The 51,822-nt window shown below is 47.3% G+C and overlaps 17 protein-coding genes across 17 annotated transcripts; 9 read left to right on the forward strand and 8 right to left on the reverse strand.

Moving 5' to 3' along the window:
- Nucleotides 1-4,305: 4,305 nt before the first annotated feature.
- On the reverse strand, nucleotides 4,306-5,724 carry EYB26_000625 (uncharacterized protein; the record flags this gene model as incomplete). Its single annotated transcript, XM_054259941.1, has 4 exons — nucleotides 4,306-4,321; nucleotides 4,375-5,305; nucleotides 5,365-5,515; nucleotides 5,569-5,724. 4 exons carry the CDS (start codon nucleotides 5,722-5,724, stop codon nucleotides 4,306-4,308), a joined length of 1,254 nt encoding a protein of 417 aa, XP_054115916.1.
- Nucleotides 5,725-5,955: 231 nt separating this feature from the next.
- On the forward strand, nucleotides 5,956-6,772 carry EYB26_000626 (uncharacterized protein; the record flags this gene model as incomplete). The annotated part of the gene is made up of 2 exons (XM_054259942.1): nucleotides 5,956-6,083; nucleotides 6,145-6,772. The coding sequence occupies 2 exons, from the start codon at nucleotides 5,956-5,958 to the stop codon at nucleotides 6,770-6,772; spliced, it is 756 nt and encodes a 251-aa protein (XP_054115917.1).
- A 179-nt stretch (nucleotides 6,773-6,951) lies between these two features.
- EYB26_000627 (uncharacterized protein) lies at nucleotides 6,952-8,666 on the reverse strand (the record flags this gene model as incomplete). Its single annotated transcript, XM_054259943.1, has 3 exons — nucleotides 6,952-8,218; nucleotides 8,278-8,418; nucleotides 8,473-8,666. The coding sequence occupies 3 exons, from the start codon at nucleotides 8,664-8,666 to the stop codon at nucleotides 6,952-6,954; spliced, it is 1,602 nt and encodes a 533-aa protein (XP_054115918.1).
- Nucleotides 8,667-10,423: 1,757 nt separating this feature from the next.
- EYB26_000628 (uncharacterized protein) lies at nucleotides 10,424-14,900 on the forward strand (the record flags this gene model as incomplete). Its single annotated transcript, XM_054259944.1, has 4 exons — nucleotides 10,424-10,517; nucleotides 10,569-10,746; nucleotides 10,803-13,767; nucleotides 13,827-14,900. 4 exons carry the CDS (start codon nucleotides 10,424-10,426, stop codon nucleotides 14,898-14,900), a joined length of 4,311 nt encoding a protein of 1,436 aa, XP_054115919.1.
- An 805-nt stretch (nucleotides 14,901-15,705) lies between these two features.
- Nucleotides 15,706-17,128, reverse strand: EYB26_000629 (uncharacterized protein; the record flags this gene model as incomplete). The annotated part of the gene is made up of 4 exons (XM_054259945.1): nucleotides 15,706-16,239; nucleotides 16,290-16,331; nucleotides 16,384-16,925; nucleotides 17,038-17,128. 4 exons carry the CDS (start codon nucleotides 17,126-17,128, stop codon nucleotides 15,706-15,708), a joined length of 1,209 nt encoding a protein of 402 aa, XP_054115920.1.
- A 1,053-nt stretch (nucleotides 17,129-18,181) lies between these two features.
- EYB26_000630 (uncharacterized protein) lies at nucleotides 18,182-18,884 on the forward strand (the record flags this gene model as incomplete). Its single annotated transcript, XM_054259946.1, has 2 exons — nucleotides 18,182-18,527; nucleotides 18,580-18,884. 2 exons carry the CDS (start codon nucleotides 18,182-18,184, stop codon nucleotides 18,882-18,884), a joined length of 651 nt encoding a protein of 216 aa, XP_054115921.1.
- A 319-nt stretch (nucleotides 18,885-19,203) lies between these two features.
- EYB26_000631 (uncharacterized protein) lies at nucleotides 19,204-21,241 on the reverse strand (the record flags this gene model as incomplete). Its single annotated transcript, XM_054259947.1, has 3 exons — nucleotides 19,204-20,424; nucleotides 20,474-21,118; nucleotides 21,185-21,241. 3 exons carry the CDS (start codon nucleotides 21,239-21,241, stop codon nucleotides 19,204-19,206), a joined length of 1,923 nt encoding a protein of 640 aa, XP_054115922.1.
- Nucleotides 21,242-21,645: 404 nt separating this feature from the next.
- Nucleotides 21,646-22,765, reverse strand: EYB26_000632 (uncharacterized protein; the record flags this gene model as incomplete). Its single annotated transcript, XM_054259948.1, has 7 exons — nucleotides 21,646-21,681; nucleotides 21,734-21,880; nucleotides 21,931-22,094; nucleotides 22,164-22,276; nucleotides 22,353-22,407; nucleotides 22,478-22,604; nucleotides 22,733-22,765. 7 exons carry the CDS (start codon nucleotides 22,763-22,765, stop codon nucleotides 21,646-21,648), a joined length of 675 nt encoding a protein of 224 aa, XP_054115923.1.
- A 1,012-nt stretch (nucleotides 22,766-23,777) lies between these two features.
- Nucleotides 23,778-26,019, forward strand: EYB26_000633 (uncharacterized protein; the record flags this gene model as incomplete). Its single annotated transcript, XM_054259949.1, has 3 exons — nucleotides 23,778-23,986; nucleotides 24,038-25,467; nucleotides 25,529-26,019. The coding sequence occupies 3 exons, from the start codon at nucleotides 23,778-23,780 to the stop codon at nucleotides 26,017-26,019; spliced, it is 2,130 nt and encodes a 709-aa protein (XP_054115924.1).
- An 830-nt stretch (nucleotides 26,020-26,849) lies between these two features.
- EYB26_000634 (uncharacterized protein) lies at nucleotides 26,850-29,924 on the forward strand (the record flags this gene model as incomplete). The annotated part of the gene is made up of 1 exon (XM_054259950.1): nucleotides 26,850-29,924. One exon carries the CDS (start codon nucleotides 26,850-26,852, stop codon nucleotides 29,922-29,924), a length of 3,075 nt encoding a protein of 1,024 aa, XP_054115925.1.
- A 391-nt stretch (nucleotides 29,925-30,315) lies between these two features.
- EYB26_000635 (uncharacterized protein) lies at nucleotides 30,316-32,545 on the reverse strand (the record flags this gene model as incomplete). The annotated part of the gene is made up of 6 exons (XM_054259951.1): nucleotides 30,316-31,100; nucleotides 31,153-31,314; nucleotides 31,368-31,791; nucleotides 31,848-32,033; nucleotides 32,096-32,157; nucleotides 32,227-32,545. The coding sequence occupies 6 exons, from the start codon at nucleotides 32,543-32,545 to the stop codon at nucleotides 30,316-30,318; spliced, it is 1,938 nt and encodes a 645-aa protein (XP_054115926.1).
- Nucleotides 32,546-34,327: 1,782 nt separating this feature from the next.
- EYB26_000636 (uncharacterized protein) lies at nucleotides 34,328-35,243 on the forward strand (the record flags this gene model as incomplete). The annotated part of the gene is made up of 2 exons (XM_054259952.1): nucleotides 34,328-34,400; nucleotides 34,465-35,243. The coding sequence occupies 2 exons, from the start codon at nucleotides 34,328-34,330 to the stop codon at nucleotides 35,241-35,243; spliced, it is 852 nt and encodes a 283-aa protein (XP_054115927.1).
- A 274-nt stretch (nucleotides 35,244-35,517) lies between these two features.
- EYB26_000637 (uncharacterized protein) lies at nucleotides 35,518-36,421 on the reverse strand (the record flags this gene model as incomplete). Its single annotated transcript, XM_054259953.1, has 4 exons — nucleotides 35,518-35,738; nucleotides 35,795-35,888; nucleotides 35,947-36,194; nucleotides 36,253-36,421. The coding sequence occupies 4 exons, from the start codon at nucleotides 36,419-36,421 to the stop codon at nucleotides 35,518-35,520; spliced, it is 732 nt and encodes a 243-aa protein (XP_054115928.1).
- Nucleotides 36,422-37,303: 882 nt separating this feature from the next.
- On the forward strand, nucleotides 37,304-38,120 carry EYB26_000638 (uncharacterized protein; the record flags this gene model as incomplete). Its single annotated transcript, XM_054259954.1, has 2 exons — nucleotides 37,304-37,648; nucleotides 37,716-38,120. 2 exons carry the CDS (start codon nucleotides 37,304-37,306, stop codon nucleotides 38,118-38,120), a joined length of 750 nt encoding a protein of 249 aa, XP_054115929.1.
- Nucleotides 38,121-39,492: 1,372 nt separating this feature from the next.
- On the forward strand, nucleotides 39,493-41,608 carry EYB26_000639 (uncharacterized protein; the record flags this gene model as incomplete). The annotated part of the gene is made up of 2 exons (XM_054259955.1): nucleotides 39,493-41,035; nucleotides 41,088-41,608. The coding sequence occupies 2 exons, from the start codon at nucleotides 39,493-39,495 to the stop codon at nucleotides 41,606-41,608; spliced, it is 2,064 nt and encodes a 687-aa protein (XP_054115930.1).
- Nucleotides 41,609-42,956: 1,348 nt separating this feature from the next.
- Nucleotides 42,957-45,607, forward strand: EYB26_000640 (uncharacterized protein; the record flags this gene model as incomplete). The annotated part of the gene is made up of 6 exons (XM_054259956.1): nucleotides 42,957-42,959; nucleotides 43,104-43,208; nucleotides 43,274-43,278; nucleotides 43,343-43,730; nucleotides 43,787-43,893; nucleotides 44,518-45,607. The coding sequence occupies 6 exons, from the start codon at nucleotides 42,957-42,959 to the stop codon at nucleotides 45,605-45,607; spliced, it is 1,698 nt and encodes a 565-aa protein (XP_054115931.1).
- A 1,495-nt stretch (nucleotides 45,608-47,102) lies between these two features.
- EYB26_000641 (uncharacterized protein) lies at nucleotides 47,103-48,824 on the reverse strand (the record flags this gene model as incomplete). Its single annotated transcript, XM_054259957.1, has 2 exons — nucleotides 47,103-48,462; nucleotides 48,523-48,824. 2 exons carry the CDS (start codon nucleotides 48,822-48,824, stop codon nucleotides 47,103-47,105), a joined length of 1,662 nt encoding a protein of 553 aa, XP_054115932.1.
- Between the last annotated feature and the right edge of the window lie 2,998 nt (nucleotides 48,825-51,822).

Here is a 51,822-nt window from a genome sequence, read left to right on the forward strand (position 1 = left end):
TATCTACTAGTAGTGTGTGTACGTACGGTAGTACGTTTTCTCTCCCCAGGTGGTGTGGCACCCGACTTGGAAATCAGAACGCCCAGCCTACTGCGGAGGCTTAGCAGTCAAATAAGATTTCGTTTTGTGCCTTGTGTGTGATTTTCTTGATTTTCCACTTGTTGCCTGTTTGGGAGGTGTGCAGCAAATGGTTGTTTTTGTAGGTTGTATGTGTTTTGGGAGTTGCTATTGGTTTGATCAATTGTCTCAGAGGTGGCTGGTGTGATGTGATGATTCTGGTTGATGTCGTACCGCCCAACCTTGAAGATATAATCAACCATGGATGGTACGAACCAAAAATAAGTCAACGAAATTTCCAGGGCATATCAGCTCTTAATATAGCTGACTGTTTTGCTTGTGTGTGTCGAAGATGTGGCTTGGTTGCATATAATCACAGTCATAGCTTCGTACTCCCCCAGTTTCAACTGGAGTCAATACAGTATGACAGTTAACTGCATAGATTTTACCGAACAACCCGAACGAGGCTTCTTGTTTAGAACTCGAACCAGCAAGGCTGAGATGCGTAAACTAGTGGAGTCAAACTGGCTTCATTCCTTTCTAGCCGAGCTCTTTTCTTTTTCTGACAAGTCCACATGTTATTTGAAACATTTCGGAAATAGGCCAATATGTACATAAGCAATGTATCATGACAAATCCATTTTCTGAAGAGAGGAAAAGAATGGGGCTGATGAAGCTGATACATTTCTATCCTTGCGTGTAATGGATGAAAGCACACGCATCGCTTAGGCAAGAAATTAACCTTTCTTCAGGGTTTGGAAAGATGTAGAAGAAGTGGATGATACAGAGTGGTATGTTGTAAGATATGTTACGATTACTCTGTATATAACTACTGCACAATTACATGGTGTCCGTCGTATTGTACTCTGTACAGTGGGGAGTGGGCCGGCCGGCATGGCGCAGACGGGCCGGGCCAGTCCCAACTGTCCAACCTTAGAGTAACTTACTTTGTTCTCTTGTACGTATTGACTCATACGGTATCTCCCTTGCATGATACGTCCCTGCAGGCTGTCAGGCACATCCATACGTAGTTACTTACGTACTACAGAATGGCATGCATGATCAATCTCGAGTTTTTATTCTCGTGGTTCGCATCACTTCGCGTCATGTGGAGTATCCTCTTTTCTTTTTGCTCGCTCAAGTTGCATCGCAACCCTCACATTCCAAGTTTTTCTTGCATCTCTTGTCTGTGGCTAACTGTCCATCAAAGTTTTGTCTCGTACCCATTTCTATGCTTTGCTTCCGAGAGGATCTGAGCTCTCGATCGCTCTTGTCACCCACTATCACCCTATCACTGTCTCATTCATGGACGTGTTAAATTCACCCTTTCACCCTATCACCCGTAAATAGCCATTGGGGTTTGGTACTGTATTAGACACATCTGTGGACGCACGGCTATCGACGGGATTGGAGTAGGTAGATCATTGGTCATTTCTCTTGTGACTCAAGCCATTTCCGTTTTTGGTGATACTCCATGAGTGCATAGTACCTTGTGACGATTCCAATAGTTTGATATAGAGCATTGTAAGGTTAATATCACTTTTATACAGTACATATCTAGGGAAATAACTAATCATGGTCACTTAGTTAACTAAGGCCTTACTAAAGCTTGAGTAATCACAAAGTTGTTTAGTAACGGCGTACGGAGTAGTTCTCAGATAGGCACTACTAGCACGAACCGACCCTACACTACTACACCGAACTAAACCTGTACCAGTAGAGTCGGTAATCGGATCAGGCGACGAGGCCGGGTCCACTTTCCTTGACTTTCCATCATCGAGTCGTGGCCCTTCCACTCCGTACCATCAATTAGTTAGTCTATCTATCATCTACGCTTGATGAATTTTAAATTTCCTCTCGCTTGATGTTATTCATTTCCAATAAATCTCGCGTGAAGCAGCCCCTTTTTATGACGACCCTGTGCTACTAATACTCCACTGATCGAACATGGACTATCTTACCTTTGTTGCACCGAAAAAGCAAAATCAAAACTCTGCTTCTTTTCTCCCGCCACTAACAGCTCAACCTTCCGGAGCTGAAAGTTCGCCAGTAAATTAATTTCAGAGTACGTATCAAAAAGCTTACCAAGATTCTACAACATCTGCATGTAACTAGTTGATAGAAGTGCCTATCAAATCTCAGGATCTTGCCCAAACCGCCGGGAATACCTGATGCTAGCTTTTACGTTGTACTAGACGAGTCAGTTCGTGTCATGCTTGTCCGAGCGTTCGTACATTCGGTCGACCAACCCTGATTCTAATTGGATTTGATGTGGCGGTGGGAGAAGGGTTCAGATGCTGGTTGACGTTTTCTTAAGTTATCTTCCGTTTGTATCCGTTCAGCTGGGTTCGGAGTACTGCTCCAGGTTTACATGCATGTATTGACTCGGTGCTAACGGAAATATAGTTCTTTATGATGCTTATGCAGCTCGTATGATGCCATATTCGGACTCGCTTCTTCCAGTTTGGTTTTTTTTTTCCAGACGGTAATGCCGTCAGCCCAGCCACGTTCCATGCCTGGTCCAGCCGGCAACATGAAACAGAATCATCTGATGGAATGTAAGGTAAGTTATTCTCTGTATCCATAATAACATAGATACATACCCAGTATACACATATGCGAACTACCGAGCAATACTGCCATGACCTACCTTCGATGGACGCCTTCTAGGAAGCAAGGGGCTGATGTTTGATCCCTTTCCCTCGTAACTGACACAACAAGCATGAAACACCCTGAGCTTGACAGGACCAGCAAAGCATATGATTGGCGTATACGGGACGACATGATAATGACTTGCATAATCTTGCTCCGTCCATGGGAGATCTAACCTCGCTTAAACATGAGGACTAGACGAAATACGAGGTTTTTGTGCTACCCTAACTTGCATATGTCACTGGTAAGATAAGCAATCGACCTTTGATCCTTTGATTACATGCATAGACTGGGACATTCTGCATGTTACACACGCATCCGTCCAATGATGCAAGTATTTGTAAGTGGAAGCATTCCTGGAAATATGTACTTCTGTAAGTTATCGATGATATGGAACAAAGCAAGAAGAAGGCGTACATAGAAAAAAGAAATTGTAAATCAAAGAAATGATCAGATCTCCAATTAACAGCCTCAATGCACGGTACATAGCTACCGAGTGATCATCAGAGAGATTTGGAATAGAACCAGGCGAGTTTAAAATCTCGATAGGACCTAATTCAGGTAGTATTCATATCTGTCTATCCAAAATACTGATGATAAATAAGCTTGGGATTTAACTATGAGTATGCGATGTGATTACAGGGTTCTTCCATCTAGTACTTGGCCTCCAAGCCCTAATCCAAGATCTCAGATCGCCGGCCCGAGATCAATATCCAAGATCAGAGCCCGAGTTTGTACAACCACACATCAACCCTAAAATACTCCTTGGGAGAACGCCTGTTCACGCCTGATGAAACCAAATCATGTACTGCAGCATAAAAAGCAAGATCAGCCCAGTTTACACGTCAGCCACGTGCCAGTCAACCATGTGTATGAGTTGACTAGCAGCTAGTTATGTTTCAACTCGTAAATGTCCATACCACGAACACTTTCGCGGAATGCAGTACTACGCACTATTGAAATTTGACACAAGACTTGGAAATAGCGCAACCGTACATCGAGCAAGGTATCGATCCGAACCTCGCCTACGTTCAGACAGTTGTTGTTGTTGTTGTTGTTGTTGCTGTAGACAGAAGCAAGGATCGCACGCGTTGTTTCACTTTGCTTTCACCCTTAGTCGCATACCATGCATACCATACAAAGGACTGATAGCGTTGACAACCCCCCCTTGCATGTTGCATACACGTAAATGCTTCGGTTACGACGGTTAGGGAAATATTCCGTTTCAAAATACATAGTTACGGAAGGAAAGTACATGGGAATGTGTCAATACGAGACGAGCATCTAGACTCGAGGTAGACGTAGGCATTGATTTGATTGAGCGTAGGCAACACTAAGAACCATTGACATTGAAATCACGATGTGAGGATTTTTTTTTTCTGGTGGAAATCGAGGACTTGAGTGAGATGGAGATGATTTCCTTCGGACATACACCTACGGAATGATAGACGAATCATGAGCTCGGCGCAAGACACAATGCATGTAAATATTAACTGTATGGTTGGACGTCTAATGCTGGTTAGTAATACATGTTTAGAATTTCAGTTAGTTAATATCACACGTCTACATGGCTGGCGCTCCCCTCTTGCATATCAATCAAGACCACGAGATCCTAGCATCAAAAGTATTAGCGGTGTACCAATCCAACTTGGAAAGACAACATACCAAAGCATAATTCCGGCACCAGCCGCGATTGCCGCAAACTGTGCAATTGTTTTTCTGATCTCTACCCCTTTATTTTTGCCCGTCTCGAGCAATTCCGGAATCACAGCCACAGTTCCGACGTAGAGGAACGTCCCCGCAGTAAATGGGAGCAACATGTCTCCCCAGCTCAGGCCAGTCCCCCACAGTCCTCTCGATGCCTCGGATGAAGTGCTCGATGACAAGGTATTGTCGCCAAATTCCTGGACAGCAATACCAATAAAGGTTCCCAAAAACGCACCGATGGCAGTCACAAACTGTGCGCCCATGGCCTTCTTCTTGGAAAAGCCGGATTGAATCAACAGGGCAAAATCACCTACTTCATGAGGGATCTCATGGAAGAAGACTGCCACCGTAGTGGTGGCTCCGATGGTCGGTGAAGCATAAAATGACGAAGATAGAGCCAATCCATCGGTGATGTTGTGGGTGAAATCGGCAATGAGGTTGAGATATCCTCCCAATTTAGCACTTGGGTTGATTTCTTCCTTCTTCTCTTCTACTTCAACCTTGCTCTTGGCTGATGTACCCTTTCGCTTCTTCACTTCGCCGCTGTTATTATTGCCCTTTGCCGGACTGGAGCCGGTGGTAATGGCAGAATCATGGTTATCGTGCGAATGGCCGTGATCATGTCCACCTTCTCCTCCAGTCGCAATACGCAGCGTTTTGTCCATGGCTACAAACGTGAGAAAGCCTACCATGATTCCAAGGCCAAGTAAAAGGTTCTTGTTATTTTCCACAAGTACAAATCGAGCATGTTCAGGTGAGTCCTCACCCAGAAAAATTTCTGGTAGGAGGTGGAATAGTGTGTCACCTAACAATCCTCCCACGGCGAAGGCTACCATAATCGAAAGTGAGGAGGGGTCGATGTTTGGTGGGCACAGCGCGAGGAGGAAATCTATTGTAATTGAGTCAGTTAAAATAATCCCTCAAAGTTCATAACTTTGTATAACTCACTAGGTGGTCCAGAAATGTATAATGTCGCCAACAACGCGTTGACCGCAGGGCTCCCTGGAAAGAGCACAGCAAAGATTTGCGACGTCCAGCTCGCAGTTTCTGGACGGGATGCTAATTTATGCTCGTTCAACGCTTGAACTAGGGGGCATTGCTAATAATATTTTGTCAAATCTAGTAAGAGTCAGATACAAGGGTCTGTCATACCTGCAACTCTTCTTCAATTTGAGCCGCATCATAGCTTGCAATTGCACCTTTGTCCGGGACTTGTAATTTGGCGGATGCAAAGGAAGATAACGCAAAAACAACAATCATGGAGATGGCACATGCCCTCCATGAAAATCGCATCGATTGCCGAGTCATTGTATCTACTCGCTCTGAGATTGCCAGGATATCTGTAGGAAGCTGAAGCTATTCTCGGCATGTCAACACGTACGATCCCAGTGGAATGCAAACATGCCAAGCCCAACGTACAACAAATGCAAACAACCCGCAAATCCTCCCGATAAGATAAAGCAGATTTTATTTTGAACGTCCTAAAAAAATTCAGTCCAACCGCAACACAATATAAAATCAACACATCAACTTTTCAGGATGGGTCGCGAATTACAGAAAAGAAAGAACCGCGCAAAGGTGCCGAAGCTCAAGAAGAAGCGCAAGTTGTTGCGCAATGGCGATAAGAAAATCAATGTCCTTGGAAATCAATTGATTGCAGACAACTGGTAAGCCACAATGGCATTCAAACCGAACAAATATCCTCACATACTAATTCATTCCCTATAGGAACAAAAATGAGACTTTAATCCAAAACTACTGCCGCCTAGGGCTGACCACCCGCTTAAACGCCCCGACCGGAGGTGTCGAAAGACCTCACGGCGTCGACGCCCTCACAGCAGATCAACTCACATCTGACTCTCTACACATCACCGGAACCGCCGCTATCCCCAATGCCAACACACTATTCGATCCGGAGGAAGTCCAGGTTGAACGAGACCCCAAAACAGGCAAGATTCTGCGCGTCATCTCAGGCCATAACGAAGAAGATGACGAAGAAATCGAAGTCGCTGGACGAAAAGTCAAACGGTCGAACCCTCTATCCGACCCTATCAATGATATTGAGAATGGTGTTACATCTTTACACAAGAAGGCTGGGTTAGGCACATCATCAACCTCAGCCTCGGAGTTTGTGCGCCAATTGGAAATGCGTGCGTTACAGGAAGAAGAGGCCGTTAAGAAACGCCGGCCACGACAACAGAGTAAAAGAGAGGAAGAATGGGTTGAGAAGCTGGTTGCACGTCATGGAGATAACATTTTGGCGATGGCGAGGGATAAGAAACTTAATCCTATGCAGCAAAGTGAGGGTGATATAAGGAGACGAGTTCGCATATGGAAAGAAAGACGGTCTGATTAGGTTATTTATTGTGGTTATTATAGTGGCGTTTATACAAGGAGAATTGGCGTTGGTCTATCCCTATAAATGTTCATGGTCATCTAAAATATGGAAAGAAAATCAACGGTCAGGTACATAATTAGTTCGTGTAATCATAGCTTGCGTAATAATAGCTCTATCATTATAAGTGGTACAAGTTATTACTCTTTGTCTGATCCCGGCACACCAACACGGTGTACGACGCGGACCCATCGCCGCCGTCGCCATGCGCCAGCTCTCTGAGCCTGCATGGTCTCGTCCCAGTCACGGCCTTGACTTCCCTTCACCTTGACTTTGCTAGAAGCCGAGGATGCCTTGGCTGGCGCTGCATCTGTTAGATCCCCGTATGCCATCATGCTGACTTCGTCGTCGTTCACAGAGCCTTCGCTCTCTACTTGGGGTAAATCCCATACCCAGCCTCCTATTTGCTCATCGACGCTACTCCCTGAGGTGCCATTACCTGGAACTTCGAATCCGACCCCGGTGATCATACGCTCTACAACCCATTCGCGACATTCGAGATCTAGCTCCCATTTCTTTCCTTTCCATGTCCACCCTGACGGTGCTTGCACGTCTTCGAAGAAGCGACAACCACGCGGCCGGTCTCCAGCAATGCGGGATGGCGATAATGGATCGTACGGAACAGGCGAGAATAAAAGCGTCTCCCATTCAGAAGATGCCGCAAATGGCGAGATAGAGCGGTGCTGTAGTTCGAAAATTTCTACTTCACGTTCCTCCGGAGCGGAATCTAGTGAAATATTTGCCAGAGGGCCGAGGAGCTGAGTGACTGGGGAAGCTTGCTCCGGCGTTCTTTCTCCTTTTGCTGATTTCTGGTTCTTTTGCTCTGGGACTTCCTCATCCTTATGCCCCTGAACCTGGTTTAAAAAGTCATGAACACTCGGATGGGAGGATATAATAGCTGCATTGCCACCAAGAAAGAAGATTAGACGCCATGGAAGAAGATGGGCGATTAGGAATAGAGATGCGGTAACGATAGTCAGAAGTAAAAACACGGCTGTTGATAAAGTCTCATCAGAAAAGTTCGTAAGGGGCGCTATTGTTGCGACAAGAGCATCATGCATATTTGAAAAATCGGCCATTGAGTTTTGCAAGTCACCCATATTGCGGAAAAAATCTTTTGATGTCTCGCTCGCTGGCTTGATGGTCCTGGCTGGTGCTAACGCTGGTCCGCCATAAGAGTAGTACGGGGTCGTCCCTAGAGTAGAATTCGAAGGAGGAGGTGGATGGCGTACAAGGAAGGCTGGCACCATAATATATAGCAGTACACTGGCCGGTAGAAATACAATAAGAAGATATGGATTGAGGCAGATGAACGAATAAACGGCAAGAAACGACCAAGTCTGTGTCGGATATCTCCAGCCAAATAGATGTATCATGCGAGCCTGGAACACAAATGCGATGCCGATCCTATATGTAATGAGCAACGGGAAAAGCAGAGGATAAATATGCATATCGCGGGGACGCACCTGGCATTGAACCGTCGAAAATTGTTTGTCATAAGAGGAAGGCTGAAAGGCGGTCGCGAGATGCCCTTTGATGGGCGCTTGTCGGTGTTGTCTGTATCTTCGCTGTCTCGTTCTTCAGAAGGAATGACCTGTTGGAGAAGCCTTCCGAAGTCAATATCTCCACAAAAAACGACATGGTTTCGCAGACTAACTTACTTCGAAAAGAGTCTGTCTTGTATGGACCACCCTGATTGCCCGTCGCTTTCTGATGACTGGCCTGCATGTCGGAGTCCTGGGATGTGGGATTTCGCTTTATCCGTTTTGGATTGCGATGAGTTATCTATATCGAATGAAACTACTGGGATAGCTTCATCGCGGTTGACGACGGCGTCCGGAGTGTAATCATTCATTTTGAGGCCGACTCACATCGGAATGACACGGTAGCCTATCGAGAATATATGGTAGAGCGGTCGCATATTACAGCGGCCAACAGTTGACAGCTGTTCATCGGATCTCGCTCATGAAGCCAACGATGACGGATGGATTGCTGGAGAAACGGCAGTCCAAGGCGTCACATGTGGGAAGGCGCCGAGGTGGATTCCAAAAGAGGATTAGTGCGGAACATATAGGCATTTATTTATTCTGGATTTCTTCTAACTACAACCCCGACGATACATATGTATCTTTCTTCTTGACAGCTTCCATTGTATGACTGGTTACATTCTTTATGTAGCTACTTAGGGTTGAACGGCTTTATCTACTCCAACTATCAAGTGATGACGCGTCTGAGGCATATTGCTCGCGAGGGCATATTCCGACAGACAGCCGTAGCTATTTACGTTTACGCAACTATCAGTTGTCCCGATATGATCCATCATAACTATGTACTACCCATAAGATTCGTGCAGAAGTCCTACAATGACTGCTCACTCTAGTACTAATCGACTGCTACGTGAGTTTTTCGTGACCGAGTCTACCGGAGAATATGAGAATATCAATGTTTTGAGTTCAGATGGTACTCAGTATAGCCGCCATTGTTATTTATGTTTCCCCGCCCCCTATCTATTTTATCCATGCTACGAGTAGATGATACGAGTAACTCCCAAGTAGAGTCTTGTTGATTTATTGATCCACGATCCTTTTCCGTAGTAAGTCGCAATCATTATGCAGATGGCCTGATGACTGAAATAAGCGATCCTGAGTATCAATACTATGTAGGCGTGGTTACTATAGCGGCGCTCATCCTGATAGGTAAGATACCTGCAGAGGACGCGACCAAGCGCGGACGGTAATAATCACGCTCATTTTGACCACAATCAAGTAGAATTGAGCAAGATAGATCAATCAGCAGAAACAGTCAGAAGCTATAGAAAGCTATTGTCTGTGAAATTCAAAATAGTTCTCTACTTTACTATATCCTTTCCATGTACAGATCTTCCAGGGGCAACAAGCGACGAGGAGCTGCTAAGGCCTAAATAGACTAGCTCCACACTAAAGCGTCCTTCTCCCATCAACCTCAACTTTCCAATTCGCTCTGTGTTCCCCTGTAGCAACTTCCTGCCATAACACCAGAGCTTATTCGATTGTTGTTCTCTTTTCTTTTTCTTCGTCATCTTCATTTTTATGTGTTTATGTGATGTATTTTTGAGTTTTATTTTGCAGTGCCATTTCTACGAGAACTTTGTCTCTGTGTACAAACTATCATCTGTTTGTTTCCCTTGAGACCTCGTTCCCGTGATTTTTTTGAGATTCAAGCCAGCACTTCCACAAGGGGCGACAAAGAGCCTCAATCTCGGACCGGCCATCTGCTACTGCATTTGACCGTTCTTGATTATCGAATCACTTCCTGACCGATCACAGTGCCTCAGTCCGAAGCCAATTTTGTCGCTTGTTGACCCCAATCCGAACAACGGCCTGAGCGCCTTGGACAATCTCGCATTTCCCGCGCGATGGACAGATAGCCACCGAAGCAGGTCTCCAGATAGTTGGCCAACGCCGACTTACGATTGAAAACACCTGACGTGCATTCGCTGCTGTCACATTACGGTTCGGAGTCTGGTGTTTGATATCGAGGGGTTAAGGGATTCGGGTCCGGAAGTTGGTGTGTTTGAGAGCTCGGCCATAGCCCTTTTCGCGAGCTGCCTTCGCCGGTGCTAGCACGTTCGAAATGATGGCCCAAACATCCGGTGGGAATGCACGCGCGACGACAAATTCTTCGAGAGCGTCCGACTCCTCCCGCAACGACGATTCGGGTTCTGCAGGTGAGCTGAAATGTTCTTGTCATAAAGGATCCCTTGCTTATCGCGCGACAGTTGAAACAGATACTCTCGGCCGTCGAAGGCTACAAAAAACTACTCCGAGCATGACATCCGCGCCAACTCAAGGCCAAAGAGCCCCATCCATATCAAGAAGCGTGACAGACCCGCGTCTGCAGGCCATAGGAAGGAGAAGACAATCAATACGTGACCAGAACACGATCGCTCCCAGGGGGTAAAGCTCTAGTCGCCCCGTTCTGGTTTGACATTTTCTGACTTTATATCAAATAGTCCTCGTTCCGCAACTGGATCTATGCATTCCGGCAATTCTTCGATTGACATCACGACGGAAACTATGAGAAATGCATCCATTAGCAGTACGACTTCAGGTACAAGCTCCAGCACTCCCAATATGAACAATTCAAGCGAACATCATAGCAACAAGTCTTCTTCGGAAAATCTCGAGTTTCCGGCGCCCATCAACTTCGATGATTTTCACAACAGTATTTTAGACGAACCTAGCTTAAATAATTTCCCTCTGCCAGGTCATGGTGGTGCTAGATACGAGAGCAAAAAGGCACAACCACGGTCACATAATCAGTGGACCACGACTGAACCAATTACGACGAGGACCGCACGATCCAACTCCTTTCGGCGCCAGAGCGATGTCGCTCGGTTTCATACTCAGGCATCGTCAGTCAACACATCGATGCCCCCTCCCCCAGCGTCTTCTGCTAGATCTCGTCGCCAAAGCCATGTCCCACCTCCGTCGTCTACCTCTGTCTCGACTCGCGCTCCTCGAAAATCAGTGGGTCCTGGTATCTTTACTATGGATACCCCCGGAGACTCCATGCCGAAGCGACGACCCAGTTTATCAATGCGCAAAGCTAGCGTTGATAACATCAAACCTGATCCACGTTACCGGATGCGTTCGACGAATAACAATGATTCCGATAACCTTGCCACACCCAGTTCTAGATCGCTCAAAGCAAAATCGTTACAACCACCATCAAGGGAACGATTGACGCAGGACAGCTTATTGGCACCTACAACTGGCGATAGATCATCGACAACGAATGGCCTCTTGACCCCTGTGAAACCCGCTGCTGGCAGCACTAATACACCTTCGTCATCCGCTTCGAGTAAGCGGATGTCAACTATGCCTCATGCTACAGGTTTAGGCGCACGTACAATTAGCCCTACCGATGCTCGACGAATGAAGCGAATGTCACTGATGCCGCAGGCTCCTCCTGTGCCTGTTACACCGCCCGCCGCTCAACCTATACCGCCCGAGGTGCTAACCCTACGACCACGATCCTCTCAATCACCATCCATGATCCCGAGGAAAAGCGTCACTCCTTCCTCGTCCCGAACGACACCCGATCCCAGTCGCAAGTCTTATAGCTCTGGCATGTCTCTTTCCTCAAACACCAGCTACAACTCTGCTCGTAACTCTAGCGGGTCCCTGCAACCTCGACTATCTCAGACATTCTCCTCCTCTCGACTTCCCACGCCGAAACCACGTATGGAGTCCATGAACAACGGAAACGAGGAAGAGGTGCCCCCGGTCCCTGCTATTCCCAAGGCATACGAGTCTCCAAAGACAGAATCTGAGATCATGTTCCCAACCAATGCTCGTAAATCTAGCCTGCCTTTGGATATTGAATCTGCACGCGGCTCAGACTCTAGTCGACCATCCACAACTGTCAACAACACCACAGAGCCTTTTGCACCCCCTGCGCCATGGATGACAGGAACCAGAACTACAGAAGCCAAAGGAAAACAAGCCGCTGGCTTGGGACGGAAGAGCTTACAACCCTTGAAATTGCCTCCATTGAACTTGTTGCCGCTCAGCACCCCCATGGCTGCAAAGATTGAGGCTCTGAACAGCAATAATAGCAACCAGCAGAATCCGTCTACGCCACCTCCACGTACCAATATCCCCAAGACTCCCAGTACACCAATGACAGCCTCCAAGGCATCCTTTTTCAAGAACGATGAAGATGACGTGGAACGAACTCAGCTGCCTCGCAGCAGCACTTCTCACTTTCTGGTCAGCACATCCAATACAGCAGGTTTCAGGGCACCCAGTAGTTCTAGTGCTGTCGTTCCCCTAGACATGCCGTCGTTGAGTCGGAATATATCTCCTTACATATCCTCGTCGCTACCGAAATCCACTAGCGACTTCAACTTCATGCGTCAACATTTGAACGGGGAGTACTCAAATTCTCAGGCAGGCACGAAGTTGATGGGTCCCAGACCTCAGACTCAATCATCAGCTTTCTCACTCAATACGGATACCGGAACTCGTCTATCAAGTACACCAGATGCTGACACAAATTGTGCTACATTGAAGAGCAAGCTGCCCTCGACACTCAGGCATAGTGTATCTAAACCCATTCTGTCGTCAGATACCAAGGTCAACGCAGCAAAATATGACAGCATGCCACCGCCTCGACTTCCAGCATCTGCTACATGGAACGGTTTATCTGCAGTTGCTACGCGTACGACCAGTCCAACGCTGAAGAGTTCCTTTATGTCAAATCATCGCAAGTCTTCTCTGTCGAGCCTGAACACGAAGCAGTCAAGCTTCAACAATGAGCCAATTGCATATACTATGCCCAGTCCTGCAATTACCGATCCTGGGGATGCCGATTCTGCTGACAATAACCGTCCTGCGTCGTCAATTTTGTCTCCAGTGCAAAAGATTATCAACTCCGCCAAATCCAATGTCGGCACAAAACCCCGGAATGCTGACCCTAATGTCGACTTGGTCGAGCTTGCGGCTGATGAAGAGATGCGCAGACTTGGCAGTAAAAGAAAAGACTTTGAAATTGCTGCGAAGGAATTGGATGAGCTGCGTCGCAGAGCCAGTCCCAAGGAACGTGTTGGCCCAGCACAAGCGATCAAGATGGCTTCTCTCAACATCTTTGAACGAGGCGAAATCATTGATTTTAAGGATATCTATTTCTGCGGCACGCAGAAGGCCAAGAAGCACGTGGGCGATCTCAAGTCTCAGGCAGCCAACTTCGGTTACGATGATGACCGGGGTGACTATCAGATTGTCATTGGCGATCACTTGGCTTACCGATACGAAGTCGTGGACGTTCTAGGCAAAGGTAGCTTTGGTCAAGTTGTCCGATGTGTTGATCATAAAACAGGTCAATTGGTAGCCGTGAAGATCATTCGCAATAAGAAGAGATTCCATCAACAAGCCTTGGTTGAAGTCAACATTTTGCAGAAGCTGAAGGAATGGGTGAGTACATCACTACCCCATATGTTTCGCTGCCATTCCTACTAACGATGCCTTTCCAGGATCCTAATAAAAAACACAGTGTCGTACACTTCACCCAAAGCTTCTACTTCCGTGGTCATCTTTGCATCTCTACCGAACTCCTTGGCATGAACTTATACGAATTTATCAAAGCCCACAACTTCAAGGGCTTCTCTTTGAAACTTATCCGCCAATTCACGAAACAAATGCTCAGCACTCTAGTGCTTTTGTATTCGAAGAGAGTTATACATTGCGACTTGAAGCCTGAGAACATCCTACTTGCTCATCCCATGCGGTCAGAGATCAAAACTATCGACTTTGGTTCCAGCTGTTTCGACCATGAAAAGGTTTATACTTATATTCAGAGTCGATTCTATCGTTCTCCTGAGGTTATTCTCGGCATGTCCTACGGCATGGCTATCGATATGTGGAGTTTGGGCTGTATCCTCGCTGAGTTGTATACTGGGTATCCCATTTTCCCCGGAGAAAACGAACAGGAACAACTGGCTTGTATAATGGAGATTTTCGGACCCCCAGAGAAGCATCTGATTGATAAGAGCACTCGCCGAAAGCTATTCTTCGACTCTTTGGGTAAACCTCGTTTGACCGTCTCATCCAAGGGTCGACGACGACGGCCAAGCTCCAAGGACCTCCGACAGGTGTTGAAATGTGACGACGAACCATTTTTGGACTTTGTTGCTCGCTGTCTCAGATGGGATCCCGCGCGACGAATGAATCCAAATGATGCTATGAATCACGAATACATCACGGGAATCAAATCTACCGGTCGACCACGTGCATACCTGTCTAGCAGCAACCTGGTCTCTAAACGACTTACGACCAGCGGAGTTCCCTCATCCAGGCCTCTACCCGAGCCTCCCGGCCTAGGTGGTAAAACTGGGCTTGGATTTCACAAGGCCACAAGCAGCTCCCCAGTCAAAGCTGCCGCGAAGCGTTTGTCGAGTGTCAACAACAGTATACAGCAGCCTGCCGCAAGCAAGCGGATATCGAACAGTGGAGCTGTGAGCAACGGCGTTGGCTCTGCACTCCCGCGCAGGAATCCAAGTGGAAGTCTAGCCGCAGCAGCTGCAGCTACGAGCTTATCTAACAAATGAAATTACGAAGAGTTGATCATATATTGAGATCTAGAGAATGGAACTGGAACATGCGGGTTTGAACCGCGGATATCGGTTCTACACCCACCCTCTGATTTCCTGCTAATATACAATATTTAATAATCGTCTGTTTTCTTTCATGAGCAACATAGACCAGGTCGGGAATTGTTGGTTCTTTCTTTTCCTTCGCTTGATGGATGTATGTACTATGCACAGAAAGAAAAAGACCCCCTTTTTTGTACCATCATATACCCCCTCTTCCATCCACCATATATCCTGCGAGCTTGTTTCGTTTTTCTTTTCTTGTTTTTTCATTACCATGGATGATTGTATTTGTCTACGATATGTTGGTTTTATCTGATGCTTTCGAGGTGTATGTTTCGCATCGGTTTTCATGTGACATGTCATGACCGGGAGACGTTGGGATGTTTTTCATGCACCATTGAATATTACTGCTCTTGTTTCACTTTTTGCTCTTCTGTCAAGCATTGTCCGAGCTGCTGGGTTTTTTCTGACTACCAACTGGACATATATATATATATATATATATATACATACTTGCATACTTGCATACATGCATACATGCATACATACTATACATACTAATTCACTACATACTAGTTTTTCTTGAAGAACGGGATACCAAAATCAAATAAATAAAATGGCAATGTTCAGATATAATATACTCCAAGCAGAAACAAACAAGCCGATGCAGGAAATAGACAAATCCGACAAGATATAAGGCATATGCAAGAAACCCATATAGAGCAGGAAAAATAAACAAGCACAAGGCTTGGACGCCCAATCACTCCTCATCTTCAGCCGAATGAGTCCTTCCATTCAAAACACCTTGCGAATACCCTCCACGTCTCCTGCGTCTCAACACCACCTCCGTCGCCCATCCAGTCAATTGATACAACCAACCACCTGTCACAATCACACCGGAAACAACATTCACCAACCGCACCAACAAAGCCAAAAAGCTACCCCGCTCCTCACTCACAAACAGCAAGATTGGCTCAATATTGTATTTGAAGAAGATTCCAGGTGTGTTGAAGGGACTCTCGGGCAGAGGGTGCGATTGGCTAGTTGCCGAATACTGGTTCGTAAAGATGGTGTTACGCGATTTCTCAAAGGCTTTGGCTGGATTTGCGGTGTATTTTTCAACAGCGTTGTTGCCCTTTGCATATATTGTGGGAACAACGTTGATGAAGTATTGGAATTTGTAGTAGTGGGTTTCGGTGGATGCGACTGTTTTGTCGAGAGGGTTGAGGAGGGATGGGTAGTGAGGGCCGAAGGAGAGTTCGGTAACCATGTGAGTGAAGTTGAAATTTGAGTGCTATATCAGTCAGTTTTGTGGTCAAGGGAGAGTTTGGAAGAACGGCATACGTCTAGATGTTGACCGACTTCGTTATAGCCATGGCCGCGTGCCTGGATATAAATTAGTACGTATGTTATAAATCGGGTTCGAGATTTTACACACCGTGATATGAAAGTCACCATGTACTTTATTTGACTCCAGACTACCATAAATACGGCAAGAGTCTGTAGGATATTTCGACGACAACCTAGGAGTCTTGGGGAATTTCCTCTTAGGATTCCTGCGCGTATGCGACAAGACATGCCTAGCATGCGCATCATCTTCCTGATCCATCAATCGCTTCACATCCTCCGCATTAAGCGTTTGATACTCCGGCACACCACTCGAGGACTGCTGATTGAGCTTCTCATTCCACAGTTCCCAATTCGTGCCGTCCTTCATCAGTAGCATGCCGGCCATGATGTGGTCCCCCGAGGCATCTTGCACGTTGACTCGGAGATCATTGCAATGCATTTTGACGACCATGTCGATGTTCATTTGTAGTTGGCGGGATACACCCTTTTCGACGCTGAAGTGTTGGTTCTCAGTGCCTCGGTACCAGTTGACGAACTCGCCGAATGTGAGGAATGTGCAAATTGCGAAGATGATTACAGTCCATTGTCCGCCGCGACGAGATGCAGTTGTGTAATTGGGTTTTGTTTTCGCTAAAAAGTAGAAAATTCGATGTTAGCTTGGATGTTCGCCATGTATCGAGTCAATTGACTTTAATCTTCGCAGCCTTCGACGTAATGACATCAAGGCAGGAGGGGAACGCACGAAAGGCATCAAATGTTCTCAAACCACCTCCAACATCACTCTTCTCCCCAAACGCATCCTCGTCAAGCTCGTGCTTTGAGAACCCGTTCATTGCGATAATTGACCAGCTATTTTCTTATATTTGGGATCGTTTGTCGAGACTCGAATCGCGGCAGCTTCCACGTAGCGTCATACAACCAGGGATAGCAGCACGTATTCAATTAAGAACACATAATTCTGTCATGCACAATCAAGCATGTATCTGCATGAAAATGTTCGTTACGCGTCGGGGGTAAGCAATCAGAACAAATACTTGAAGGTGAGTCTTGAGGATAAAATGCGGAGAGGCCAGCTATCCCGATCTAAACGATCTCCACCTGGCGTTTCGGATCCTCGGAGTTAAGCCTATAACCCTAACCCGAATTCGATATTGAAGTTAGGGCTAACTTAGACCATAACAACTACAACATCAAGACTATGGCCACACTACACTCATATTTTTAAATTTAAAATGCTATAGAAGCGATATGTCCCATATTCCAGTCAGATACCAACCATATCATGACAAATTGCTGCAGCCTTCACTTGATGCCCAGGACGCAACCCATCAACGCTCAGAGACCGTGTTTGCCATATCCACACTGCTAGCTTACACCTGAATTATGTTAAAGCCCGTGTAGGAAAAAGGAAAAAAAAGAAACTCACATACAAGGCCTTGAAATTGGCCTGGAGGACGATGAAGCCGGAGAATACATGCTGGTACGAGAGGACAAGGCTGACTTTGGGCAAGTAGAATGTGCTAGCAGAAAAGCTCCTCGCGGATTTGGAGCAAAGCAAGACCCTGCCATTATGGGCACAAATGAGTCGATTGAATCCTCCGGAACCTAATCCTCAGTTTATTCCCTTTGTGTGGGAATATGAGAAGATTCGGCCCAATTGGCTGCGGGCAGGTAGTCTCATCACAGAGAAACAGGCAGAACGAGGGGTTTTGATGTTGGTGAATCCTGCTAGAGGCACGCAAGACCTTTCAACTATATCTCCGCGACCTTTCAGAATAACATATAAATGAGCAGATGCCCCTTACACAACCGACACCCTCTACGCTGGCCTGCAACTGGTAATGCCCAACGAAACTGCCCCAGCACACAGACATACAGCCTTCGCAATGCGCTACATTATCGAGGGTGAAGGCGGCTTCACAGCCGTGCACGGTAAAAGAATCCAAATGAAGAAAGGAGACGTGATCCTAACACCAACCTGGAACTATCATGATCACGGCAAGGATGGTTCGGGACCCATGATATGGCGGCTTGATGGTCTGGATTTGCCCAGTTTCAGACACTTTCCAGTTCATTTTGTGGAACATTTTGAACAGCCTTGGTATCCGGCTGAGAATATAGATACTAGCTCATCGCCAATTGTGTTTCCCTGGGTCCAGATGAAGGCGCGGCTAGACGCAGCACCGGGCGATTGGGCTGCGCAGAGATATTTGAAAGCGAATGGTCATGAAGGTATGTCCATCATCATCACATACAGTAAGACAGTTGACTAAAGCTACATCAGTGAGCCGTGTACTTGGCGGTGCTGCTGAACGATTGAATGCCAAAACTTCAAGCCCCTCACGTCGAGAGACATTGTCCTCTGTCTATCATGTCATCTCAGGAAGCGGCTATACCACTGTAGGAGGAACAAAGCTCGAATGGAAGACGGGGGATACGTTCGCTATACCTTCCTGGCATAAATACCAGCATTTTGCGAATGCGGTAGAAATGGTATATCTGTATCGTTTCGATGATAAGCCTATGATTACAGCTTTGGGCTTCTTCTGCGAGGAGGGGGTGGACGTGGAAAAGCTTGTTTCGGAGTAGGCGTTACTGCATGTATGTTATAGCTTACAAATTCATTAATATCATATTTTCAGATGTATATATCACCATGAGACCCTGTGTGTGAATCCGGTTTTAGGAATGGGAATATATAGCAGTGGTCATTGGGGATGTATATAGATAACCTTGGAACACTTACCTAGGTAGTGAATACTCAATGATTGGCCTTTTACTTGTACTTGTTAACAAAAGCAGCATTCATAGCGCACATATGACAACGTCGATGTCTAACACGGAGAGGTGTAGTCGAAACAAGACTATGGTAGAGAGCCAATCATATAAATTCATAATGTAGATAATGTTACACTTCAAATATCTCGCCCATGGCCACACCCGCTCCCTCCGCGCCAGCTCGACTGTCAACCAAATCAAGTCGCCAACCTTTCCAGTCGCGGAGTTTACGTTTGACTTCACGAGCCCACTCAACACGCTTGTGTGCTTCTTCTTCTGCTTGTGCTCGTGCAAATGCATCTTCATCAAACTCGTCATTGTCCTCCGCAAGTAACTCCAGGCTACCTCTGGTGGCCGGCGGATGGTGTTGAGCTGACGAACGCCGGTCCCGGTTGTTATTACTTCCTGTAAAGGCAGCTAAGCCGCTAGAAAGGACAGTGGTGAAAGAAGAATGTTGTTGCTGCTGTCGGCTTTGCGCCATAAGACTTCGTCGTCTTGAGTGGCCGGGTGCGCCGCCAACGAGATCCACCTCGTCGAAGGCATTGCCTGGACTAGACGTGGTCTCAACTCCGTCGTTTTCATCATCCGCTCCAACTCCAAGTTCCTTCTTTCGCTCCTTCCAGACACCGCGACGTAGGTCAAAGTTTTCACCTTCAAGCTCGCGGATCCTTCGTTCTAATCGTGAGCGTTCCTCATCTTCTAGCTCGTCGAGACCTTCGTTGCCCTCAACGTCAGCATTCCTCTTCCGTTCACGATCTTTGTCTTCCCGTAATCGAAGATTCTCGTTCTCAACTGATGCTAGTTTCTTTTTCAAGAGAGCCACTTCCTTCTCGACCTTTTCGTGGTCCTTGAGTCGCGATTGATGTCGGGTTTCTGATTCTTTGTGCAAGTTGGAGAGTGCCTGTAATTTCTTATCGAGCGCTTCTGCTTTCTTTTCTATGCCTGACTTTGCGTCTTGTAATTCTTCAACTTCTCGTTGTAGAGATTTGATCAAAGTCTCTGTACTTGTTTTATCCACGCCTTCTTTAAGCGCCTTCTCGGATGCACGTGATAGTGACTGCTTCACGTCTGATAGCTCTCCCTGTGTTTTTTGAAGTGTTCTTTCGCTTTGCGAAAGTTTCTCTTCCAGGGCCGTGATTTGGTCCTTGAAGCTTTCGATCGAAGTAGATGATGTAGATAGCTGGGCGCGCAAGTTCGAAATCTCAATCTCCATTGCTTCTATTGTTGAAGACTTTGATTCCAGCTGTTGTACAAGCTCTGACGGCGGAGAATCTGCGTGGCCAGTACTTGCTCGGTGGTTTTTAGATTGTAGTAGAGAGTTTTGCCGTTGCAGGGAGGCAATCTCAGTTTTCTATAATGAGATTAGTATACTATGTTTATGGCAGGGGAATAAAACATACCAATGACTCGAGTTCGGTGACCTGCTTTTCAGCCTTCACTAAGCGGTCTTTCAGCTCGATCACCTCGACACTAGACTCTCGAAGATCTTCAAGTTCTTCTTCTGCCTTTTCCCTGCGTGCGTTGGCGTTGTTAAACTCCTTTTCCAGTCTTTTGTTCTCCTTCTCCAGCTCTTCTAGCCTAGTAGCTTGTTTCCGAAATACCTCATGGATTTGTTCATCGCCAGGGGCCAACGGTGGTAATGGGGGAGACTTGATGCTGGATGCTGGCGATATTGCGGTTGATATAGAGTTTCTGAATGAAGAAGATCGCATTTTTGACTGTACAGATAGAGACGGTTGTCGTTTATGCGCTCCTCTGGCCGGAAGTTCTTTCGTCTCGTCAGGGCTAGTTTCTGGTTCTGGGGAAATCGGTGCATCAGGCATAGGCTCGGTGGGGGCTTCTTCTTGTTTTTCCTCCTCTTCTTTCTTTTCTTCTTGCTCAACAGCCAGCTCGGGTGTCTGTTTTGCTGCTTCTGGTTCAGGCGTCTCGACCGCAGGTTTGTCGTCGCCGGCTGGTTTCTCAGTCGTCGTTTCGTCTTTGCTTGATTCCGCAGTGGTAGCTTTCTTTGTTCCCTTTTTGCCTTTTTGTTTTTGCATTTGTGCTACCTAAATCCATCAAAAAACATCAGTCAGTAACTGCCAAGTAGGTGATTGCGCTATTCCACCACTCACTCGCTTTCTGGCAGCGGCAAGCTTCTCGGCCTTGGCTTTTTCCTCATCGTCCGCCATCTTTGCCTATTACGCGAGAAGTTCAGCTTATATCTTAAAATCAGTTGATCGTTGTTGAAAAAGATATAGGTTGCGGTGCTTCTGTGTTGAAGCTAGAGAGAGCTGTTGTATGGAGGTGGGGACGATGCGGAAGGGACAGCTTGCTGTACCCATGTACCCTAGGGCCTAGGTAGGTATACGCACAGACCACATAAACACCAAAGCTACATGAATTTCATGAAATGCAAGAACGGGTCTTGTTCTGGGCTAGATTACCTGAAATATTTCCATCAAGTTGGAGTGTTTCTCAAAGAAAGAAGAATATCTTTAATAGTTCATCATTTATTCGGTTTATCTCAGACGAGAGTCTAGCTTGATTCTATTAGGCTTTACCAAGCCTACATTTCGGATTTCAATTGACATGTCTACAAAGATGCAAGGACGGTGTCGGCACCAGATGCCTGGGTGAAACGAATTAGTAACAGAAGGGACATTAGGGCATGGAATAGGCACCTTGAGAGAGCCACGTTCGGTCTCGATACCAGCATATGTGACCTTACCGTGGTCAATGACCATGGCATAACGACCAGTGCGACCAGAGACAGGATCGGCCCAGCCGATGCTCTTGGAGAATTTTGCATCAGGGTCGGACAAAAAGAGCTGCGTACAATTAGCACGGTGCAATGTCTGTTAGCAAAGACAAAACATACAAAATCTTTGTCGGTGACCTTGTTGGCCTTTCCCCAGGCGCTCATGACCCAGGCGTCGTTGAAGGCCAGAACGGCGACGATATCGACTCCCTTTGCTTTGAGCTGAGGGAGGTTCTGAATATATCCTGGCAAGTGGCTCAATGAGCAGGTAGGAGTGAAGGCGCCTGGGAATTGTTTGCAAAATAGATTAGACATGATCTATGAATAGAGGTATGGCCGCAATATGTACTCACCAGGCACGGAGAAGAGGACGACCTTCTTATCAGCCCACTCTTTGGAGGCATTGTAGCTAACAGGAATACCGCAGGCGGTAATTTCACTGGACTCCTCGGAGTAGGGGATGTAGCTACCACGGGGGCAGAGAATGTCAGTAAAACATTGGCTCTTTTGGAGGGGTTTATTTTATGCTAGTTGCAACTTACGAGAAGACAACGTCGCTAGGGAAGCTGTCACCGGCCTTGAGGGTAGTCATCTTGGCTGTAATCGGTTGATATGCGTCAGTTGAGTTCAGAGAGTCTTAAGAACGGAGTAGAAAAGAAAAGAGAACCTGGAGGTGTCGTGAAGATGTCACTGAAGCTCTGGTTGTTTGCCGCGGGGAAGGGACTGTGGGGACCGTCCGCATTCGGCAGGATGTTGAGCGGATTAGTCAGAAGACTCACTTCAACCGCGCGCGTCTTCGTGATAAATCAGGGCAAGATTACATGTAACGTATGGACTGTCTATGTGCTCGAGCCATACGCCGTCAACACAACCTTGGAAGTTATCTTATCTCGAACATACTCTTCGACTGAACCTTACGTACAACGTTCATGACCTCGGGACGGGAGCTGCACATATCCAGACGCGGTGTTATCAGCGACTTTGAACTATAACAACATACATGTAGTTAACTACACGAACACATGCGTAGTCACATACGTAGTTGACTAGTTAGTTACTCCCGGGGATACCTGAAATATGCTTCATGGGTGAGACTGTCAGACTAAGGGGCGGGCTGGCAATATGAGAGGCCCAAGGGACGCCCATCTCCGTCCACTTTTTTTATTTACCGAAAAATCATTTCTTCTAGTAAATTCTTAGCGCGCTCGACCAAATTGGTAATTAAACACAAAGCCATGGAAATTGAAGCTGTACAACCATCCCAATCCGCCACAAATAACTACCAGTCTCTTAGTGTTGACTAACCACTAAGCAAACACATGTGGATTGATTCATAACTAGTATATAAATAATAAGCCTCTACGTAGGGCTAACCCGGCCACTTATTTGGCTTATGGAGCTTACCCGGGAGCATGCTTGGCGGGCACATGTATACCCTTGCTCTGTACGGAGTACGGAGTACGTAGTAAGGTTATACGTGCGTACATCAATTGTACTATGTATACAGAGTACGTACTGTATGCTAGCTCACCAGAGGCAAGGCACCCCCATGCAAGGCGAGACACGTGCGGCGCAGCAGCGGTAGACTAGCCCCGACAGGCTAGCTGCTGGCTGTGTCTTAAAAGTCGCCAAGCCGCAGCTCCCCGGAATCTGGCCAATTCCTTCTCGTCGCCAGATAGACTCATCCTCACCCATCGACTGGCTTGTTGATGCTTCGCTATTCTCTACCTCTACTTAATTTCAACAACCCGACTTCCCCCGTTTAGACCACCATATTCAGGCGACCCTGAAGCCGTCTGCAATCGAGCAAATTATCTCGACCATGCTTTCTTTGTCAGGCTAATGTGATCTATCTCCCCGCCTAAGTCCGACCGAGTCAGCAACTCCGGCCTTGGCAGACTGTGAGACTATCAGAATCGTCAATCACTTACCAAATCCGCTTGTTGTACCACCTCCAATCGACTCATATGGAGGACCCGAAATCTCGGGGCTCCTCGCAAGAGAAGCCAGCTGTCAGTCCAACTTCAACACCAGACTCGGCTCCAAAGCCTCTCAGACGACGTCGCCGTGTCCCTATTGCATGTGCGAGTTGTCGCCTGCGCAAGACGAAATGCGAGCACATTGTGCCAAGAAACAACCTACAGAAACCTTCCGGACAGGATGCCGGCGCATATGAGTGAGTCTATTGCTCTTGTCCAACTATCATTGCTGACCTAGCTTCGTGCAGTTATATTCGTTCCCTCGAAGACAAGGTCAAACAGTATGAGGCACAGCTGAGAAGTCTGCATAATAATCACCATGAAACAAGTTATCAACCCACAAACCACAATCCTTCCGGTCCGTTACTACCGGCGCCCACCGTTAGTAACAGCCAACAACCGATCACGTTACCACCGCTTGCGCGTCCGTCTCTTGCTCCAGACCGGAGCCCAGCTGCTATCACAGCAGCCTCTCCTTCGCTTTTCCTGGGCGGAGATGGCGCCATCTCATTCACTCAGTTGATCCTCAATGCCATGAATCCCGATGCCCCTAGCAGAGTCCAGTCATCAACTCAACTCTTCTCGTCACCCCGTGATCCCTCTCGCGAAATGCCCGATGCCAAACTTCATGATCTTCCTCCCGATGTACGCGAGCTGGTCCAGCGATATTTCGATTTCCATCATGTCTTGACCCCAATATTCCACGTTCCTTCGATACTCCCTCGAATTGAGCAAGCTCTGAATATGGACCGTGCCCGTCGATTTGAGGATCCACTTATACTGGCCATGATAAACATGATCTGCGCTATTTCGGCAGCACACCGGCGGAATGGCTTTGAGACTTCTACAATCCAGACTCGAAAGTACTATGACCGTGCTATGGCTCTTGTCGGACCGACTATATTGTTCGATTGGTCCGTCGACAAGGTACAAATACTGTTATTAGGCGCCCGATATCTTCAAAGTTCAAATTTCCCCGATGAGAGCTGGACTCTTCTCGGCTTGGCTATCAGAATTGCTCAAGGCTTAGAACTTCATCGGCCACCGCCAGAGAATTTAGATTGCATTCAGAAGGAAGTTCGCAAGCGTCTGTGGTACGCATGCTATATGACCGATCAGTTAGCGAGTACCATATATGGGCGGCCTGTTTCGACTGCGTCAAATACGTTTTCAACTCCACTCCCGGAGGATCTGGATGATGACCGTATTCAACCCTCTCAACTTCTTTATCCTCCTACCCCCACCTTATCGACCATGTCTCACTCAATTCAGTGTGTGAAATTATGTCGGATCATGGAATCGGCATTGACGCTTGTGGATCCACCACTGGAAAAGATCGTGGAATTGGACGAACAATTTGAAGCGTGGGATGCGCAGCTCCCTTCTGCCTTTAGGATCTATGAGAACGAGACGGTCCTGGATGACAAGAAGTTGATAATGGCGATGAGAGCCAATATGACGAGGATTCTGATTCACCGGCACTCGGTGATAAAATCCCTCGGTTTGCTTTCTAGACGTGAGCGACTTGCTCCTCTGTCAGATGGCCTTCGCGCCAATATGATGCAGAATAGTAGACATATCTGCGTTCGTAGTGCAGAGGATACGATACAGCTGGTTGGCCGTCGACATGACACAACAAAGGCGGTTACCGGACCAAGTTGGTTCAACCTGTATTACTGTAAGCACTTTCATTGTTTTCCATCTATATAAAGCGAACTCACTAACATATTGATAAACAGTATTCAATGCTATTCTCATTATTGCTTCTCACGTCGTCGACCCTGAGTTCCGGGATGATAAAGAAGCATTAGCACATCTTGAAGATGGAATGCGGATGATCGCGCAAATGAGCGCAAACCATACGACTGCCCGGCGTGCACATATTTTCTTACGGCAACTATTAGATCTTGTAGAAAAGGTTCTACCTCAGCAAAGCCGGAACCTAGCGCGCAAATCATCTTTGTCAACCACTTCTACTACTTCTTCAATGGCGGCGCAAACCCAACCTTCAGTCCCGACAACAGCTGAGGGTACAGCCAGCAGCTTTACTAGCTATTCACAGCCTTCCAGGGAATTCATACATTTATGGGATAACACGGCAGATTTAACAACCGCACTGGGTTCACAACTTGATTACTACTCATCAATGGGCTCGGGGATGTGGTCATGGGGGAACCAAGCTCCAGATACCAGGCCATATGCGGCTATGCCACAGGGTATTGCTCCATAGTTCACGAATTTTGAGGGTGATGGAGTGCAACCTGGAGAAGCACTTTTAACGAAGCATGAGTTACGATTGGAATATCAAAACCGGAGTTCTTGGCATCTATTTGGATTGCTCAATCGAACTTGGCGCACCAGCGCTCTCGAAATCACTTTCTCTGTACTTTATTTCACTTTTGATCTATAGCTTTGTTCGTCGATCACTACAAAAAACTACGGTTTTCGTATGAAAGACATCGATACCTCCATGTCACATGTAAAGGATACTTACCCGTATGCGTATTGTAACGTAATTAACCCGCCAGCCGGAGATACTCCGGTGCCGAGGGAAAGCGTCTCCTGATTGGACAACTAGCCGTAATCATAAATACCGCGAATACCGTACACCACCATAGCCCCGGACGGATAGCGGAGAAGCCGCGATCATACGACTTCAGCCTAAGAGCATCAAGTTATTCCTGAACAGCGTCCAGACCTGGCAGTTCAATATCCATCTAAATCCACACTGCGACAAAACATCGTATTTTCTGGCCAATCATCCTGGATCTGCCAGGCAATCGCGTTTTCGTGTTCGTTTTCTATACGTACTACGTAGGTACTGGCTGCTTTTTCAACTTCTACCAGAAGTTGGAGACCAAGGGAGAGAGACTTGATTTCTATCTCAACAACAACTTGACGCCTTCCACAAAACTCTTTCAATCTTTGAACTAAGTGGCCATTATATATTTTTCTGAGCCGTATCATCAACTAGTGGCCGCTTTACTTTTGCTTTGATTCTCGGCTGTGCCTGATATCCGATTACTCCCACTCTAGACTATTTCCTTGTTCGCAAAACGCATGACACAGTCTTCACAGTTCAATGGCAACCGCTATCTACAACCCGCTCCCATGGCAGAATCGGTAGGGCCCGGTGTCCATCCCGAAAATCTCAACGACGCGCCCGACCAGGACTGGTCACAATGGATGCAATGGGATTGGGATGGCACAAGTCCCGGTGCTATATCAAAGAGTGACATCGAGTCGTCAGATTTGAGTCCGAAATTCAATACATCGGCAGTGCCGGCTGTTGACAGGACTGATCTTGCATCGAACTCATTATTCCCAACATCTAATGCAAGAAAGATTGTGGCCAAGCCGTCCAGTCTCCAGTCTGAAGGCCAAAGTCCAGCGTCTTTTGCTCGGCGTCGAAATAATGCAGGTGCTAAAGTAGATGTTCATTCAAGTCGAAAGCGAAAGACTTCCAGCGAGGATGACGATGGCTCCGTGGAAGCCGGTGATGATTCACCTCCAGAGTCAAAACTCCAACCATCAAAGAAACGCTCACACAACGTCATCGAGAAAAGGTATCGGGCTAATCTGAATGAAAAGATCACGGAGCTTAGAGATAGCATACCAAGTCTACGTGGTTTGACCAGAGACGCCAATGGGGGAGCTTCGATCCATGACGACGACTTTTCAACTGGGAACAAGCTCAACAAAGCGTCTATTCTGTCCAAGGCAACCGAGTACATTCGCCATCTGGAGTTGCGCAACAGTCGACTTGAAGAGGAGAACAAAGCTTTGAAAACAAGGCTACGTCAGCTTGACAAGGCCGTGATTATCGAACAATCAGCATCAACATCTGTTGGATCCGCATCATCACCGGACAGTTATTCGGGAACTATTGATAGCCTTGAGTCGCCACCAAGTGTTTTCTCTCATGCAGATGAATCTCCGAATTATCGAACGGCGTCAACGTCGACTAATCCTCCCGAAGGGATGATCAAAGTTCCAGATTACATCAAGAAAATGCGAGCTATGGCACCCACACAAGGCATTTTTGCCGAATCTTATATCAAGGACGAGCCAAAACCTCAGCAACCGGCCGGACAGGCCCGCAGAGGCATGACGCCTGGAAGTAAACTCTTCCTGGGTACTATTGCAGGTTTAATGGTTCTACAGAACATACCAACGGAGAAAGAATCCGATGAAAAGGGACTGCTGGCGGTCCCAGTTAACATGCTTAATAATTTCTTGACTACCACCTTTACATCAGTACAGACAACATTGCCGGTCTGGACTCAGAATCTGGATCCATGGAGTGCATGGCAGTTCAAAGCCATATCGAGTCTGCTTCTTACCGGCAGCCTTGTCGTTGGAAGTGCCTTTTTCGTCTTTCTCTACTTGTTTTACGCCCGTCCAAAATCTGAGAATGACTCACCGAAGGGTGCTTCGGCGGCTGGAATCAGGATGACACCAGCAGAAATTAAGAGGCAGGCTTGGTTAACCAGCATGCAGAGACTCGGCGTACCACAACACAGATTTTTCTTGGAGTGGTTTGCCGTTACTTCCAGATGGGTTGAATACAGCATCTGTTGCCTAATTGGTCGGAGCGTGTATTCCTGGATTACAGGCATCACAGAAGAGGACGAGAAGGGCCGAATCAAGACCTGGGATATTGCGATCGATGCTCAATTAGCCGGCGGTGATACCGAAGTCAGCAAATCACGCCTTGTCCTCACCATTTTTGCATCTGGCACTCTACCCCGCAGTCCTGGAAGGATAATGATGAAAGCATTCCATTGTCGTATATTGCTTTGGCGAGTTGGCGAACGAGGTTCCTTTATCTCCATACTTGCGAACAGTGTCGCACGTGTGCTGGCAACTTACCAGTGGAACCTGGCGCGGGATTTGAATCGATCCCTACCAAAGGACCATCCAGATGCTCTGCCAAGCCATTTGTCGGCGTTACTCGAAATCGAGTGCAATGATGTTCTACTTGACACCATCGTCCAGCGAGCTGTGAATCTAACTTGGAGTCGACCTACCCAAGAAGGCCTCGATGAGGATGAAGCATTGCTAGACGTTGTGGCAGAGGATCCAGCAGTTCAAACCTTTGCCGATAGCATCGCCGCCTGGTGGTCCAGTCATTTGCTGCAGAAGGCTTTGTTGAATTCATTCGACATAGCAGCCGGCGGAACCTGTGGAAGAAAGGAACTTGAAAAACAAATCAACATTGCTTTACAAGTTGCGCCACGTCTATCTGCTGCCCACACCAGAGCAGCAGCTATGCGTGCAGTGCTGTTTGAACAGAGTAGGCTTTATGATATCAAAACAGTTCTCAACGCCTTACCATCGAAGAATAATCACCCACAATCTCAAGGGGTGTCAAATTTCCTCGACTCGTCTATACCGATGTCCGTACGAAACGAGCTCGCCATCTCTGTCCGATGTGCCATGATAGTGGCCATCATCAAAGCAAGAACGACCAACGACACTTCTTTCCCATCGCATTTGACTATCCGGAAGGCCATCAACTGGCTCAACGAGATTCCTCTCGACCCAATCGAATTAACACTAATCAGTTTCGCGGCGGTATATCATCTCCTCCACACCGTCGTAGCCTATGGCGATCTATTATCGTCATCCTCCGCATCCTCATCCTCATCAGCGACATCATCGGACTTTTCAATCTCTACCACCAAATCCGCACCATCAGCACCATCAGCACCATCTCCACTAATCAAATCCGACTCTTCGTCTTCTCCGACACACAAACGCGCCCGATCAAACAGCGCCTCCGAACCAACACCCCAATACAACCGTATCGCGAACGACCTCGTCTACTGGGCCCGCAACGCATACAACCCCGCCTTTTACGGTCTGACGGGCAGCATGATCGACACGGTCGAAGCGGAATGCGTCTCAATCTGTAAAAATGTGGGCATTGATTTGATTGCGCAGGATTCAAAGACGTTGCAGTCGAGTATTCGCAGACTGATTCATAAGGAGGATCAGAAGCAGAAACACGGACGAACGAAAAGGGTATCCATTAGCGAGAAGAGAAAGGGGGTGGTGCACGAGCAGGAGGAGGATAGTAGACGGAAAAGTCTGGAGAGTAATGATACGGGGTATGCGAGTGATTCCCGATGAGATTATAATAATAATGTTGTGACCATGCATCAGTTATTCTATCATGGGTGGTGTTTTGTGCGGTATTTATATTCGGCGTTTAGGGCAAGGGGACTGGATATGTATAACTATTCTAAATCAACCTGAAAACATTAAGCATCTAGGTAAAGGGGAACTACTCTCGTAGTAGATATTTAATATCACATGTACTCTTTCAATCTAGGCTAAGCATTATCCTCCCTCCAGGGGTCCATAGTATTGGGGTAATCGATCTGTTCAAGTTGATATCCATTCTCAAAGCAAGAATGACAAACGCAAATGATACAAGTTATGTATAGGGTGGACGCAAAAATTGAATTTGCAAACCACAATATTTGAAAGGCTAGAAGCATAATCCTATCCCTTTTTAATGTTACCATGAAAAACTCTCCTCAAAAAACTCCACCGTCTTTTTACCCTGCACTTCCCTAACAGCCTTGCGAACTTCATCACCCATTCCACCCGGTCCACAGACACTAACGGCCATGGCACCGATCTGTTGTGCCATTTCGCGTTCCAGTACTTGACGGAAGAATGGCTTGCCAAGGTTTATTGTTACCGGCGCTGTTGGGGTGCTGAGTTGAGTCCAGTCTTGGAAGAGTTGGTTCCGTGTGCTCGTGTTTGTATTTGTATTTGTGGTTGTGGTTATCTTGGTGGCAACGTTGCTTAGGCTTGGGGTTAGTATGTGAGTTTTCTCGTCATCATGCTGGTAGTAATCTTGGTCTATGGTTTTGTTGAGTGTGGAGGAAGATGAGGACCCGGTCGGCGATGATAGTTCGGTGAGATGAGGGTGAGGATAAGGATATGGACGGGAGAAAGAGGGAGAATCCTTTGGAAAAGTTTTTGTATGTGCTGGTGTCACAGGGGTGATTTCGTCGTTGTAAGGGTTGCTTCGTTTCTCCTGGTTGCAAATGAGGGAGGAATATCTAGCTGGTAATGGGTCGATGTTGAAGGTATCAGTGTTGCTGCTGCTGTAGTATGTCGTCAAATGTACGTTGACTGAAAGGGAGAGCGTGCGCTCAAAACATGTGTCATTGTAAATAGAATAGGGGCTCCGAGAGTCTAGGGTTGTCGATGCGTTTGAGAATGCAACTGAGCCTTGAACGACGGGGTGATTTAGAATAGAAGTCATCCAGGGCTGAACCCATTGAAGGTGGTCTATCTCTGTTAACTAGCCATGTCAATCCTTGGAACTAGGAGCTAGGCTTACCAATGCTGCGTACCACCCACAATAGTGTGATTCGCCGAGTGGCTACAGAGCCTTTTGCAAACTCATCAACCAGTTCTCGAAGGTATGAGATGGAATGTGTTATCCCGATGCCTCCTGCTATCAGAACGGTAGAACCATACGAACCAAACGAGTGTATAGCGCCTTATTCTCATCAGCATTGACATTGACATGCATATGGTTTAAATAGAACGTACCAAAAGGACCCTCAGCCAAAACCAAAACGCGACGTTGAAGACCAACTTTTAACCCGACTGATTTCAACATCTTTTTGGTAAAGCCATCCCTTTTCCGGATCAGAAAAGACACTGTACGTTGCGTATCTCGAGCAGTATCACTCAAAATACTTCTAGACGAGCTATTGCTGCTTCTTTCTGAGTCCATTGCCGAGAATGAGCCATGTGGCTTGTCGGCCGATTCCCAGGCGGCGGAGAATGGATGAGATGTCCATAATCCCAGGGAAGGTATGTACAGATACATGTATTGGCCGGCTTCAAACTTCCATGGGCGAATTACGGTCACATCAACTCGTGCAACATCGCCTGGAAGAAGTTGGATAGTAGCTGAAGTCAAGCTCTTGCCGCAGTTTCGCCACGCGACGATAGCCAGTCGTAGTAGTCTCTGCCAAACTTGTGAGCCGGGCTTATAGTAAGTTTTGTAATGAATTGACTGCTTACATCCATAGCCCAAGTTATTATAGCTCCAAGGAAGATCCATTTCTGCACGAATTTGTGTAAATGATACCACAACGCAACAAATGATGCCGTAACCAGAATGATGTGGAAGTGGAGGAAGAACTCGTAGAAAGCGTGGCGGAAAGGAGACAGCGATTGAAAAAGGATAACAACAAAAGCTATAATTGCCTTGGTCATGTCAGTATGAAGCTATGGTTCTAGCTTTGTCTAATCATGACGGCCATACATACCACGAAACCATATGTAAATATCGGATTATGGAACAGATGATCTGGGATTGTGTCCCATCCCCCTGAAGATTAAATAATCAGACAACATTCCTCGTAATACCATCATTAAACTCGACATAAATCCAACTTACTCGACATACCAACACGAACAAGCACTGCCATAGTATGAGCGACAGCTTCCGCCACAACGATCCGACCCAGCCAGCGATGGACAAGGTTGAAGGCATCAAAAGGCACCCTTAGCACCAAAATCAACGGGTTGTTTCGGCCAGCGGTTATGACCAATGGAACTAGATTGACAATCGCGAGGGTTCCTGTTGTTCCTATCAAGCAACGCAGCGACTGACTGATGGACTGGGACCAGTCAACGACAGCCACACAAATCAAGACATTCAAGGCAATGTAACATATTATCAGCAATGTTTCAAGTCTTGTTGGGATATTTCCCATATTGATATGACCTCGACATATCCGGAATTCGCGATTGTGTCTTCGTTCAAATAGAGGTGCATAAAGCAGGTGTCGATTGAGCCATGCTTTGGGGCGGTTTGGACGATGAAAGGAGATTTTGCAGTCATGACGAATTGCAAATTTCAGACGTTGATTGTTTATAAAATCCGACCAAATTCGATATAGGAAGGCTATTGAAGCACAGCCGACTAAGGCCATTATAGGCACATAGACGAGGATCATACCTACTGGAGAGGGTTCATGGGCTCCTTGATGACCGGTTTTTGTGGTCATATTCGCCGTGGCTGAGCCTGTTCCGTCCATCGTTACTTCGATCTATCCGTTTGTATGCTTTTGAGCCGGAGGGGGAGCTTGTCATTCGAACGTTGAGTGAAAATAATGGAACATTGCTCCCAAGTGCTGCGTACCGTCAAGTTTTGCTCTGCAAGGCGAAGGAGGTGTGGTTGGCCTCCTTTTCACTCTTAATTTATGTCAAGACGTCGACAAATGGTATGCCACACAGGACTTGGGAGGTGGACCTCATCTCTGCAGCAGTACTCTGGATATCTTTCAGCGATAGAAGTTCCTTCAACTACACCACCCATCTTGATAAAACAAGGGCCGCCAGTTTCACACAGGCTGGAGGGAATGAGTGACGTATACAGAGGGGTAACATGGCCAAAGAGATTGGAGCAGATATGCCACGGTCGACGAGCCGCTGCAGATTGGCCCTCTTCATGGGAAGGTTGGAATGTCGAAAGACGAAGGAGTCATCGGATTCCTGAATGCGGACATTGCTGATAAGCTGATAGGGTACGTGGAGTTCATGGTCTGGAATGTTTGTAGGACGTTCAATGGCCACAAGAGAAAATGCCCTTCACTGTCAATGTTCATCGTCATCTTGAATCTCTAGGACAAACTGTAAGATGAAGAAGAGGCCTTGTCTGTTGTTGATTCTTGTTGGAAGGAAGGTGCAAACAATTGCGCCGCATTCCGTTTGAGAAGGTTTGTGTCAAGTCTCGAGGCAACCCTACTCACAATTCTAGCATCGCTTTGGATGGCTTTTTCATCTTCGGAATGTATGCTCTTTGAATGATGGTAGCTAGCGTTATCTACATGAATAAATCATCAAAATTAGGACGTGGTGAAAGAATCAGACGTTCTCAATGTTGACGAGGCTTAGGGTTTAGGGCTAGCAGGTCGTTTCAAGGATTATTGGTGTAACGAAATCGAACCGTGCGATGTATACAGGATATTGAGAAATATTATAACTAACTAGCTTAGTTCATACCTATATTAGATCATATCATCAAATAACTCTGTCAGCAAGCATTGCAATCGGACGGGTTAATCCAAACCGCACCCTACCACAGAGTAGATCGAGTCAAGTATTCCGAGGCTTTGCCCCGTAACAACCGCCCGGGTGTAACAGCGGGCTTTTGTCAAGATACCCCTACCTATAGTTTGTAGTTAGTATTGCAATCTCTTGGAAGAATTTAATCGAATCGGAGCGGACAGCGAGCTGACATGTTCAAAAACACCACTCGGAGCCCGTTCTCGGCGTTATGATACCGCCCCCATTTCCTTGCTGCGAGATATGGAGGGGTCTTATGCAGAAGTTTAACCCATTTAGACAAGAGCTGATAATTTTGATTTAATCTTCGACCGTATAAGCCTCACGTGTCATGATTTTACTTTCAACATCATTTCGTGCCTCTTTGTTCACAGTCTGAATCCATCTACCAAAGAGGGAGGCTACTTGGATAAGAAAACAATAACAAGATGGGGAAGAAAATCCGCATCCTCGGTCTTCATGGCTACGGAACGAGCGGAGCCATCTTCTCATCGCAAACCTGTGATTACTCCAACGCAATCCACGATCACTGTCAGTACAATCACAACTAACTATGCAAACACAGCATCCTTTCGCCGCTACCTCGAACAACAATACGACCAAATTGGCGATGGTGACACATTCGACTTCGACTTCGCCAACGGCTTCCTTGACTCCAGCCCAGCAGCCGGCATAGAACTCTTCTACAACCCTCCCTATTACTCATGGTGGCCCGCCGACCCAAGCCTGGAAGACATGGCAAAGGCCCGCGAACGACTCAAACTCTACCTTAAACAAAACGGTCCTTTCGATGGGGTGATTATGTTTTCGCAGGGCTGCACGTTAGGCTCCAGTCTGTTATTAGAGCATTATAAGGATACACCGCAGGACCCGCCACCATTTAAATTTGCGATTTTTATTTGTGGTGGTCCGTCGCTCAAACAGTTGGAGTCTGAGTTTGGATTTACCATCAATTCGGAGTTGTGGGAAGTCGATGCTGCGTCGCGCCGGGCTCTGGCACGTCGAGCTGATACGGCCGCGATTTTGGCGCAAGGCTCAGATCGCTGGTCAAATGATGTTAACGATATTACCGACTACTCAGTCAAAGAATTAGTAGATATGGTGAAGGGACCGTATCAGATCAAGATCCCCACGGTGCATGTTGTGGGTCGTAAAGACCCCAGGAATTTGGCTGGTCATCAGTTGCATGCTATCAGTCATCCAGATATTGCCAGGATCTTTGAGCATGAGGGCGGCCATGATATTCCGAGGAATGAGGCGACGAGTACCACTATTGCGAGGCTGGTTAGATGGGTGTCTTCCTCGATTACTGCGGAAAAAGCGAAGCAGATTCGTGGTATATAGGTGATTTTGATAGATGTTCACGATCAATGCATAGTTAATAGATTCAGATCTTTCTATAGATATCAATACATAATTATGTTAAGCCATTGTCTTTATAAGGAACCGGGTGTATCAAACCAGAAGCCATTCTAAAAAAGAAAATCGTGACATCATTAGTCGCAAGAAAGCAAACAACCCAATGCACCAAACATGCCAAGTATAACATAGGGTATCAGGTGTATGAACTGCAAGAAAACGGTTTTCCTTCCAAGATCGTGTCTTGAGGTAAGTTGGATCAGACAATGGTTTTTTCATTATCTATCTCTCCATTTGGTTGAGTCTCTGCCTTGGCTCGTCGCACTGCATCTTGCTCTTCCTGGCCATGACGAGAAAATGGCCCATGCTTGTCGTCGTGATTTTGTGATGCAATCAAGAGATAACAGCTACCAATGGTGGCGACCATGCCCGGCCAGAGGAGGATCACAGATGCAAGACATTTTGGATTGTGTCGGTAGTCTTGAAAGATCTCCAATCAGTCTCGTTCTGGATTATGCCCTAGGGAACCAACTTACAAAGGTTCGGGTTCTTGATTGATGCCTCAAGCAATCGAGTTGCCTCGTTTGCATCAACGCCGGAGATGTATGCGTGTCTGGTGGCGACAATAACCTATAACATAATGTGTGAGCATGTAATCTCTTTGGTCTGCAGGGTGTTGAATACATACTGTCATCGCAATAGCATCTGCAGAACACATGACGGTGATAACCGCCGTACATATCTTCCAAGCAAGGTGAACCGAGCGAGTTTCATGACGTTCCGGCCAGAATAAATCGAAGAAAAACGCAGCTCCAAGGATTGTGGCAACAGCAATTCCCACGAAGATGTTATACGAAGCGATCCCGACAAAATCATTGTTATATACTGTGGCCAAGTGGTTCTGTTTCTCGATGAAGGATTGCTGGTCGACGTAATCTGTTATATCAAGAGTGTTAGTATATTCGGAATGCAAAACATGGATAGGAGGTCTAACCCGACAAGGCTGCTGTGCCCACTGACTCGGAGCAAACGCAGAGGATCATGGCGAGTTGGTAGACAATCATCTTGACTCTTCGCAAATGGTATACCCGAGTAAACATGTACGACGACTTGAATTTGGACCACTGCATTGCATGCAGGTCCAAGCCCCATATCACAGCCATGTTGAATATGTCCTAAGTCAAGGCGAAGCCCCACGATAGAGAAATGGCACTCTCTAGCTGCCCTGACTACCCTGAATTTGAGGTTTCTTTTAGTACGGCTCCCACTTCCGGCGACTATACAACGCTTGCAATGGATTATAGAAATAACCGACACTCTTGAAAGATAAAAGAGATGTCGAATTTGCAAAGGAGGAAACCGAGAAGTTGTCTTCAAGGCGCACGATCCTCATTGATAACCCGGACCAGATATAAAGATTGAAAGGGCTGGTTCGGCCAGTGAGATCCTGTGAGAGCATCGGGAAGGAGGAGCAAGCATGACTCGGAAGGCAGCGACGTCGTCGTTGTACACTGTCAGGAAATGACGTCAAGCATCCCGGACAGGCAACTGTTTCTTTTTGGCGGGATCGTCATTTGTATGGCGACATCAGGTGGAACAAGACTCCGTCTATAGCAGACAGTTGCTGTCAATTTCTACTGTCCTATAGGAGCATTCGGCTTTGCTAGTGTGTACCGGTGCAGTACCAGTTGACGGTAGTAGTTGTATAACTACAGAATGACGCATACAGAAGTGAACATCTCCGCCATTTCTTGTTTCTCCAAACCGTCCATCCACCTTCCTCTCGATTCCTGACGTGGCCGCCAAGACGACTCAAATATGTGATTTTAATTGAACATCCAACACATACATAGATTGGTGATGCGGTGGTTGTTTCTATATATGCGGAGCCTATCGGCCCATCATTGTTCCGACTAGGTACGGTACTGAACCGTAAGCTACAAATTGTTTCTAGAAATTTTGACGAACCAAGATAGCCTGACACTTTCTCGTTCCACTCCATCCAGCAAATTTGTCTACGTATACCAGTTTCAGTTTACGGTATCATGATCGAACCTACTGCTACCATATCGCCTCTGGGTCGTTCAGACGGTTCCGCCATCTACACCTGTCCAGCTACCGGTTTCCAAATCCTAGGGTCTGTGAACGGCCCAATCGAGCTTCCTGCTCGTCGCGATGCACAGAAACCCGAAGAGGCAACAATTGAGGTGCTAGTGAAGCCTGCCACCGCCCAGAGTGCCGTTGGGGAAAGATATGTGGAAAATATATTGAAAACTTTACTAGGCAAAGTCATACTCGGAAGAGAAAAGGGCTTTGCAAGGCGGGGCATCGTTATTACTCTCCTTATTCAAGGTAGTTCCAGTGATGGAAAAATAGAGAGAGGAGACTCGGTAAGCTGTCTCTTGTTGCATCGACGTTTTTGTAACTCTGACACTAATGGTATGTTTTCCCGGTTAGTACTTGCCCACACTACCTGCGCTCCTTCACGCCGCTCTTCTTGCTCTGCTCTCCGCCGCCATACCATTGTCAATGACATATACAGCCACGATCTTGGCCGTCGATTCGTCAAATAAAATCATTCGCGAACCCTCTCTTGATGACTGCGCAAAAGCAAATTCACAGCATGTCCTCGCATTCTCGTCAAAAGGCCACCTCCTTCTAAGCGAAAGCGAAGGATCTTTCGACTTTGATACTTGGGATCGGGTTTATGAGCAAGCCCTTGCAACTTGTCGGCAGTCGAAAGTCACGGGTCAAGACGGTGATATCTCAATGGACGCGAAACATACACTAGAAAACTTTGTCAGGGAAACAGTTGAACACAAGATCGCCTCGGATTACTCATGGTCCGACACTGCGGCTTGAAAGTTTGTACCGCTGTCAGGGCGGCTTTCTACCAGATTATCAAGGACCAAGGGTCTTTTGTCAGGGATTACTTCGATGTTGGTGCTAAGCATTCAAGCCTCACGACGATAGATGCTCATGCGGAAGATTAATTGAGCAACCTAAGCTAGAAGTCGTTGTGATACTCGCCTCTGAGGGTCCGACACGGAGTGACACTGTTGGCCGAGCTTCAGGAGGTGCTGGGCCGAGCCGTGTAGGTCGGTCCTAGGTTTCGCGACTGACCTTTAGGTCTTATCTAGAGCTCCTATGGAGAGCATCCATACCGTAGGATTGCGATGGAGACTAAATAGTGACTATGTTTGAAAAGTCGGACGGGGCGCTTTTCAAGCAAGTGGCTGACTGTTAAACATGTCTGAAGCTCAAGCGACGTTCTCAGATTTAGCGGGTTTGACTTGTTGGTCTGATATAATGCTACCAGCCATAAACGATAGCTAGCTAGAGATGAGACTCAGAGAAGAAAACTAGCTAGCACTCGAAATGAAGCAATCTGAAACCGGAAAGCGTGTCACCAAGTGACGAGCTAGTCCTTCACCAGCCATCTTAGTCAGCATCGAGATATAACTAGTTATCGCAAAACAAGCTCCTTGTGTTTGAGATTTTGCGACCAGTCTGGTCGAGATGATTGTTGGCGTTTCTTCTGTCCGAATGCGTCTCTCCACTTGCCATATATTGTAATTTACTAAGTAAGACTGTACTGGCAATACCCGACGTGGTGTATCAAAACCCGCGTCAGCTTCAGTCACCAATAGTCAAAGTCATTTCTGAGTCGTAAGAGCGCCATATAATGCCGTCTCGTGCTCCTTCTTGATTTTGACTTTTTTTTATTGATTAATTACTATCACGAGCCTGCTGTGCGCACTGTGGGATTTCCTAGATAAGCCCACGGAGCCTTAATTATCATCCGGACCGGATATTGCTCCATCCTGCCCCACGTCCCACCTTTTCCTCTGGCAACTTATCACTCCGTGCTTGCGTGGCACTTCAGTCGCGTATATCCTTCATTGCTCCTTGTTCATTCCATTGGCCGTTGAAAATGCACTCTGCTTATATACATTGACACTCCTTCGTCTTTTCAACGGATCGACATCTCGCAATTCGCCGTCGCATCGCACAACGGCTTGCTTACTGTGCGCCGGGCCCCGTCAGCAGTCTTAATTGGCGTGCAACTGCGTGCAGCACGTATTAACTACTAATCGACTAGACCGCTGGACGGTTGTCGAGTCATCAACTCCAGCGGGATTAGTGATCATTGCGCGCGTGGGCACACTACCCAAAAATAACATTCCGACCTAGCTGTCCGGCGAATCGTCAGGTCGCCCTTACAATAAATCCGATGCCACAACCAGCCCCAGACGAGCCCTCCGTCAATGCCGGTATAAGGGCTCCTATGCCCGCACCAACCGAGATGCCTGCAACCTTCACACATCCCATACTATCTCCGTCAAACACCGGCTGCGACGTTGCTTCTTCACCTCCAGAATCACCCCACAGCCGGCTTCCGCTCTCCATCTTGCAATCACACGGCTCTTCTATCTCCTCTTCAACGTCTGTGAGCGCTGTGGGCGGATTACTGCTTCGAGATTATGCCCGCACGGCGGACCCATCTACAACAGACCAAGAAATTCATGTGAGAGAAGCACCAGTGGTTGAGTCTCAGTCCGCGGAGACTGTTCCTGTTCACCAACAGGCGGAAGCGCAGCATTTAGCACCAGCAGCAACAGACAAATTGGTAACTTCAGCGCCAACAACACCGTTTCTTCCTTTACGATCATTCCACACACACCGACAGGGAAATTTGTCCTTGGATACGATACCGCGGCAGACCATCATGAAGGCGCTAGCATCGAGACCACCTTTGAATGGCAATGCGCCATCGTTTACGTTGGCTTCGTCGCTGAACGGAGTTTTGAATGGATCAACCATGCCTAACGCGGAAGAGACAGAACAGGAAGAGAAAGACAGCACATCCAATTCTCAAAAATTGTCGGCGGTACTGTCTACCCTACAAGCACAGCATACTGGTTACTCAGACAAGTCCTCGGCGACGGCCCGGCTTGCACTTCAATCCCCGTGTTTCTTCCATCAACGATTTGACGATGCAGTCAACATCCAGAAAGTACTTGAAGAGATAGCAGACGATGAATGGCTGTCGCATTCACGTCTTGTACAGACGGCAACCGGAGTCAGAGAAGTTTCAAAACAACTGCAACGGCGGCCGATAAAGCGCGCTGTCAAGACTGTGATGATAGTCACCAAAGCGCGGGATAATCGTCTTGTCTATTTGACCCGCGAACTAGCCGAATGGCTTCTCAGTACCCCACGGTACGGAAAGGATGTAGGCATCACTGTGTATGTGGACTCAAAATTGCACAGTTCCAAACGGTTTGATGCTCCAGGGCTGATGGCCAAGGATCCTCGCTTCGAGTCGATGTTAAAGTACTGGACTCCTGATTTGTGCTGGACGTCACCGGAGAAGTTTGACTTGGTTCTCACGTTGGGCGGTGATGGTACGGTTCTGTTCACTTCATGGCTGTTCCAGCGCATTGTGCCGCCAATTCTATCTTTCTCGTTGGGAAGCTTGGGCTTCCTGACCAATTTCGAATTTGATAAGTATAAGGAACATTTGAATCAAGTCATGGGCGATGGCGGAATGCGCGTCAATCTGCGTATGCGATTCACATGTACTGTCTACCGGGCAGATCGAAGCAAAGGCGCGGCACCCGGAGATGTGGAGGAAGGGGAGCAATTCGAAGTATTGAATGAGTTGGTTATTGACCGTGGGCCATCGCCTTATGTGTCGAATCTTGAGCTATATGGAGACAATGAACTTTTGACGGTAGTTCAAGCGGATGGCTGTATCTTTTCCACTCCAACAGGTAAGCCGCCATCAACTGTGTCATATTGATGGAACATACTAACATGCATAAGGCTCTACTGCTTATTCACTTTCCGCTGGTGGCTCATTGATTCACCCATCTATTCCCGGCATCTTGTTGACTCCTATTTGCCCTCATACTCTTTCATTCAGGCCTATGGTCCTCTCCGACACTATGCTTCTACGTATTGCGGTGCCCAATCTCTCTCGGTCTACCGCGTACTGCTCTTTCGATGGTAAAGGCCGCATTGAATTGCGACAAGGCGACTATGTCACCGTCGAGGCGAGTCAATACCCCTTTCCGACCGTTGTCTCTGGTGGCGGTGAATGGTTTGAAAGCGTCCGTCGCGCTCTCAGATGGAATGTCCGCGGAGCGGTTCAGAAAGGCTGGAACGGCGATGTTGGCGAAAATGCGGAGAATGGACTGGACGAAGAGAATGTCGATTTTGACATTGACTTTGACAACGCCACAGCGGGCACTGATAGCGGCGTTGGCGCGAGTGAAGATGGAGATACATATGGCAATGGATCGGGCAGTCCGATGAGGAGGCAAATGAGTTTATTGAGCATGTAGTCTGCCACTGCCTGTTCTGTTTATATGCGCAGATACCCTATACATATGATATATATATATACACACACAACGAACGCACATGCGTAGAATTTCGCATCCTTGTTTCCGATCGAGGTACACGATACGTAGCGCTTCGCTTTGACAGTCTTTGTCTATTTTTGTGGATTGTTTATTTATACACGATATAGGAGATTATGCTGTTTGTCTGTCTGTCTGCTGAGAACAGATGAACGGCCAGTAGAGTTAATGCAGACTCTCCCGTCAACGCAATTGATACGGTTGGCGCGAACTTGAACTGTTTGAATGGTTACCATCTTCCTCGACGGTAAAATCCGAAAGGGTGGCAAGGTCTTCCTTCTATGGAGTATTATTGTAGGATGAAGGCTCACCGAGTTACGGAGATATCTCGCACATTTTAAGCGATGGATGTACCACATGATCTGGCTGGTAACCAAACTTAGATCCGCCCATCCTACCCCGGACCCATACGATGACACGCCTACTCCGTAGATCTCATCCAGCAACCACGCATTCGGCATCCGTCCACCGATCAAAGATTGACATACAAATCTGTACCATTCTTCGTGCCATGAGAAATGAACGGTAAACAAAGAGTCCGGCCCGGTCGGCCGAAATAGAGAACGAATAACGATGCGCGGATGGCTGTTTCCGAGGATCTGGGTCACATCCTTGGTCGAACCTCCCAAGATCTTGATATTTCGCCGGAATAGGTTAGGATAGGAGGGTGATGTTGTTACGATATACTCTGAATGGAGTAGCACAAGGAGCCGGTGAGATCAGGTGAGATCCTAGGAGTACGTGCCCTTTGAGGATCATTGGCCTAGCTCTACTTTATTCTGGTTGCTTTCTTGGTACTCCGTAAGTCCAGAATAAAAAGTCCGGGGTCGCTTAGATTGGATTGTTCTTTCGAGACGGCTTTCTGTAACTTCCTATAACTAGTTATATTTCGAATTCTCATCGTGAAAAGCATCATTGAACTGCGTTGGATACGTAGCTGGCTTGCTAGGCGTTGTTGTAGCTTATGTTTTCTTTTTGAGCATCACGGCCGGGAACCAAAAAAGAAACTTTACCTCTCTTTCTTTCTTTCTTCCCCCCATCATTTTCTTTCATTAACGTACGTTCGCTTTTGCCTTCGACGGTGTCCTATTCCATTATTACAATTGAACCGAACGTCCCGCGATGCAGGCTTGATAGTTGTTGTGTCTTGTCGGTCTTGTTGACAACGATTGGCTTTTGATCTACACGATTATTTACGCAAGAGTCAGCCGAGCTTGTACTATCCGAGCGATTACGAGTATCTCCGGCAAAAGATACCTATACTTCTAACATGGTAAGTCCAATGCACAATCTCATACAAAGCCTCGGTTCAGTTGTTCCTCTATCATGCAATGCGACATGATAAGCATCAAAGATCGCCGTCTTATCTGGAATTTGTCTGAATTGCACGTCGCACAACGCTCACGTGGCCTGCTAGCCCCACGCCGATTCTTCGTTTTTCGCTGCCGGTGCGTCCAAGGAGGAGGTGTACGTTCAGGTAATTGACCAAGCGACGGGATTAGTGACTGGGCAACGGAATTGGGTATGTCTCCATTGTGCAAGTGCAATTGAAAGATAGCGCCGTTGCTAACGTGGTTATGTTGTTAGGTTAGGTGAAACACCCCGCATCATCGACCACCAAATCGACAGGAATGGAAACTAATCTACAACTTATAGCAACCTCGCAAATGTAGCCTCCCTACTATGGCACGCCTACGCCTCCCTCCCCAAACCCTCCTCAGCCGTCAACTGGGCTGGCTTCTACGTCCGCGATGACCTTTTCCCTCTGCTCGCGTCCCCCAAGCGCTCAAACAGTATCTCCGGCTTAACCACAACCACAATCTCCACGAGCTACGCCTCGTCTCACGACAAGAAGTTACTTCTAGGTCCGTTCCAGGGTAAACCGGCCTGTCAGGAGATTCGGTTCGGACGCGGAGTGTGTGGAACGGCGGCGCAGAAAAGGGAGACGGTTGTGGTGCCGGATGTGTTGGAGTTTCCGGGACATATTGCCTGCGACGCGGATAGTCGGAGTGAGATTGTGGTTCCTATCATGTTTGATGGAGAGGTATGTAGACCCCGTAAAGAAGGAGGACGAGCCGATGGCTAAACTGTTCGTGCTAGACCGTTGCCATTATCGATATCGATTGCACCGAGCCCGCAGGCTTCGACGATGTGGATAAGAAATATCTGGAGAAGCTAGCTCAGCTGTTGGCAGAGAGCTGCGATTGGTAGAACGAAGAAAGCAAGAAAGATTTATGATTTTACGTTCCAATGTTATGTGGTGAGTCTGGGAGAGAAAGGGACATTCCTGTCGGTGTCAAGTCGGCATTGGTGTCTTACCTTGCCTTGGCTTGCCTTGTCAATGATTGTATGAGAATATAGTACTGTGTCTTTTTTCCTCATTTCCATCATGAAAGTGAATAATATCATTCTACGGAGTATCCGTACAGTGCGACGTTTTCCCTCCTTGGAAGTCTGTATAATACGTACGATATGATATGTACACTGCCACCTCTGTTCGTGTTGAATGTAACCGCTTGTCTCCAATTGACCAATCAGAGTAGAACTGACTCAATTCTTGGGAGCCGCTCCTTCTCCTTCAAGTTTGATTGGCCAGCACAGCCCAGTTTACAGCCCTGTAACAGACCCGTTACATTACCAGGTTTACAAGGTCAATACCCAGCCGTTACGTTTTGCTCGTTACCATCTAACTTAAAACCAGCCAAGTCGCCTCCTCTGTTTCCTCTTTCTCTCCTCTCTTCACCACCGAGAAAAAACAGACCGGAAAACTTCCACGTTGACAGCGCTCAGTGCAGGACTCTAGGTCCTGCTTCTCATTGCCTCTAGGGCAGTCCTCTCTCTACTTCCACAATCTCATCTACATGGTCAGCGGTTCTTCCAGATCCACCTGTGCCACCATGGAGCACTACCAACCAGCAGAGATACGCTATAGAAGCAACCGACCAGCAGCTTAACAAGCAGCAACAAGAGTCTTCGTTTTTTGATTTTTCCTTGTTTGAGCGTGATTCCCAAAACAGTTTTTCGTCTTCATCATCTTCGTCTACTTCTTCTCCGCATTCCATTCCCTTGTCGGATCATAATACATCACCATCATTATGGTCGGCTTCTCATCAAGTGGCCTGTGCTGCACCGGATTTATCACTAGATCAGTTTACTGGGGTTTTGGATCCGGACTTTTTCGCAAACCCGACCTCTGTTGTTGAGCAGCAGGGTGAATTATTCTTTGATTTCCCGCTTGACTTTGGCAGTGGCCAGGGTCAGGCTTTTAGTATTACTACCGCCACCACGACTAGTCCGGAGTTGCCTACCAGCAAGCCGACCACTAGTGCACCTCATATTACTATTGTCGAAGACTTATCATCTACCTGTTCCCCCGCGAACATGTCTGATGGAGGAAGCGTTCTCGCTCCCTCGGTCGACATCGGCAATATGAATATGGACCACTTTTACTCTACCCCGACTACTTCAGTCGGTTCTACGACCATGTCATCTATACCTTCAAGAGACTTCCACCCTCTTGTAACACAATTCCATCAACAACATCAACAACCTCTTCTCGCTCCCAAACAATACACTCCTCCATCTTCTTCCGTCTCGCCCACACTCAGTCACATTCATTCTATCGACCTGGACAATACCAACAGCAAGAGCACGAAAAAACGGTCTCGCGCTGAATCAACGGGCCTCAATCTATCAAGTAACAACAGCGCCCAAGACTCCGAAGAAGAGCGCATCGTCGAAAAACGTCGTCGCAACACCATGGCTGCGCGACGCTTCCGGCAACGGAAACAAGACCATGTCTCTGATTTGCAGTCTCAGCTGAGCAAAGTTACAAAGGAAAGGGATGATTTGAAACTACAGGTTGCGAAGTGGGAAGGTGAAGTTATGGCGCTGAGGAAGTTGTTGGAGATGAAGAAGTAGTTTTATTGTTGTTAGTGATACCAATATAACTTTTTTCCCCTTCGGGTATGAGTCCATTGTAGACAATTCTATCTTTTCTGTAGATTCGTATTCGCAATATCAGGAACTATTCCTTGATTTTCAAGCCCAGGTCTGTTGTATGCCTTAAGTGAGAGTTGCCTAGCCCTCGTTCACCATATACCGATATGCCGAGCGGTTGTACTCATTATTGCTCATCATGATCCAACAACGCAACAACAGTAACTATTTATCATAATGATTACGAAATGCTAAAAGTATGTCATGTACGTACGCCTACAAGGAATAGCACGTATATAATAACCATCTTTGTCTTCCAGCAGCTCTTGCGATTCTTCCACTTTCTGTCTTGTATATCTGTCTGTCTGTGGAGATGAGATCTCCAAATCATCAAGACATATACCTACATACTTCAATGTTGCTAGGGACGCATTTTTCAGAGCCGATTGCCTGGCTCGACGTCCTTTCACCAAACTCGTTAGATCTGAAAGCCCCCTCGTTCAGTGCAGAGTCAGTCGACCCTTGTACATATGTAGTTTCAAGGTGTCCTACCTAGGGGGCTAGCCTATATTATAACTCTACTCTGCAATGTAGAAGTGACGTCCATCGATTTAAAGAGATAAAACCCAAAAATACAAGATAAGAGAAAAAAATATATCTATAGTTATAAAATTAAACCCCCCATTTCACAAAACAGGCGTAATACAAAGGATCCAAAATTACATACCTTACACATAGAAAGATGTCCACCAAACAGAGGCCGCGAAAGTGAGTCATAATTTCTCATTGTTATTGAAAAGATTGGGATTTGGCGCTAGTCGGCGATGTGGTGGGGCAGTGGATGTATTGCTTAGTCAGGAATGATTGAGGTCGGGCCGGAGATAACTACTTAACTACGCGTTTGCAAATTACTATGTACTAACTACTCTGTACAGAGTATGTTGCCAGTATCGAGTGCGGGGTACAAATATCGCAAATCATTTTGATGCTCTTGGGGTCCATGGATATTGGGAAAGAGCAAGAGATCTTTGGTGGGGTACTGTAGGGTCACTGGGTATTTAGCATCAGTATGCGTGTACTATGATTTTGAGGCCTCTGGGGTTTCATAGCCCTAGCTGTAGGTGGTCTGCGTATACTCAACTGCTCAAGGAGCTCCTGGAACAGGTTCCTACTAGCGAGTTCGTAACCATAAGAAACCGTGTACGGTAAGAATGACTTCACCCATTACTCGACAGAATGCTAAAGTAGGTAGTTATATATCAGATATATCTGCAATGGACCAGGGTATATAACTATAAAACAGATACATCTGTAAACAGCTGGGTATAGATCATTATCTTAAACTGACTGACCAGTCAGCCCATATATTATTCACACAAAAGAATGACAACTGAACTTCCACCGCAGCGACCGCGAAGACTCAGCCACCTGCAACCATGAGAGTTTCTCGCATGTGACGAAACATTTGGTAAAGCGCCTAAACCGCAGCAGTAGACTCAACAGCCTTGTCCTCGGCGGCTGGAGAGGCCTCTTCAACGTGGAGATTGGTACCAGCCAAGGTGCTCTTGACATCAACAGCACCACTCTCAATAGCAGCCATGCGTTTGAAGGAAACGCCAGTCTTCCAAGGAGCGGTTCCAATGTATTTGATACCGTTGGGGTCCTCGAACATAGCCTCAGTCTCTTCAAGGGTCTTGCCCGCAGTTTCAGGGAAACCAAAGAAGACGTGAATGGTCATGGCGACGTTGAAAACACCAAAGATGATGTAAGTCTTGTAGCGGATGCTGGCGAAAGCAACGGGAGTGAAGAGACCCAATGCAGTGTTAAAGGCCCAGTTACCAGACGTGGCCATGGCGACACCCTTACCACGGAGACGTAGAGGGAACAATTCTGGTGGGTATATCCACGAGGCGGGACCCCAGGTAGGAGCAAAGGAAGCCACGAAGAGATAGGTACAGGCAATCAAACCCTTGGCAGGCGCGCCAGAGACTCTCATGGATTCGGCGGCAACGCCACCAATACCACCAGGAACAACGACACCGTGCGCACCCAGGATACCGGCGTTGGCAAACATGAAGATGGCCATGAGGGTCGAACCAAGTAACATCAAGTTACGGCGACCAACACGGTCAATGAAGATCAAAGCAGGCAGAGTCATGATAACGTTGATGATGTATTGAATGGAAGAAGCCAACAAAGCAGCGTTGCCGGTGTAACCAGCCATGGTGAAGATGTAGCCAATATAGTACATCATACAATTCATACCAGTGAGTTGAGACCAGATCTGAGTGAAGAGTCCAATCAAGGTACGGTTGATCATGTGGGGTTTGAAGAGGTCGAGGTAGGTGACATTGGCGTGGCGGCGCTCGAACTCGCACATCTCCTTGATATCTTGCAATTCAACCTGGACGAAAGGGTGGTTGGGGTCACCTTTGCCGTGGACGAGGGTAAGCACAGCGTGGCACTCTTCCCAGCGGTCCTGGCGGGCCAACCAACGAGGAGATTCGGGCAAGAAGGTCATGGCGAAACCGAGGAAAACGGCGGGGAGCATTTGCAGACCCCAGGGAATACGCCAAGCAGCAGTGTTGTAGTCTTGGGGAGTCTGGCCTCCAATGTACGAGCAGCCGAAGGAGATGTAATACATGATTAAGATACCCCACGTAATGGCCCACTGCTGGAGACCGACGAAACGGCCACGCTGAGTGGGAGGTGAAATCTCGGAGATGTAGACGGGAACTTGGGCAGATTCAAAACCGACGGCCAGACCGTTAATAACACGGCCAACAACAAGCATACCAATGTTCTGCGAGGCGCAGGTAAGGGTAGAACCGACCATCCTGAAACATGCAGTCAGTAAGTCATACCACAGCTGAAAGAAGAAGGGTCGACAAACTCACCAGACAATGCAACCGATGATGATAGACCATTTACGACCAATGCGGTCAGAGACGGGACCAGAGATAAGAGCACCAAGCCAGGAACCAGCAGGCATGGCCGCAGTAATACCTCCCTGATGCAGAGAAGTAGGACCACTACAGGTCGGGCTGTCATTGAATGGAGGGCCATCAGGACCCTGGTTGAAATAGCACAAGTAGGCTGGTTCGGTCAACTGGGCCGACACCGAGGCAATATCGAAACCAAACAGACCACCACCAACGACGGCGGTGGCTGCGATCACGTAGATGTTACCGATAGGCATCGTCGTTTGTGTCTCTTCTACACTCCCAAGAGATCGGTGAAGGTAGAAGATTACCTCTCTAGGAAGGAAAAGAATTTCTACTGCAAGGAAACAACCGAGAAGAGAAAAGAGGGAAGTGACATAGGGAGAAGGTAGACGGGGGCAACTACTTAAATACGCAGTATGGATACAAGCTTCCAGCTTCGTGCCGATCCCGAGTGAATTTATCACTCATCTCACATTGAGTCCCCCGCCTGCATGGCCCGGGAATACGACGTTGTATCGGATTTCTTCTTTCTGCGGTGGTCCCATGGCACGCATGATGTGGAGTCTCCGGACATACTACTGTAGGCTTTCTCCAATGTCTGGAGATAAGAGATGAGAGTCACAACCTCCCCGCAACTGAGTGGTTGAGCAGGTTGCGCGCAGCCAAGTATTCGCGTTGTTGAGTATGCCATACGGCGTACGGAGTACTTCCATGTGGAATCAGACTGGCCATGTGGTGGCCCCTTGATGCACACCATTGACCAACCACGAACAGTATCTAGGCAGGGATGAGAGTTCTCTCCGCCATGATGCACCACCCATTTCTGGGTCTGCAATGGGCAATGCCCATATGGTTCACGCTGGGGGCTCGGCAGGGAGCGTTACAACTTGCAAGTAAGTCACTTGCAGCCGGAGAGGGATGTTGATGGAGCTTTGCACGGCGTAAGAATTAATCGCCGAACCAAGCTGATACTCTGATATTCTTCCTGAACTGGCATAGCGTACTACGTAGTTCGACACGCTAAACGAAGACGGGGACGATTTATTTCTCTCTTCCATTCCGGAGGGAGTAGTGGTGATGAATTGACATCACACCGATCACATACTGTATACATATCTGCTAAGCATCGCTTAAGCAACGAAGCGGCGACAGCAATAGCTTGGCTTTTCTCGGGACATCATTAGCGAAACTTTCCTCGCTATTCACTAACTCCGCCTTCCTTCAAAGTCCGGCCCTACTCTGTAGACTAGGGACGAACTTACATAGTACGAAGTAGGCTAAATGGACCAGTCGACTGACTGGTCAAGTTGTTGATCAACACAGCGGATTACATGGTGAAACTGACCGCATCATGCAGAGAGACAATAATTGCTATTGGATATGTGTCGGGCGATGCCGTGTTACCAGACGTTTCCGGCAAAGCGAGGGTATCCATGGACGACGAGTGTAGTTAGAACATCCTCATAGTACAAGACAGAGTTCGGGCGTGGTGATCATCCCAGAGTGGCCGGATGTGGCACAGTGGGCGCCCACCCTGTTGGGTTTAATTGGTCCAGGCCGACGCACACAGGCAGTCATGGGGCTACACGCGATGCCCAATCAGACTGCGGCCAGTAGTGGATATTGGTCCCCGCTCTTGCCTTTTAAGTTGAAAGTCGACTTGGGACTGCTCTTTCTTTGTCCGGGGAAACAAGCTCCTTCTCCTCCTTCTTCTTTCCACAATTGGCAGTCGCAGGCTAGTAGCTGCTTTTCTTGGCGCGGCATCCCAACCTTTGTCTCTTTTGAGCCTTTTCCCTTTCCCCATGAGGACATGGGAAAATGACTGCTCTTCCCGAAGTGGTGATCTCTGTCGGAGAGATCCGCCTGGGTCGCTGTCATGCAAGTTATCTCCCCATGCTTTTCTGGCATTCTGTTAGACTTACTGTCTACTACTACTCATAGTACTGGTCTCGAAGCCTACAGCTGGAGTCATATTGAACACGGCCAATGGGAACACATATATAGCTTTGTAACTACGGCGACGCCGAACAGAACCGACACAAATAAAAAGAAAGGAAGATCGATCCAACCTATGGAATTCAAACAATTGAGACCGTCCAAGATCATGCTGTCAAACAGCGATCGTCATCGAGATACATTGATACCGAAGAGACGTAGAGTCGCACTGAAACGCATTAACCTGTCGATCGGGAGACGTTGACGCATCGCCCTGTCAGATAGGATTAGTGACGTTGCATCGGTGGGATTCATGGCCCTACAGCCTTCGTATGAGATACTAGAGATAGACATGGTAGAAGACTTGGTGTGTGTGCGTTGTTTGTATTTGGTGTGCGAGAAAGCATTAACGGTTCGGGTCAAGTCTCTGCCAGGCAGCGTGAGTCAGGAGAGCGGCCATGACTCGTGTTGCCTGAGTAGCCCGGCACCTCCCTTGTTTCCCCCGCATATCCAGGTTTCAACGAGTACATTTGCTCGCCTCGCAGGTTGACAGTGTCATAGATTGTACTTCGCCTAGTCAAGAATATTTCCAGAGATGTGCCTATGGCCAGTCGCGTGCCTACTATGGAGTATATGGGCCATCCCGGGTTCAATCCTAGCACCAAGGTAGGCAAGGACCCCGTTGTGATCTGCTGCAGGGCTTCCAACGAGATTCGTCAGCCCAAGACGCCGATTGATAAGCGTGCACTTCTGAAACGGAACAATGGCAGTGTTGCATACTGCGTCACGGACGGCTTCTTGCACTGAAGTCCTCAGCCGTGGTTTGCTGCCAAATCTTTGCTTCGAGTTGAGCTTTGAAATCCAGGACAGGCTATTTCCTCTGTAGTAGACACTTAGGGGTGGCAGTTAGGACGGAGAGCGCACTGACTGACACTGTCACTAGCTCGAAGGACTATGTACTGTTGGCCTTTTAGCATGAAATGCATTCGATAGTGAGTTCACTCCGCTCTACCCCGTGTCAGACATACGTCAAGTGATCACGGCTATTCGGCATGGACTTAGTATAGCAATATGCTGTCGGCTTGAGGAGAGTAAGCCATCGTCAGGTGAACTGGACAAAATAACAGGCTGAGAATTGAAACCTCGATTGGCTTACAAGTCTTCTCATCCGAGGCATAAGCTCTTGTCTATCGTAGTACGATTCAGCAAACTCCGTTGCAAGATCTGGACTGAGGTCACTTCCAGCTACAATTACTAAAATCCTCGTCGAGTGTCACTTGCCTAGGTACATAAGGGCAAGGCCGATGGACTCGTCAC

Source organism: Talaromyces marneffei, chromosome 1, assembly GCF_009556855.1.
Source record: "Talaromyces marneffei chromosome 1, complete sequence".
Classification (NCBI taxonomy): Eukaryota; Fungi; Ascomycota; class Eurotiomycetes; order Eurotiales; family Trichocomaceae; genus Talaromyces; species Talaromyces marneffei.